The sequence below is a fragment of the Amphibalanus amphitrite genome, unplaced genomic scaffold (genome assembly GCF_019059575.1).
Source record: "Amphibalanus amphitrite isolate SeventyFive unplaced genomic scaffold, NRLGWU_Aamphi_draft 000064F_arrow, whole genome shotgun sequence".
NCBI lineage: Eukaryota > Metazoa > Arthropoda > Thecostraca > Balanomorpha > Balanidae > Amphibalanus > Amphibalanus amphitrite.
This window is the reverse complement of record NW_024881560.1, coordinates 565,001-624,119: the sequence shown is the minus strand read 5'-3', so window position 1 is coordinate 624,119 and position 59,119 is coordinate 565,001. Positions and strand designations below refer to the sequence as shown.

The 59,119-nt window shown below is 51.7% G+C and overlaps 3 protein-coding genes and 1 long non-coding RNA gene across 4 annotated transcripts in view; all 4 read left to right on the top strand.

Moving 5' to 3' along the window:
* The first annotated feature begins 529 nt into the window (after nt 1–529).
* Nucleotides 530–29,108, top strand: LOC122378755 (calcium-activated chloride channel regulator 4A-like). The gene is made up of 10 exons (XM_043360219.1): nt 530–899; nt 9,926–10,229; nt 12,413–12,572; nt 21,982–22,087; nt 22,843–23,433; nt 23,690–24,106; nt 24,289–24,465; nt 26,205–26,310; nt 26,791–27,198; nt 27,350–29,108. Exons 1-10 carry the CDS (start codon nt 729–731, stop codon nt 28,369–28,371), a joined length of 3,462 nt encoding a protein of 1,153 aa, XP_043216154.1. The 5' UTR covers nt 530–728; the 3' UTR covers nt 28,372–29,108.
* A 7,126-nt stretch (nt 29,109–36,234) lies between these two features.
* Nucleotides 36,235–39,674, top strand: LOC122378738. Its single transcript, XR_006256072.1, has 2 exons — nt 36,235–36,512; nt 37,646–39,674. It is a non-coding gene; the product is annotated as an uncharacterized LOC122378738 (long non-coding RNA).
* Nucleotides 39,675–47,286: 7,612 nt separating this feature from the next.
* LOC122378737 (blastula protease 10-like) lies at nt 47,287–48,934 on the top strand. The gene has a single exon (XM_043360185.1). It carries the CDS (start codon nt 47,342–47,344, stop codon nt 48,761–48,763), a length of 1,422 nt encoding a protein of 473 aa, XP_043216120.1. The 5' UTR covers nt 47,287–47,341; the 3' UTR covers nt 48,764–48,934.
* Nucleotides 48,935–58,138: 9,204 nt separating this feature from the next.
* LOC122378736 overlaps nt 58,139–59,119 on the top strand; it is a 6,688-nt gene continuing 5,707 nt past the window's right edge. Inside the window, exon 1 of the mRNA XM_043360184.1 lies at nt 58,139–58,698. The gene's annotated coding sequence lies outside the window, so the exon portion shown is untranslated. The remainder of the gene's footprint in view (nt 58,699–59,119) is intronic.

Sequence of the window (59,119 nt, the reverse complement as noted above, 5' to 3'; positions counted from 1 at the left end):
TCGAGGAGCGAGGCTGCACTCGCGGGGCAGCAGGAGGAGGGAGGCTGGGCTCGGGAAACAGACGGAAGTCTGCAGGCTGGGCTTGAGGGGCAGGAGGAGAAGGGAAGCTGGACTTGAGGGGTAGACAGGAGTCGGAAAGTTTCTAGGGAAAGGCAGCGGTGAGGTCTCCCTCCTCTACGACTAGCCTCTGTGGGAAAGGATGCGAAAATTACCGGACACATGTCTGGATGCGGCGATGTCAGTCCGGGGTCACGGGTCAGCGCCGGGGTCAAGGGAGCGCGATCGGTGCTGAGGATCCAGGTCGTGAATCATGGATATGAAGTTAGTGGCGAAGCGTGGCGTTGGTTACTCTGCGGCACGATCTGCGGATAGAAGGCCCACAGGGTTTAGTCCGTGACCCCGGGCCGGACCTCCAGCCCGCTTCACCTGCCGGCGGTCTCACTGCTGCCACCTGCCGGTCGGTGGCGGAACTCTCCCCTGAACCGGCGGCGCTCCGTCGGACCGCACTAGGCGCAGAGTGCGTCGGGGACCGGTCGGACGTGGACGGGTGTCGTGTGCGCGGCGCGAGTACGGAGTGCACCTGCGTCCGACAGACGGACACTCGACGGACACCTGTGCCGCCGGCTGAGACGGCGCGGCACGCCGCCAATCGATCGTCGCCAGCGACGAACTCCGTCGACCGCGACGCGCGCGTTCGTCGATTTCGACGGGACGGTGGGGTTGTGACGATGGGGCGGCCGGCGGCGGCGTGCGCCGCGCTGCTGCTTCTGACTGTGCTGGGTACCGGTGTCACTGGCTCGAGGGTCCGACTGGTCCATAACGGATACACTGGACTGGTGGTGGGCGTGGATGAGGACGTGGACATTCTCCAGTGCCAGGACATCATCCGGAACCTGAAGGTGAGTTACGGTGACGGGCTCGGAGCAGCTGCGACAGTGGGTGCCGTAATCGTTACCAGTGCCATTGACGATCGATTTTAGCCGACCGACGCTGGGCAGCGCTGTTATGTACCGAGTGCCGGAGTAAGAGGGACAGCAGCACTACCGGAGTCTCCGCTGATTACACGTTTACTGAACTGGGAACTAATAGCGGGCGAAATTAAGATCGATGCCCACTTTTTAGTATTTTGTTTTTTGGGTATTATAGTAAAACATCCCGACATATTTAGTGTTTTGCAAGGAGTGTAAATTATTTGCATGCATTGTAAACAGCAACTCTCATATCCAGACAAGTGCAGTACCTGGCAATACATAAGTAATCCCACTGACCTCTCATTGATAAGATCCAACCCCGCAAAATAACATTTTGAAGCGTCTGCTCATTATATCATGTTGCCCAAAAGAAGAGAAACTTCTAGAAACGAAAATAGTTATATCTAAACAGAACCTTATCAGGCTGACAGAAGTTAGAGCCGTGACATGAACGGTAAGAATATCTACCGCCTACACTTTATATCAAAGCCACTCGAGATTCACTTCTATTACATCAAAACTTAATTACCTCACCTGAAGATACAGACGACCGCAGCTTGTAAATCTAATTCTACCCGAACATCAGACAGGGTGGCTCATTACTGAGGCATTGTGCCCACAGGAGACCAGACAGACCAGTGAAAATCTCAGAAGCCATTTATTTTGTGTTGGCAAACGGCGGAGGACTGACGAGATAAAGGAGCTGACGGACGCCGGATCAGCGGCTGATTGATGAACGATTTCACGGCTGATATCAGCACCTATATAGGACCTATTATCTCGATAATTATCGGCTGGAACGGTGAGCTTGGGGCGAGCCGTGGACTCCGCCCCGCCCGAGGTCGCTCCCCGTTGTGACGCCTCCTACGGCCGACCTCGCTCTGTCACACGATGAACCCCTGAAATATGAATAGTACTCGATAAGAACTTTGGTAATCGGCTCTGGATACGGAAAATTAATGATCATGAGTAGGTTAACCTATATGTTTTATCGCAAGCTCTTTTAGAAGCCGCAAAATAAGTCATGAATATTTACATAGGTATTTAGATCCTATGCTTTTTGCGCCTTGGGAAGCGCTTGCCTGTTAATTCGCGAGTGTGATAAATGTAAATGAGAGTAATTTAGTGTAGTGCGATTTCTGTCTGAGATGAGTGACGGTTTAATTTGGTACCCGCTGGGTGCTGGTAATGTGATCTGCAGTGCTACTTTTAAAATGTGTTTAGATAACCTAACCGTTCCCTCAGTTAGTTAGTCATCACCAGCTCTTATCACTATCATTGCCGTGATTTGGGGCTGCCGAGTCATTTCGCCAGATAAAACACAGTGCGCATGCTGCAACGTTCCATTTACGCTGGATAACTAAAAAGAAGGCTGTTCCAAGACTATGAGAACACGTCTTACAATCTGCGTAATGTCACGGGCTTGTTGGAATGGAATGAGGGAAGTGCGTATGCGCCGCCGGCGGTCGAGTGCCGTACACCGTGAAACGGCCAGTGTCACCTCAGATTACGGCAGATTGACAGCCCGACAGCGCTGTCAGCCGTGACAGCCCGCCACCGTAGGAACTGTCAGATGTGACGCATTGCTGACCCGTCGGGCGTCATGCCCAGTTTCGAGTGACGGACTGTCAGATTGTGCTCCTCATCTCGAGGGTGACCGGCGTGCCGCGCGGGCCAGACGGAGATTCTAGACCACGGCAAGCTAGCTGCTCTGCGCAGGAGCCGTTTTGTCGGTTCGTTAGGATGTGTTGGTTCATTTGGGTGCCCGGATCCACCCAGTCGTCAGGCGAAGGACGTAGTGCTCTGATCACTGATCCACTTATGAATAATTATATACTGTTATATTTGGCAGTGAGCGGGGCGTCGTCCAGCGGAGAGCACGACTCGCCCCCCAGCACATCCCTGGACGGGCACGGCGCCTCCGCCCACTCGCCTGATTCGGTATCGAGCCCTCCCTCCGCCCTGGTCATTATTCACCCATCTTCCATCGCACTGGCCTTGGACTGGTTTACCAACACCAGGGCAGTATTTGTATCAGCCGGCTCAGTCCAGTACACTATCCAGGATCTGTGACCTGCCGGTGTCCGAGTCTCGTCCAGGCCTCTCCAGACCATCTCCCGCTCCGGTGGCCGCTCTCTCCTCACAGTGGGACGCGGAGGAGACAGAACTCCTCCCAGTTTGTCCGGCAGCTGGCGGCCAGACCAACTTTGTACGCTTCGTCAGCCTCATCTGGTCGGGAAACGCCGCTTCGCCGCCGCACCAGACCGTCCCAAACAGAACCACTGCCTATTCCCGTCACCGCTCGTACGGACAGAAGCCAGTGCATGCCCCAATCACCGCCAGCTCGAACGAAATCACTGCCTGTCCGCTTATACCGCCCTCAGCCCGACCCGTCACCACCCAAACGCCCGCCTGTCCTCTGCTCTGACCTCAGTCCTGGAGGTGTCGGCCCGCCCCGCCCCGCCCCGGCTCGGCCCGCCGCCGGCCAGAAGCAATCTCCGGCCACCCCGCTCCCCGCGGCGCGACTGCCCATGATACAGGTGTTAATTAAAACCGGCGGCGATTCGAGCAGCGATGAACTGGATCAGGGCGGCGCGCCCCGCTGACAGGCGGTGAGCGCCGCGAATCGAATCACCGACTCTGCGCAGCAGCGGACCGCCCCGCCCCGCCCGCTCGGTCCGCCCCGCTCTCCCGTCCTCTCAGCTGGGCGGCGTGCAGAGCGAGTGTCGACAGATCGGCCCGTTGCGGTAATTGATTGGGGTCGGAGCGAGATGAGGTCTGAGTTGACAAAACATCGGGCTACAGCAGTCCAGCCGGAGGTGTCTATAGTTTTACGAAGCTGCCGCGTTGTCAGACACCCTGCGTTCGTTTTCATTTTTAATGCTGAGTACTTGCAGCCACTAAAATTTATAAGGATGCTTTAGCTAATGCGAAGCTTGATCTTCTCGTTCTCTGTCTTTTGGAAATTCATTACAGAAAACTTATTTATCTGATCAGACTGATCAGGTAGCTATTAGTCAGAAGTTAGAACCTCGCGATGGAATATTTGACTTGAATTACGATTTGAGGCGCCATAATTCGATCCAATTAAACTTCAAGTGTATGGCGTGCTTAAATCAGCGTGCATGCACTGCAGGCATTTCTGCGAAACAAACGATTCTACGAAAGCAGCCAACTGATTGAATTACGCTGCAATTTTTATAGCTCATTGCGGAATCGATCGATCGATCAGCCGGCCACAACAATGCGGCGTCGGCCATTACGCTCACGTCTGACACGGCATGGTTTTGTTTGCACCCCGACAGGCGACCTCTCACCCCTGCCTTCCAGCCGCCCAATTAGGAGCTCTCGCGGCGCCTCCGCTGGCGGCGAAAAACGCGTGAAGTGAGCCCGCGTGTCGCCCTCAGCGTGCGCTAATTGTCCTCACGATGTGCCGGGCCGCTGGGTGCCAGTGCTGCGGAGTGCCGAGTGCCCTGCTGGGTGCTGGGTGGCTCTCCCCGACCCGTCACCCAGCTGCCCGCTGGGAGCAGACCGCAGCCGCTGCGGCCGAGACACGCACCTGTGACGGTGGTTACGGCCGGTCCCCGGCGCACGTGCTGTGGTCACGGGACCGGCGACACGACCCGGGGACACGCTACCAGTGGCGGAGTGCCGCCGAGAGAGGGCATGGCTCCGGTAGGCGCACAATGACGGCAGGCCGAGGGCTCCGATAGCAAGGCGTCAGCATTAGAGGCTTCTTTCTTATTCGATCTACCAGCATCACGCCTTTGCAAATATCTACAAATGATACATTGCAAAATTATACCGACCGAAGTGCATGCAAAAATAATTTTTCGCTTCAAATTGCAACCTTGTGCACTGTGCAGTGAAAGACAGTCGGTAATTTTCACGCAAATACTGCCGTCCTGCTGTGGAGGAGAGGCACTTCACGGCGCTGCTGAACCGTCAGGACCTATCGTCTCGCCGCGGGCACATACCAGGCCTGTTCGACGTTTGCGCACACCGCGCGGACTGCACGGCCACCCCGCGATGGGCGTTAGACACGCGATGGGGGCCCGGGCCGGCCCAACTCACCGCGCCGGTCAGATTATAGGCCACGGAGGAGAGGGCAGGGTAACCGTCCAGTCCGCTGTGAGCAGTCACCGGCAAGGCCCTATATGTCACCGGGCTGCCTCGGTCCTTCTCAATCTCTACGTCAGCTCTGTGATGCATTTTGTTTTATCATTCGTTTGTTTCAAATTTTAATATGCTGGAAGGCCGAAGCTGATCCCATGGGCACAGTACCTAGTGATAAATTATTTCAGCGCATCTGGATTTTGAGCCTCATCTAGCCGCGTCCACGAATGGTTTTGTTCGGTGATTTTAGTCTCATTCTAACTGTTGCCTTTGCTCTGGTCTATCCATCTTCCCCGGGCAGCTCCAGCCCCTGAGGCGCTGGGCGGAGCTCTGACCCTTGGACTCACAACTGGCAGACTCACCGCTCAAACGAATGACCCGGCCAGCAGAAAAACGGCGACACGCCGGAAAAGCATCCGATGAAAGCCACTAATGATAGGCCCGACTGTTCGGCGCGGCCGCGGCAAATTATACGCTGCCCTCTCTCGTTGCTGGACAACGGGAGCGCAGCGGCGGCGTAGTTTTTGTTTTGTAGTTTTGTTTTTGTTCCGCTGGAGAAGCCTCCCGCCGGGCTGGAACTGGGCTACATCAGTCCAACAGTCCGAGCTTTTATTCTTCCCGTGGAATTGTCAGAAGCCGAAACGGCCGTCATTAGGTGCCGTAACGCTTTTTGTCTGGATGGGATCCCTGAGGGAATAAAATAAATGGATCACGTGTTGCCATAAAGTTGGGCCTCATTAATTGTCTTCTTCAAAAAGTAAAACAAAGTTAAAATTCATTTCTCGTAATCGAAACGCTGAGGAAACAGAAAACTCTGGAAGTGAATTTTAGGGCTGTGTGAATTCGCAGCTCTGCTCATGTAAGATAACTACCTATACTTATTTCATCAATAGGCTTTTTGTGACGTATGATTTGTATTCAAGCAGCACCTTTCGTTTAACCAGCACCAGCGCACGGTCGGCTTTCAGTAGGCTATTTACGGCGACAATTAAACCACTCAACACAGGCGTCGGGCGGGTTTTGAGGTCACCGAACGCTGAGAGGCGATTTAAATCAGAAGACGCGGCCTCTTCCGTGCTGTTTGGGAGCGGTTACCGGTACAATTTCTGTCAGTGTGTCTGAGCGACGACCTGCCGGCCGGCGGCGCTGCCCACCACGGCCCCGGCCGCACACAATGAGAGCATGCTTTACGAGAGGGCGGCCCCGCTATTCAGGTAATGTGGGATCCGTTGGCGGCGCTACACGCAACTGGCGTGCCCACATGACCCAGACTGCCCCGCAGCGGCCTCGGCTGGGAACGTGGCCCCGGCGCCGCCGCCGAGCCGCCGTTACCGGTAATTTTATCGCGGCTCTTACACCAAACTCACTGTGGACCGTAATATAGATTGTGTATTTTACGGGGTCTAAATAGCAGAGGAGTGCTCTAAATTGGGATTTAACGGCGTTAACGAGTTATTATGGCGGATAGCAGCTCAGGATTTATTTGTTTAATCTAAAATCAAATAGCTACCTACCCATTTTGATGATTTTGAAGCAACATATTCCCGGTGGATCCATGCAAACATCAAATGTGCAGCGGCTGATATCCCATTCGATATCTGTTCTGAATTTCGGCAGTCTCTCTGTGTGCCCATTGAGGACGGTGCCGGGCTCCCCAGGTATCTGTCCCGTGTGCCATCCCTCGGTCGGAGCATCTGTCTGCCGCCGCCAGCCACCCGTTAATGCCGTATTGTGTCCAATCGCGGGCAGGTGGCGGCGCCTCCCTCCTCCCTCCTGGCCGGAGGCACCAGCAGAGACTTCGTCCACCGCTCCGCCGCCGCCGCGTGCCACTCGCGCACAATGGCAAACGCCATTATGGCTCTAACGTGCCCCTCAATAGGAGTTCATTCCGCCAGTCACGCAGCAGAAAGCCATTCTGACCGATCTGTATCAAACCGATGTCCGGAGTCCGTTTAGAACCAACAGCGCGTGACAGCGGCCTGAGCCGGCCATTTGCAAGGAGGCACGGCTGCGCCGCTTCTTTCGAGTCACCGACACACATCACGCACTGTTCCTAACGACCGATACGCAGCTGTGATAGCTGATTTCAATGTCAGATTGCTGTCACGGCGGGGAGAAGTGGAGGTGTTTTTACACCTCCCCTGCCATCGGAGGTGGCGCCGGCTGCACCCAGTCCGGCAGAAAGGGCCGCTAAGCAGATCGATCAAACCGCTCGCTCCCCTGCCGGGCGGTCACGTGACGTTTGGGCTCAGATATGCATACAGGGGAGTCGGGGACTGAACGGTGATGGCCTACCTTCCTGCACGCACCACTCTGAGTCAACCTATCAGGGGATATGGGGCTACCGATCAGCTGCCGTTCTAGTCTGTGTCATGCAACCTGAGAGCGGTGTGTCAATGCATCAATGCACTCGATTAATCAGCTCATCAATCGAGCACGCCGAGATAAAAAGGAGCGACGGTTTTCAAGCCAATGCAATGAAATCACGATGCCAGAAGCTGCCTAATAACGCTGGTTGTGAACTGTAGAGTTAGCCCCATACTTTCTCGGTAAATCTCCCCGCTCAGTGGTCTCCCTGTTTCTCCTCACCCTATCCTAATACAGACCACACAGATCGGCTGGTATTATACCCGTCCTGCTGCATCGATTGACAGTTCCCGTTCGCTGGGAGCCGACCAGTCTCTGATCCTCCGATCCCGGCAGACGGGCAGTCTCCGTCGGCAGCTGAACACACATCGGCTCTTCCATACGGGCCGACCGCGCGTCCCAGGCCGGCCTCTGATCCCACAGCCGACCACCGGGCCAGGCCGGCCCCATCGGCCCATTGTGGCGCCTTTGTGCCGAATAATGGCGCTCTGTTCCGCAGTGACAATGCCTCAGACAGGCACGGCACGCTGCAAACACTTCTCGTCAATGTCAATAATAGACATCAGCTAAATAGCTGCAAAACAGCTCTCCGGGGTGCGTACGCCGCCTGGTGGCTGATGGAGGGTGCAAATTGACGCCTCCGCCGGGAGGGGGTCGGGCGGCGCTCCGTCCGCGGGCCGCCCGCTCTGGGTGGCTACCAGTCTTGGTGCGCCGCCGGGCGGTGTCCAATCGGCCAGTCACGTGCCCCGGGCGTGTCCCGTCATTGCTGACTGTCCGGACCGCCCCGCCCGGACCGCCGGCCACGTGCAGAACTCGTACCGCGGAGAGCCGGCCCTGCACGTGCAGTTAGGGGTCCACCCTGTGCCAATCGGGCTGTCGACCGGCCGCCCCGCGTCGCGACCACAATGAGTTGGGTCGGTGGCACATGTCCTGTATTGTGTGCCCGCTGCGTGACGACCGTCCCCTTCCCCCCTCCCCGACTGGGGGTGCTTAGGGGGAGGGAGCGCACCGTTCGCCGCACCTGCCGTCAGGCAGAGTGGCGTTATATCACTGCACCGGTGGTTGCACGAATGAAGAACATCCACACATTGTAAGTGCTGTACACATTCGGGGCAACAGGATTTCCGAACAGAACGTAAGCTGCTGCTACGCGGCTTATAGTAGGGAAATCGTTTTCCAGAAAGCGTTATTTCGAGTTTTTACCAAATTCGTGTGAATTCTCATAGCTATGGGAGCACAGAAAACGACTTCAGAAGGATTTAATTTAGCAGCCATCATCAAGTTAATTGCTAGTCCGCCTTTGGCTGACTTCTGGTAAATAAAGTCCTTTTTCGAGGCCCGATGCTAATAAAACGTCAGAACGTCAGAACAATACCTATCGTTCCACTTCCAGCGCATTTGCCGTTTATGCTTACGCCACTAAGAAAACCAAACTGACCTTTATCTAAGTAATAAGATAGATCATAAGAATATCTTCCGAATTTCTTGGCCTCATACTATTACAATTATGCAAACCCATGGAATTCTGCAGTATTTCAAATCCCCGCCTCAGAGTCCGAAAGTCCCAGAATCACGGATATCCAGACGGCCGCCGCGACCCTTGGCCGTCACGGCTGGGGGTGCCGAGTAACGAGCCGTCACGGCTGCACCTGTGCACGTGCAGGAGCGTCACGGTGCTGACCTCAGGGTCGTCACGGTTCCGGACCCGGTCTCAGCACCGGTCTGGGGTCCGGAGTCCGGGTCCGTGCGGCCGGCACCCTGGGTCTGAACTTCGCTTGTCGATGTCTGATGTCCGGGCTATCCCTGTCATACGTGAGCGACCTACCGGAACTATCATCTGCCTTCCGCTGTGTGACGATACAGAAGGGTGGTCGATCGCCCCTGCACGCTACCGTGTATGGGTCATCAAACCCTGTCGTGTCACTCGTGCGGCGCACCCTATCGATAGAGAAGGAGGGTGAACGCCCATCAAAGCTGACCGAAACGCTGCGCCGGAGAAACAGGTCACCACGGCGGCACACTCCGGCCGGGGAGGATAGGAGGGCCGGCCTGACCCGCAGCCCGCACATTATCGGCCCTCAATGGCGCTGGGAACGGCGGCGGAGGGTTTGCGAAACCGCGGCGCTCTATACAGGAGGTGCTGCCGTCGGCAGTGGGCGCTGGCCGAGGCCGGTATGCGCACGGAGCCCGCCAGCCGTTCGTCAGGGCTCGGCCTGAGAACGTTCCCGCCGGGTCAGCCGCTTTAATTGAAGCCGGTCGGCGATCTCCTTCGCACACCCAGCGGTCGTTGCCGCGGATCGTTCACATAATAAGCGGTACTGATAAGGGCGGGGTAATTGTGCGACAGTGGCTAGCCGAGCTGCCGAGGCTGACCGCGCTGCCCTCTCAGAGACCGCTGGAGTCTGGACGGAGCCTTCCGCTATACCTCTCCACGCCCACTGGCCTGCGCTGACCGCTCCCTCTTCTTTCAGACGCTGCTGACTGGAGCCTCCGACTACCTCTACACGGCCACCCAGCGGCGCGCCTACTTTGGCGACGTGACGGTGGTGGTGCCGAGCTCGTGGCCGCGCAGCTGCACGGGCTCAGCGGCGCCCGAGCCGGCCACCACCGAGAGCCTGGTGAGCGCCGACCTGCGCGTCAGCGGGCTGCGACACCCGGTGCACGGCGCCGCGCCCTGGACCCACCAGAGCGGCCTCTGCGGCCGGCCCGGGCATTTCATCCAGTTTGCCGCCGACTATGTGGCCTCCGGCGAGACACACCGCTTCGGAGACCAAGGTACGTTTTGCCGCACCCGGAGGGTCATCGGGACAGAGTGGGGTAAATTGGCTGATCAGAACCCAATTGGCCTATTGATTATCACAATTCATGTGATCACAGAACCCATTTCAGGAATACTATCACAGTAATTTGATGTGCTACCTACTTATCCTGCTCACACTAAAAAAAATCATAGCCAAGGGACCACAGCATCCGCCCCAGAAGTACACATTTGGGGTGGTTCGTCAGGGGTCTGCCCGCTGCTGATTCACCGTCACGCTATGATTGTTGCCAGTGAAAAAGGGTCAATCACTGTATCGGCCCACCGCCCACCCTCCTCGACCTTGTCCAGACAACCATCAGAGTTTTTACCGGGCGTTTGGCCCGCGCCGGAAGCGAGAACGACCCTGGTTTTGGTTTTATAGGGCGGTGACAGCTCGGCATTGAAGCGCCCCGAGTCCACCTGTCACCTGACAGCTGACAGCAGCACGTGACAGCCGCTGCCACTCTGACCTACACCGCGCACCTGTGGAGTCAGCTGGGCTTGAGTCGGCCTCGAAACGGGCAGGTGGCAATCACGGCGGTCTATTGAATGCCGAACGATAATTATTGGACCGTATGAGCTCGCAAATATTAACCTCATTGGCGTTTTTTTCACTTTCGTAATTGTGTCCATGGCTTTCGCCCGAAAAGACAAAGTGGATGTTGAATATCATATCATTGCAGTGCTATTTGCTTTGGGATGAGACCCGGTGCGGCCTCTGTCGCATACCAGACCATGTTGTGACGGCTGCCCCTGTCCCCACCGCTATGACACACGCGAGGCGGTACGTCGGACACGAGGTGGGACGGCCGGGACTCGGGCTGAAGCGCCGCCCTCGGTCCGGCGCTCGGCCGCACTATGTCGGCTGTCGGTGTGGGCGCCGCGTGTCGCCCTCAATGGCAGACGGGCCGCGGCGGCTGCAGCGGCGGCGGCGCGATTCGGTCCGGCCTGACAGCGGACTGCGCGCCGGTCGGCCTGTCCTGTGTGTGGTCAACAGAGCGCCGCCGTCCGGGCCCCGAGACGCCGTCATCTATCACGGATCGGCGCGTCGGGCGACTGTGGCGCGCCGCGCATGTATTCAGAGGACCGTGGGACGGGCGCGCGCTCAAACAGAGCCCGCGTGCTGCGGATGGCTCGCCGCGGTGCAGCCGTGTCGTGGTATGCGCGAGCCGCCAGCCTCTGTGGGACCGGGGATGCGGCCGGCGGGGTGCCCGGTTCGGGAGGAAGTGAACGTACGAGTACATTGTACTTACAGTTCAGCTAGGACGGGATCAGCCTGACAGACTGGTGTTATCCGGCTCATCTACTAGATCGGCGCGGAGTGTCGCGTGCCAATCCCGTCTTTCCTGTTCGGCCACTTTTGAGCTGGTTGTAAAGACGTAGTTAGAATGTATTTTATTGCGGAAGCTGTTGATGAAAGTGCAGCTTACAATAAGACAGTTTTAGACAGTTTTGAAAGCTGCCTGTAGAACTATTTTTCAGTCCCATTGTTCAACTGGCCCTGCTGTAAACAATCACCTCTCTCTCCTGCAGTTCGTCTTTCTGTTTGAAATATGTGACGCTGTTTCTGCAGTCAAACTAGGAGCGCCACAAATAGGCGGCGCCCGATGGCCAATTGGCAGCGTATGCACAGCGCGCAGTACCCTATGACGAACGGCGGCGGCCGCGCGCCTCCGCGGGAGGCGCCGGACCGAGCGGGCGCGGGCTCGACGGCGCGTGGCGGCGCACCCCAATGAGCGGCGCAGGGCGTGCGCCACTTCTGCCGCGGCCGTCAATAGACGAGGAACACCTGTCCCACTGCGATGTGTGGCCTTGCTTTTCTCTGTGAAATACGCGCAGCTGCTGCTAGTCGCGAGTGACGTTGATGAAACACGACCTCGCCGTCTGCGGCTGTTTCTCACACAAGCCATTCAGTAAATTTACCACGCCTTATTTGGTGGCTTAAAATGATTGAATTATCTCACCTATTTCTCAAAGCTAAGTGCAACTAACCTGGGAATGCCCAATGCCCTATTTCTCAAAGCTAAGTGCAACTAACCTGGGAATGCCCACGGGGACATACCACTATTGGAGGTCTCCGTCTGACGCGAAGCTGTGCCTGTATTGAAGTCATCGGTCGAACTGACGCGCGCCATTTGTCTCCCGGCGGTGTCTGCAGGGCGCGTGCTGGTGCACGAGTGGGCCAAGTACCGCTGGGGTGTGTTCGAGGAGACGGGCTACGCCGGCGACCGGCTGTACCCGTCGTTCCACCGCGCCTCGGCCGAGCGGTGGACGCCCACCGGCTGCTCGAACCGTCCCGTCAGTGGAGTCGTCACACCGTGAGTACAGGCAGAGGGTGACGCCGGTGGTGTGTTACTGATATGACCCAGACCCAGCGCATGATGTGTTACTTGCACCTCATTGCCGCACTGATGCACCATTGACGTCGATGATGATGCGATTCCCTAGAGTCGTTACACTCACTGATGCTATTACTGATGTGACCTATATATTCGTGGCAGGTATAATGACGCACTGGTGTGGGTATAAATCGGGATACCTACTGAAGCAACTGACGCACTGATATATCGTAGTCAGGACATTGCGCCGCGCCTACTGATGTCATGTCAGCGACTAACACCGTGATACACCAAAGCCAAATCGGCTTCCCCGTTCGCTCATATGATCACACCTGCTCAGAAAACGGCACAATTCTAATCGGACCACCAACTTCCCTGAATAATCTACACATACATCGCGAATCACGCATTTATATAAAACCTACAAAACGGATAAAAACACAGCCTACTTACGGCGCCGGATATCCAGCTTTGTTTGTTTTTAAACGTTAATCGGCTACCTATTCATCGGTTCAGATACTGACTTCTTCCGTTCGTGCGTCATTGCTGAATATTACTTTCATAACGCGGCTGCGGGGCGCGTATATTCGGATGCAGTATGAGCAGAGCATGGGTCCCGAAAAATTCCTCAGAAACTAGAGAAATTCTCGGACACACACGACGGGTACCATATGAATGCGGGTGAGACTAAATGCTTACTTCGAAATTTAAGCTGCATTGCGGCATTGGCGGTTATGTGCGGCGTGTATGCCGCATGATTAGTAAGCGGCGACCACTAAATTAAAAACTCAATAGCTTTGACCTTTCTTAGGTGTTGTTTTTATCCACTGGGACTGAGAGCGTGAGATGATGTTTTTCGTACTCCAGCGTAGATGGGTAGCCATTCGGCTTCCACGGTTGACAGTGATGACATCAGTCATCTTTTGCAAGCTCGTTAAAGATTTGGACTGTACAGTGTACGGGGACTAACATTCTGGAAGCTTTGACCTGTTTTCAATGGATAACACTGCATACCAAAAATGTCCATCGCTCTCGTCATAGGATATTTAGATTTAAATAACTAACTTATCTACATCATCGTTTTGAACCAAATTAATACTTTTAACTTGACCCTCGCCCGTATAGGTGTTTTTTTTCCAGCCGCGAACGTATAAGGTATAACCCCTTGCCGTTTCGCTCCTGATCAAGCTAGAGCTTCGCGAAAAAAACAGCGTGTTGCCCGTGACGAGAGGAAGCCGATGATACCCAATTTTAAGATCCTAGGTCATCGGTTGACCTTCCAGGTCAGGTCAATGACCCAAAAGGCAGGAAAATTGGGACCTGTTAGAACGTTGGACGTGGTGAACGTGGGACCTGAAAAAGTTGCACCTCTATGTCATATGTGGGTTCGATATACTGTGTGACGTTCCAAGAACTATTTGGGAAAAGTTGCACCTCCGGAGAGACGGACGGACGGACGGAGAGACGGATGGACGGACGAAGAGACTGATGACGGACGGACGGAGAGAGTGACTGATGGACGGACGGATGGAGAAACGGACGGACGGATGGACGGACTGAGAGACGGAAGGGCGGACGGACGGACGGACGGACTGAGAGACGGAAGGGCGGGCGAACGGACGGAGAGACGGACAAAGAGATGGACAGACGGACGAGAGAGAGAGAGAGAGAGAGAGAGAGAGAGAGAGAGAGAGAGAGAGAGAGAGAGAGTGAGAGAGAGAGAGAGAGAGAAAGAGAGAGAGAGAGAGAAAGAGAGAGAGAGAGAGAGAGAGAGAGAGAGAGAGAGAGAGAGAGAGAGAGAGAGAGAGAGAGAGAGAGAGAGAGAGAGAAGGGTGGTGAGAGAGAGAGAGAGAAGGGCGGTGAGAGAAAGGAGGATCAGATGAAGGAAAAGACTTAGAGATATGGATATTACTTGTCAGAGACTCGGGGAGGACGGGAAGGAGACTGATACCTAAAGAGAGGAAAGATGATCGTGAGCAAGGGGTTTGGGAGATAGGTAAGGAGACAGGGGAAAATGAGATTTTATTGCTCCGGTCCCAATAACACTTCCCAAAATAAAATATAATTGGTCGTAATTATCGAATAAGAATCGGAAATTGTCAATTGAACGTCTGATTTGCTTACATCGATCCGCCCTATACCCTGTTTGACATGTTTGCACCAAAGCCAACTTGCAGGCTATACATCGAGCCAGTGGTATATACTATACAATAAATACATCTCGCCCGGTGGTATACCTGCATAGAGCCGAGACCTCCGGCTGTATTTTCCCACGATCAGCCGGATTGCAAAGCCGTGTATTTTTCGTCCGTTGCAGGCAGCCGGCGCAATCTCCGTGAAAGAAGCGCTCCAGTGACAAAAGCACGAGCAGATCGCCTATATGCCGGTGGCCGCGAGAATTTCTCTAGTTTCTGAAGAATTTTTCGGGACCCATGCTCTACTCATACTGGGGTGAGACTAAATGCTTACTTCGAAATCTAAGCTGCGTTGCGGCATTGGCGGTTATGTGCGGCGTGTATGCCGCATGATTAGTAAGCGGCGACCACTAAATTAAAAATTCAATAGCTTCGACCTGTTTTCAATGGATAACACTGCATACCAAAAATGTCCATCGCTCTCGTCATAGGATATTTAGATTTAAATAACTAACTTATCTACATCATTGTTTTGAACCAAATTAATACTCAGCCGCGAACGTATAAGGTATAACCCCTTGCCGTTTCGCTCCTGATCAAGCTAGAGCTTCGCGGAAAAAACGAGCGTGTTGCCCGTGACGAGAGAAAGCCGATGATACCCAATTTTAAGGTCCTAGGTTATCGGTTGACCTTCCAGGTCAGGTCAATGACCCAAAAGGCGGGAAAATTGGGACCTGTTAGAACGTCGTAGTGTGGCTGCTATGGGGTTTTTCGGGGTGCTGATCACGAATATCATGCTAGTTTTGATCACAGATGATGTCTTCATTCATTTAGGCCAGGTCGGGTTAGGTCAGGTCAGGTCAACCAGTAGAGGTCCTGCCAGGTATTTGTAGTAGGTGTCAACCGCCTCTGACAGCCTCGTAACATGTTACGAAGGCACCAAAACTACTTTGTAAACGTTCATGTGGTTGCTTAAAGGAAGGGTGCCACCTTCCGAAATTTTTGTTCTATGAATCTATTTTACTTATTTGAATTTTTAGACGTGGTTAGCGCGTCCACAATATACAAAAAACCGAAACATTGCATTTAATACATTGGCCAAAAAAAAAAGATCGTTGTTTATATCACCACTACAACTCAAGATCGTTTGATGTGGCAGCTAGGACGGCTGGCATATCCTGTTGTCATGGCAACATATCATTCTGCCATTTGCATTGATGGCGCAACTGAGACAAAAAGATGAACAAATAAAAAGAAAGAAGATAACATGATTTGAACTAAAGGTTTCATCAAAAGAACATCAGAAAGAACATCAGAAAAGAACATCAAATAAGTCGAGTAAAGGTTTTTCCTTTACAATGCTTAAGAGATCTATGGAACCCTTCACCCTTCATGCAACTTACTAGAAAAACTACCCAATTAAAATTTTTAAACTTAAGTGTATACCATAAAGAAAAAATATACCCTTTCAAAATGATAAAACATGCTTCAAAAGTATAACTTTTATACATACCTTTGCTGATTTCATGTTTTATAAAATACTCCTTAACACGACGAGGAAATAGTGCTGAAGATTTTTGCCTGCCCAAATGCTGGCAGCAAAACTGGCAAATGATAACTTCACGTGCGGATTCAATGCTGACCGTCTCGAGCATAGGTAAGTGAAGCCGGTTTTTAGGTTCATGTGAGGCTAATCTTGTAAAAACTGCGTTGTGTCCAAAAGGTGGCACCCTTCCTTTAATTCGAATTCAGCTCGAAAAAACTGACCTAGAAACATGTCAAACTCGAAAAAGTGAACCGAGGTCACCAAAGGTCAATGACCTGACCTGACCTTCAGGTGACCTTGACACCCACCCTAATGCATGGGGGCAACATCATATCACATGTTTGAACGCTTGAAACCACGAAAAGACTGCAAACGCGCTGCTAATGCGAGCCGACATACGCTGAATCGCGGTTCCGGCCAAACATGGTCTCGAAAAGTAGGTCACAGGTCAAAGGTCATTTGGGTCAGGGTCATGAAATTTTCAGGATGGGTGTTAAATTGATCAATGCGAGGGTACTGAAAGTTTCGTCGCGATCAGCCGCTTTTTAAGCGAGTTATTCGCGAAAAACCTTAGGGGGGTTGCATCAACCCCCCCCCCCTGTGCGGGCGAGGTCATGTTTTGATAGCAAGACTGAAACAGACTTTTTTGGGTAGCCAGGAAATCGCATGCCAGAGCCTATTCAAATTCTTTTATCGGCCTTTATATGCACCAGTCGCATACAGGTACGGGATTTAGCATACGATTTCCAGACAATCGAACGACTGTTTGGAGACAACAAAGCAAGGAATGAGTGAGTTAAGTTGAAAGTATTAATTTGGTTCAAAATGATGATGTAGATAACCTAGTTATTTAAAGCTGAATATCTTATGACGAGAGCGGTTGGCATTTTTGGTATGCAGTGTTATTCATTGATTCCCGGTCGGAGCGTTTGAGTCTTTAATTTAGTGGTCGCCTCTTACTAATCATGCGGCATACACGCCGCACATAACCGCCAATGCCGCAACGTAGCTTAGATTTCGAAGTAAGCATTTAGTCCCACCCCTCATACTGCATCCGAATATACGCCTGCGGGGCCGCTGACTCGAACGACAGTGCTGCCATATCACAGCGTCACTGTCACCCCGTCCCCGTCCCCGCTGCGTCCCTGCGCCACGCCTGTCACCCAACAGCCTCCCCGATACCTCCCCCACCGCAGGATTACCGGCCTACCAATGCTCCGAGCGACCGAACGCTGAATGCCAGTCACGCACTGAGGCGTCTAAATGACAGTGTCACGCATTCCACCAGTGGCGTATCCAGGGGGGAGGCCAAGAGGCCATGGCCTCCCCCTTTGGGATCAGATATGCAAGTGGGCCCTTTGGGTCACTTGAACGCAGTGACGTACCCAAGGGGGGCCACGGGTCTAAGGATAACTCAGGGGGACCAGCGTGACGAAGGCGTTCTGGGTCTCCCTGCCTTCATTCCAGTACTAGACAGAACGTCTTTTACTCGGAACAGAAACGAATATCAAAGAGCGATTTCTATCACAGTGACGAACACAGAGGGCCCCTAACTACCTGAGAGCCCCTGGCTACCTGAGGGGGGCCCCTGGTTACCTGAGGGTCCCCCTGGTCACTTGAAGGGCCCCTGGTTATCTGACGAGCCTCTGGTTATCTGAGGAGCCTCTGGTTATCTGAGGGGCCCCTGATTGTCTGAGAGGTTCCTGGTTGTCTAAGGGACCCCTGGCTACCCGAGGGGCCCCTGGTCACCTGAGGGGCCCCTGGTTACCTGAGGACCCCTGGTCATGGAACCCCTGTTTACCTGAGGGGCCCCTGGTTACCTGAGGGACCCCTGGTTATATGAAGGACTCCTGGTAAAGGACCCCTGGTTACCTGAGGGGCTTACCCGAGGGGCCTCTGGTTACCTGAGGGGCCCCTGGTTATCTGAGGGGCCCCTAGTTACCCAAGTGGCCCCTGATCCCCTGGATGGCCCCTGGCCAGTCATCTGAAGAAGCTCTGGTCACCTGAGGGGCTCATGCTTACCCGGGGAGTACCTGGCTATCTGAAGGGCCTCTGCACTCACATGAAGGCCCTTGGTTGCCCGAGGAGCCCGTGGTATAACCGGCCCCTTATTATCAGAGGGTCCCCTGGTCACGGTAACATGGCGGGCCCCTGATCAATTGAAAAGCCCCTGCAGTCACCTGAGAGGCCCCTGATTACCTGATCACTTGGATTTAATGGCATAGCCAGGGGCGAGGGGACACGTGTCCGTTATATGGTTTAGGGTCCCCTCGGGCCCGAGGGGCCCACCGACGCCTCCAAGGGCCCTATACCAGCGCATCTAACGGCCACTTACCAGCGACTCTGAGGGCCTCTTACCGGCACCTGAGGTTCCCTTGCCGGCCTATGAAGGGCCACTAGTAACGTTCAGGGCCCCATACATGCCTATGACGGCCCCTACCAGCGTCTCTAAGCCCTAAGGCCCCCCACAACGGTGCTTGTGTGCACCACACACCAGCGCATCTGACGGTCTTTCACAGACACGTCTGAGGGACCAACACCGGCGACTCTGATGGGCTCGCTCGCTTCGCTTCTTCATAAAAGACCGTGCATTTTATGCACATTTCTCAGACAAAATGATACTTTTATCTCATCTGCCAATTTTCCACCTTTTCTCAGGGCTTAGACAGACAGACAGACAGGCAGACAGTGAGACAGACAGACAGAGGGGCCCGTCCGCAAGGGAGACCGGACCCACTGTGCCCAATCTCCCCCATCGAAATGTTCTGGATACGCCCCTGCCTGGGTTGACAGTGGCCCCCAGGTAACCCGGGGCCCCTTCGAGAGCAGGTTGCCCCTCCTGGGCGAAATCCTGGGTACGTGCAATGTGCATGCTTGGGTGTCCCAAGATAAATGACCGTCAGAGCCTTATCCGAAGGACGCCATTTAATTGCGTCCCAGAAAAGCTATTTCTGGCACCTAAAAGCTGACTCGCCCCAAAATTGGTCCTCAGCACCTATTTGGTGGATACCAGCACCAATCATGGAAAATGACCTTAATTAGCTGTTTCTGGCACCTATTCATCGGTACGCCTTACTCTTTTTTCTGAATCTGGCACCTAAATGCTGAGCGTAGCACCAATCTAGTAGAAAAATGAACTACTGGCTGGTAGAATCATGTTGTTCTGGTATAATGACCCCTGGAGTCTAGCCTAAAGGTTGCCAGTGCAGCTACACTCTAAGACAGCCCCGTAGTGATCTCAGCATTGTATATGACGTTTAAGTAAGCAAATAATATTGATTTGTTTGAAAAAACAATGTCATTTAAATATTTAAAAGTACTTATTTGTAATGCTTAAAGGGAAACATTTTTGTGAGTAATTGTCTCGATTTTGACCATTAACACGGGTATTGTATTTTTTGACGTCATCAAATAGCTCCAAAAAAGAAATGTAATGTTTTCATTCCGTTCAAGGCCGCTGAAGAAACGCGGGATCTTGCGTGGGACATTGTCCGTTGTTTGTCGCGCAGAGTTGTGCCGTGGTTGTGCCTTTTTCATCCGTTTCTTACTTATGTCATATGTTATTATTATTATTATTATTATATCGTTTATTCCACTAACCACGATCATCGGGTGGGCGTTACAGTGGAACATTGCCAATTCCAACACATCTGTTCATGTGTTGGAATTCAAAGCTTCATGTGTGCATGAAGCTTTGATTTTGTTTTTGGTTATTGTGTGGCCGGTCAGTCAAACGCCCCTGTAGAAACCGGATGCTGCGTTTGATCGAGATGGAGTCAGACGATGATTGCAGAAAGCTAATAATATTGAAAAGAGGGCCGGTTGCGTGGCATGTCTGTTCAGAGTTGACATTTTGCTTTACTCCAGTTTATGACCTGAGAGCCTGGCTGGAAGTGACGGATCCAAACTTTTCACGTTAAAATGGCTGAGAGTGCAATAATCTCTAGTCTCTACATAGCGGGCTGGTATAGGAGCGTTTTGCTATGCTGCACCATAGCTGGCTAGTGATTCTCTTTTGGCTAGAAATGGCATTAATCATTATCTCCACTGGCGAAAATGGCACTTGACATCACCGAATGCAACGTTCATGTTGTTAGGATACATAAAATCAGGAAGATTACGCGAATTAGATAGGCAAACGTGGAATAAAATAGGTGCTGGATGTTTTGGTTTTGGTGCTGAATCAGCAAACAGCAAATACGGAGTTCAACTAGACGATCTGGCAACTTTAGGCTGTGTGGAAGCAATTAGGTGCTAGATTCAGATATTAGGGTCGAATAAGCATTTTGGGGCTAATCAGCAGTTAGGTGCCAGAAACAGCTTTTTAGGGACCAGAAACAAATATGCCCCTTATCCGAAGTACTGGCCCAAACTGAAAACAATGTGAAGCCCTCTGAGGCCATTGTGAGGCCCTCTGTGACCAGCGTGGGGCCAGCTGTCATCTGACTTCAGACGCTGGTGCTGGGCCCTCAGAAGCCAGCACGGGGCCTTCATAGGCTGGCGTCGGGCCATTAGAGGTCACTTCGAGGGCCTCGGCAGCCATACTTCAGATCGTATGCATGTTTGAGCCCCCTGAGGCAAGAGTGGCCCTTAAAAGCCGGCGCGGAACCCTCAGAGGGCAGCATGGGCTTCTAGAGACCGGCGTGGGTTCGAGAGCGGTATAGGGCCATCAGACTGACTCAAAGGCTCCCAAGAGCCAGCGTGGGGCCCTGGGAGGTCAGCAATAGTATGGGTCTCCTGAGGCCATTATGGGGCCGGCTGAGGCCAGATTCGTTCACTCTGTTGCCGAAGAGGGGCTTTCAGAGGTCAGAATGAGCCTTCAGAGTTTTTAGATTGCCAAGTCTGCCTAAAAAGGCTCCCTCACATGGCGAAAGTGGCAAAGAACCGCACCTGCGCGTGGATTAAGTATGCTACCACTGGGGCCCCTAAGGTAAGGGTGGGGCCCCTTGAGCAGGTTTGGCCTCCCCCTTTTCAAGATCCTGGATACGCCACTGCATTCCACGCACACAGTGATACAGAGCGTGTTGTGGCGCCCGGTGCGGGATCAAAGTGGTACGGGCGTCCCATTGTCCGTCAGCCGATGGTCGGTCGGTCGGGACGGGAGAGGTGCCGAGGCTAAACGGTGCTCTGTGGTGGGTCCGGGGACGGTCTCTCTCTCTCTCTCTCTCTCTCTCTCTCTCTCTCTCTCTCTCTCTCTCTCTCTCTCTCTCTCTCTCTCTCTCTCTCGTTTGCTCACATGTCACGTCTCTGCCTCCTCTCCCCCGCTCTTCCCGTTTTGTCGGGCCGACACCGTCAACCGATCGGGCATAAATCGGCGGTGCGCGGCTCGGTGCCAGCTCCGGCTCTGCCGACCCGTCACGGCAGACACACCAGACCCGTCACAGCAGACACACTAGACCCGTCACAGCAGCCCGTCGACACACTCGGAGCCGCCGCCGAGCCAGCCGACCTGTCATGTCCGGCGCTATGATGGTTTCCATCAATTGTGCTCCCTGACAGCGCGCTAAATCAGGCGGGTGCAAAAACCCACACGGTCGACAGGCTCAGTCGGTTGTCGGCGCGGTGGCTCCGGCCGACGGGCGTATCTCACCGCGTTAGGTATGACATGTGCATGCAAATGTCGGCACCGGCGCCGGTGAGCGGCTCTAAGTGGCTGTGTAAACGGTCTGTCGGGCGGCCGGTGACAGGGTGGGCGGTCCGTCGGCAGGAGCGGCTGCCGGGAGGCCTCCAACGACTGCACCTTCGCGCCGTTCCGGAACGGCAGCAACGTCAACGTCACGTCCTCCATCATGTCGCTGCAGGCGCTGGACCAGGTAAGGCGCGCTCAGGGGCGGCGGGCCGAGTCGGCGGCCGGTGCGGCCCGCCCCGGCGGGGATTGTGTACGGGACAGTGGGCTCGGGCAGAGACGGACGGGCCAACAGTGGGAGGTCCGGGCGCCGCAGGTCCGCTGGTGGTCACCGAGCGCTCGAGTCGAATGTCAATGATTTCCGCTCCCCCACATCCGTGCAACACTCAGGCGTCACTGGAAACGAGCCTCCGGCCGCGTCCGTAAAGTAGCTGCGAAATTGGATGCGTTTGCAATACCAATAACTTTCGGCTTATCCAATTTGCCATGACCTTATACGAAGCTTACTTATTTTCATCTGCCTTCCATAAAAAAGGCTAATTAACCTAGGCCAAACTGCACTTCATTCGCGGGCCCAACTCTACGGAAGCCTCTCCAATGCCACCTCACATTTTATCACATACGCCTTCTGCAAACTGAATGCGTCAACCGTCAAAACCTGTGCAGGAGTCCTTTTGAATAACGTCGCTGCTTCTGCACGTCGCTGTGTGTAACTTATCTTTTAGCGCTCCGAGACATCGGAAATGAAAAATCGTGAGCCACTCACTGCGCAGCTATCTGGGCGGCTACCATTGTCCTTCGTTTATCACTGCAAGATTTGCACCAAAGTGCAAGCAGCAGCCGCGCAGGGACACCATTTTTCATATAATCCCTGCTCTCCTGACGGGTGCCTGTGCGGCTGACAGCGGCGACATCGGCTGACCCTGAACCCGACGTTCCCAGGTGCGGTACTTCTGTAACGCTACTACCCACGACCGCACCGCGCCGACCAAACACAACCTGCTCTGCGGCGAGCGCTCCGTCTGGGAGGTGATGGAGACCCACGAGGACTTCCTGCTCCGCAACAACCCGCCCAACGCCTCGCTGGCGCCGCCGCCGCCCGCCTTCCGCGTGGTGAAGGCCTCCGCGGACCGCCTGTTCCTCCTGCTGGAGAGCTCGGCCACTATGCGCCACCAGGAGCGCTGGGACTTTGTCAGCAACTCGCTGCGCAAGTTCGTCAACTGGGACGTGCCGACGGGTGTGCAGGTGGGCATCGGCCACTTCGGCGCTATCTACCGGACCGACCGCAACCTGACGGCGGTGCCCGACTCGCGCGTGGGCCGCGGCGAGCTGGCCAACCTGCCGCCCATCGCTGACGATGTCACTGAGGACAAGAAGAGCTGGCGCGCGGCGGTGGACGGCGCGCTGGCTGCGCTTGGCGACCGTGCCGCCGGTACCACGCTGGTCTGGGTGACCGGCAACCAGCCCAACAGCCGCAGCCAGCCCACCTACGGAGACGTCCAATACATCATCGGAACGCTCAAGGAGAGAAAGGTAAGCACCGCCATTGGTTACGGTCAGGGAAGCTCCAACTCGAATAGAGTAGCGAGCCTTGACGGATAATCAATGTGCACCTAAGGCATTCATGCATGGCACGAATGGTTATTGCGGCTGTGCTACCGTTCCTAATACGTACTGATAATTGAGTTAGCATCTGCTGCAAACATATTCCCTCACTTTGTTTTCAACCGACTGAAATGTAGGTATATCACATCTTTATTCACGGGTGACGTCCGTTCGTCCACGGCAGGTGCGGCTGGTGCTGGTGTTCTACCCGTCCGTGACGCCGGGCCTGGCGCGCGCCGCCACCGAGACCGGCGGCGAGGTCATCACCGTGGATGACGTGCGCCAGGGCGACCAGACCTCCATCAGCGTGTTCCAGGCGCTGGCCGACGCCTACCTGCTGGCGCTGGAGCGGTACTGCTCGGACCGCGGCCGACTGCGGGTCCGCCTGGAGGAGCGCCAGTTCGTGGGGGACGGCCGACAGGCGCGGGGATCCTTCCTGGTCGACTCGACGCTGGGCGTCAACACCACCATGACGGTGCTGTACCACGACCGCAGCGACATCGGCTACGTGAAGCTGAAGCGGCCCGGAGGGGAGATGGAGCCCGTGTATACGTACCCCGACAGCACCAACCACCTGCAGTACGTCAAGATTGACACCGTGGTGAGTAAGGTCGCATGACGCGACAAAGGGTGTTCAGCCTTCACCATGTTTCTATCAACAATATAGTGATATTTTATGGGCTTTCACGCATTTAAGTCCAGAACACACGATTGGTCAGTATTCTACTGGCGCTCCTTTGCTCCTCACGTGAGCTGACCTCGCTTCACCACCTCTCCTTGCAGCACGGCCAGTGGGAATACGAGATCGACAACCTGGCGCCGTCGCACAGCAGCGTGTTCGTCCAGGTCACCTCGTCACCGGCCTCCACGGCGGGCACGGTGCGGGCCCAGGTGTGGACGAACGCCGACCGCGCCGGTCGGGTCAACACCACCACACAGCCGCTGGCCGTCTACGCATCGGTAAGTACAGGATGCTGATTGCATGAGGGTGAAGCAATTTGGGTGGAGGAACGGAGCGTGGTGTTGGTTGAAGGGGATGGATGGGATGGAGTGCACTTACGTTTTCAGATTGTGGCTCCCGGAAAGAGTTGGTCGTAAGATAAGATTGGTGGGAAGAATTAAATGAGTTTGGGATGTGGCTGGCTATTATCTCTGATTAGCTTAATTAATTTGTATGATAAACGTGCATTTAATGGCCTGTTGATGGTGTGCTGCGTCTCTGGTGACGACTAGTCTCCCGAGCAATTCGTTCTGCATGCAGACACTTGTAGGCACCCAAGCTGGCATTAGCTCAATTCACAGCCGAGAAAACGACAGATGGCTGAGCTTCTAAAACTCCCTGAAATACACGTCCAGCACTTTGTCTCCATGTTTTCCCAGAAGTATCGTTTTAGTATCACCTCTCCCGCATTGTTTCCTGTCTCCGGCACTGAGCACTACAAGCGGGAACTGTGTCACAATAATGCCGATAATCTGTACATGACTCGCGCTCACAAAGGCTCCAACTCACACGACTTACACACCTAAATGTTGGTACAGCTTCATATCTCCGCCACTGCAGCCGAGAAAGCCCACTGGCGTGTAGTTTCTGTGAGCCGTGCTGATCACCCTGGGAGCAAGGCGGCCCTTTTTTTCGGCGCTAAGTCCCGACCAAGGCCGGTGGCTTGCTCGGTGGATGTGCCGCTGCGTCAAAAACGCCCACCGGCCGGCGCCGGCTATCTGCTCCGGTCAGTGGGAGCCGGCGCCGGCCGCTGACCCGCTCGGGAGGGAGGGGCCTCTCGCGCGGCGTGCAGCTGGGAGAGAGCGCGTCTGGGCTCCGACGAGCCACGTGCAACTACGCACTGCCACCTGCCACTTTAGACACACTCGTGATCACTGAGTCGTGGGGTTGGTGCTGCTATTACTAAGATTGTTGGCGTTGTGGATATTTGTTTATCGGAGACCTGCACCAGCACGGGACCAGTATAATGAATATTTATGAACACCGGTAGTATAGTTTGCAAGGTGCTATATTTAGAAATTTCATGGTCCACGTTGAATTGCGAATCTTCCATGCCAAGGACCTTTGCTCTTTTTTCTTCACGGCACAATGCGCGACTGCAGCCGGGAGCCGTTGTGCAGAGCACGGGACGAGGTACGGACCATGTTTTGACGAGTGTGAGTCGTCACGACCAGCTGACATGTGCACGACCCTGTGACAAGGCTCCATGATGAAGGGCCCGCTGAATGGGGAACAATGCGCCGGCGGGCCGGGTCAGGGCTGCCTTCACGCCCGCTCCTGGGAGGACCTCCCGCTGGGTGGCTGCCTTATGGACCGTCCGTGCCAGGCTGCTATAATCGGGGATTGACGAGTGTGGCGCGATTTATCGCTGCCTGGTGTGACATGACGCCTTACACTGGCGTACAACAACGTACAGCTCCATAACCGCCAACTATAACGAGCTTCTGCGCGCCGTGGCAGCCCCGACAGAGCAACCCGTTCATGAGCGCGGGACATATTGCCCCAGCACGCCACGGGGTGCATTTGTGGACACCGGCGACAGTGGGTAATTCAGAGCCCTTTAGTCGTCCGTCATAACAGCAAATATCGTTAGCCTGTCGGTGTCATTGTTCCGAGCTGCTGACATGGCACCCTGTCTTCTCTCCAGGTTTGTTTATTATTCCGTGTTGGTGACACGTCACCCTGTCCTCTCCCGCAGGTAATGCAGGCCAGCGCTCCTGTTATGGACGCAGAGGTGTGGGCCACTCTGACCCGACCGAACGGAGAGGAGACCCGCGTCCAGCTGCTGGATAACGGCCTGGCCGGTGAGTGGCCCACCTCCCGTCCATACAGCACACCTGTGCTCGCCCCTCATATACCCCGCACCGTCAGCCATTGACGGGGCAGCTACTTTGATCGTGTGGGTGGGTTCGCGGTGATCCTCCCTGATGTGACGTATGCACGCTGCTGGGCGGGCACAGAAGCTTTGATGTACACCCGCTCATCCGACAAGAAAAAGAGGCGGCGGAATGCTTACGTCGCTTTACAAAGTACGGTCGTAGTAGGGGCGTCATGCAATGGGCAGCTCAATGTAATCCCGGTCAGGGCCGCTCCAAACAGGAACTGGGCGCACGCCCAACTCGGCTTAACTTGTCCAGCGCTCTCGTCCGGTCTTACGCTGTCATGTGGTACACGGCGACGGACGCTGACCGTGTGCGCTGCCGTGGCTCTTTGTCTCGGGGCTCGATGAAATGGTGCTCTCCGATGGGCGCTGACCGAGTATCGCCGCGTTTCCTCTGCCTCAGAGCCGGACGTGCTGCGCGGAGACGGCGTCTACTCCCGCTATGTCACCGGACTGGGCTCGGCGCCGGGCGGCTCTGAGGTGCTGCTGACGCTGCGGCTGACGGTGGGCGGCGCCGCGGGCCGCGTGGTGACCGGTCGGCGGCTGCAGCCGGCGCCGCGGGCCGTCCCGGTGGACGGCTCACAGCCCTGCTGCGGCTCCTCCGTCGGCGAGGTCACCTCCGTTCCCGTGTCGGACCTGAGGCGAGAGGTGGCCGGCGGCACGGTGCGGGTCGTCCTGCCGCCGCCCGGACGGGACCTGATGCCGCCCAGTAGGGTCACTGACCTGAGGTCACGGGTGGACCCGACCAAACAGACCATCACCTTCAACTGGACCGCACCCGGAGACGACCTCGACCGACCCAATACGAGAGGTAAGCAACGCTCTCTAAATCAATTTATCTAAACGTATAAATCTAATTTACGGTCATGACTTTTTGTCGAGAACCGTAGAAATGGTGCTATCATAATACATAAATCCCACCTGTGGTATACCGATTCGCTGAAGCCCTGTTTCGGTTTCAGTGGAGCGTTACGAGGTGCGGTACTCGGAGAGCCGTGACCAGCTGAGAGACCACTTCTCTGACTGCATGGGCGTGCCGACGTGGAGCGAGCCGGAGCCGGCCGGCGCCGCCAGCTCTGCCACCGTCGGCGTCCGCACCTTCGACACCCTGCTCTTCTTCGGCATCCGGGGAGTGGACGCGGTCGGGAACGCGGCTCCGGTGTCGAACCTGGTGGCCGTGGTGGTGCCGGCGCCGCCGCCCACGCCGTCGCCGCCGCCGCCGACCGGCACCACGGCTCCCGTGCAGCCCACGGCGCCGCCGTTCGATAACCGGCTGCTGCTGATCGTGCTGCTCTGCGTGGCCGGCGTGATCGTCCTCTGCGTGCTGCTCGTCATGTACTACTTCCTGCTGTACAAGCGGAGGAAGCCGGCGCCTGACGAGGGTCTCCAGGGCTACGTCAACACAGTGGCGATGACTACCGAGCTCAGCCGAGAGTCGACGCCCGTCAAGGTGCCGTTCGACCACGAACGGGAGGGCTTCTCCACTCCGACAGCACAGGAGATCTCCTCCCAGCGCTGGGCGGCTCCGGACATCCTCCAGTCGCCGAGGGGAGCGCCGGTCCCGGCCGCCGGCGGGCCGGGGCTGGGGCTCGGCCGGGCCGGCCGGGCGCGCTACAACAGCTACCAGACGCCCTATGTGGAGGATATGGCGTACGACGGCCGTTCTCTGGGCAGCACGCCGCCCGGCGGCTCGGTGGCCTCGCTGGCGTCTGCCGGCCGGCCGCGGCCCGACATGACCGACTCGCCGTGGGGCCGCGGCGCCGACGGCCGCGCGAGACTCGCCACCTCGGGAGAGTCGTGGGGCCGGCCCGGAGAGCTCGCCGGCAGACTCGACTCGCCCGGAGAGCCGTGGACGCGCGGCGGCGCCTCGCCCGGCTCGCTGGGCTCACAGTCGAGTCGTGCGGACATGAGCTGCGGGGACTTGGGCCTGCCCAGTCCGGCGAGGCCTGGCGACCGACGCCGGCGCAACGTCACCCAGGTATAGCCCGCGCCTCTGTCTGCGTGTGAATGTGCGCTGGACGCTGGCAGGCCGACAAATGACCAATGTTTTATCTGTGGTCGGACAGTGCTCTGCTGTGCAGCCGCTCAGCTCGTGAGAATTAAGCCGTCCGTGCAGACCTGGCGCAGCTCTGCGGTCCGCCCTCGAGTGGTAGCTCTGTGATCGCCGCGATCGGGCCGCCGCGCCGCTCACGCCCGGCCCATGCGTGGCCGCGTCACGCTATGTCTGTGTCTTCCGAAAACGCCGCGCACCTCGGCGCCACACCGGCGTGTCGACGCGTATCTGATGTCGGTCCCGCGGGCGCGGCCGCACTGAACACTATCGGTGGAATCAGGCCGCCGGACCGCCGGGCAGCGGGGCCCTCACAAACCGGGTCCATGAACCGGACACGGCAGAGTGTACTGATAATTGACACGACAGACTTTGTATGGTAGTGCTTTGTACAGAATGCTGCTGCAAGTGCCTTATATGGCCAGGAGGTTACTGTAGTATTTTGTAGCGTTAGCGTGTACACAAGCGACGAGAACTATTTGAGACCTGTTTTGTTCGTGATCTCTGTTTGGATTCGTTGCACCGTTTGTTTTGTGTAGCTTTTGAGAATGGGTGCGTTCGCCTTATTTTAGTGCCCATGTGTGTCCCTGTTGAGTCGGCTATCACCGGCTGCTTCATATAATTTCTAGTCACAAGCATGTACAGAACGAAATATACGACAAAAATGACCATTATCGTTTTCAAATGGCCACCAAGGGATAATTTAATTTTTTATTTAGGTACATCACTTTCCCTTACATGCTCTATATTTCATTTCTCACTTTAGACATGTCACATGATGTCTGTATTTCATATTTCTCCAAATAGTTTGGAGGATCTCCCTTCCATTCTCACATCATTGGTTACACCCACTCTAGGAGGAAAGTAAATAAGCTATCGGTGCGGGGTCTAAAAACACCGCGGTGGCGTCTAAATGCAGAGAAGGCTATTACACAATACACAGCTTTCTTGTTTGGCTCGACATATAAGCTGAACAGTAAAGCGCAACAGGGTAAACAGGGGCAGGCTGCAGCGCATCAAACCAGCCTGCACAGCTGTATCGGACGATCGAAGGGCCGTGACTACCCACCAAACACTCAGCGGAGCAAATTGCACCCGGCTCAAATTGACAGCTAGTGGAAGCCTGCCAGATTGCATTGAGCGTCGGATGAGAGTTTTTGCGGCCATAACTGTCGCTCCCGACACATGCAGAGCTATTATGTGATTACGTTTGCGTGGCGATAACAGCCTATGTGTTAAAACGATAAGTGATGCAATGAAAGGCGAAGGAAGGACAAAGGATGAAAGAGAAAAGCTTGTACACATGCGTCGTAGACGAAGGGCCAGTTTCAGATAGGTCAAATCAATATTTATGATAGGACGCACGAACATGTTATGAACAATAAGTTGGTTATCTTTACATAACGTGCACACTGCACAATGCACATGCACAAGAGCATTGAATAAATATTCCTGAGAATCGTAATCCAATATGAAGAAGCAGCACTCCTTTTCTCAGGTAACACTACCACTTTCCCTTTTGTAGGAGGCACAGGGCGCCATTCCGATGTCTCTGCGACCCTTCCCCTTCCCACCGGAGGAGCGGCGGACCGCTCTCTCGCCACCCCGGCAGCTCTCGTCCCGGCCCTGCCCGGCGCCCGTCCGCCTGTCACCTCCCGGCGCCTACTCTATGAACGGTCACCCGTGCTGGCGCGACGCCTCTCCGCCCGTCCTTTGATCACCGCTAATTTATCGTTCCCGTCCGGGACAAATGCAATTCAAATAAAGGCGTGACCCTCATCATTGTCGGCCAGAGCAGAATTTATGGACGCCGTTTCAATTACGTCTCTATTTTCCGCTATTTACGGCCATCCATTCAGCCTTTCATTAGGTTTTTACGCAACAGCAGAGGCGGCCCCAGTCGGGACCCCCGGTGGGCCGAGTCGTTTTGAAAGTGACAATATATGGCCATGGGCTGGCAAGGACACAGACAACAGTCTCAAGAAAGTTGTCTGGAGGCGACTGCTCTCAGAAGTCATTCAACTGTGGGAATCTGCCGCTTGGCCATAGATAAAGCCACCCCATTTTTGTTAAATAAAAATGATTGTTTTTTTGTGCACCTGTTCCTCACAGAGTTCTAGGACCTTTTCAACTTCATAAATAAAACTTAAGTGTACTACATTGGAATTCACTCATCAGTCATCACCTTTTCAGGAATTTATTGAAATTGCAGACAGTGACTTTTTTATGCATCTTATATTCTATTTTCGTCATCTAGACCCCGAGAAGTAAGAGCTCCCTCGGCTCCTCGAGTTTCCCTCACTGGTGTCGCCTCTGTGCCCAGGCGCGACATCTCGCCGGACCATCAGTGGACGAATTTGGCCGCGCGCTTTACGAGGGGGCACCCCGGCGAGGGTCCCCGTAAATCGCGCCACCCGACAGCCGCGGCGGCAAACGGCCGTTCTGGCGCGTCACAGACGCACACCTGAGCCCGGAGCACGCCCCGGACGAGATGGGCGGTGATTAGGGCGAGCCCGGGCCACGGTAAGGCCCGGAGAGCACGTGTCTCCGTGTCCAGCGCTCACCTGGAAATGTGGAGGACTGAGGGGGACCCGAGTGTCACCCGTCACCCGGCCAGACAGCAACGGACCGTGGGATGAAGAGCAGCGACAAGGTGTACCTTTTACAGTTAGCGGGTCGAGAGACTCAGGCAGCAAGCTGGAGCTCAAAGATTGCGAACTGAAACTACATTTATTGCAGCGAATATTGACTGTGATCTTCAGCGTTTAGCCCTATGTTATGCGTCTTTGAAAGTGTTGATGACTGTTATTCGACCAAGATGCAGGATTTATCGTTGCTCATCATGACATAGCGTTTATACACTCAAAAGGATTAGGCAAAAACGTCCAAGCGTTGTAGTTCGGGGCAAGTGCCGTATTCACAAGAACCACGACAAGACAATCTGAACAAAATAAGAAAACAAGAGAAAATGTGTAAGAGATTTTATCAAGCGTAGCTATAAGCAACGCAACTGGACATGTGGCATGCCATGCTACCAGTCATTAATTCGTGTAGAACATCATATAGACGCCCAGATTTGGCATTGCAACATGGTTTCCGACTCGGTCTCGGTGCATTATCAGCATCGCTGAATAAAAGAACCTTCTTACCTGCAAACGACATGATCAGCAGATGTCGCCGCTGCATGACTAAAAAATGAGCCGTTTCCACCAGCCATAATACACATCATGGCTCACTCAGATTGACATCTCAGAAGGACGCGTCATAAAAACGGGCCCGCTCCCACGGCCGACTTGGAGTGGGACCGGACGGCCCGATCGTGACAGTGTCGCGACCACAGGCCGCGGCCGATGCTCATCACTCACACACACACACGGCCCCACCGGGAGGCCATGTGCGGACCGACGACTTGTGATGACCGGCCGCTGACTCAGAGCGCAGTGACTGGTATGTCGCCGGCCGGATATGACATGGGTCTCTGTCGGCACTGGTCAGTTCTGCGCTCAGTTTTATTATCCGGTGAATAGATGTGGTAGGTGAGTGTTCGGCGATGCGGCGAGGAAATGGACGCATGCATATTTCATGACGAATATGTGACGTTTATGCACTCTGCAGTCACCAACATTCTTCAGGCATTATAACGCACAAAGTGAAGCCTTCAAAGCCGCCATTGCCATTTCCTGTCGGAAAAGTCAGGCGACAAAGGGAACGGACTCCAGCCACTCGACTGTCCATATCCCATAGCACCCGCGCCGTTCCAATCGCCCTGTATGTACTCTCCGGCACTCTCGAGTCTGTCGGCCGTTTACCTCGGCAGCTAAGAGGGTGGGGAGCTGATCTGACCATCAGCGGCACCTCTCAGAGTTCAGAGAGCGGCAATCAGACCTGACTATCTGACGGCGCGGCCGCCGGCGGCCACTGGGCCGCGCTCAGCCCCGCCGATCCGGTGGACCAACACCCCTGCCGACCCCGATAATCGGGCACGGGGCGGCGCGGCGCACAGACGAGCACCGAAGCGGCCGAGACAAAAACGACGCAGCAGACGGCAAAACCGCGCCGCGAGTGGCGGCGCCGCTTGTTTAGTATGGACTTCTCGTAGCAGTGCGAGAGCTCGCATTTCCGAGTCAGTACCATAGAGACCCTGGAATGCTGGATTATCGAGACATCTTGGGCTCGAATTTAATGTACGGAGATCATAAGCGCGATAGGGGATCACTAAAAGCATGTTTTGGCGGGGAAGCGGCACAATGGAGCCCGCAAAGTGGCCTCGTCGCCGGCCGTCCCATAGGATCAGCGGCGGCCGAGCGTGATCGAGGCGGACGGCCGAGATCCCGCTGTCCTCTCCACACACACCGCACACACACACACACAGACCTCACAGCGGGCAGTGGGCCGGTACTGGGTGGCGTAGACAGCACTGAGTGAGCCCCACTCAGCAAACAATGCGAAACCACTTGATTTTGTAGCACGGTGTCGAGGAAACTACTTCCTGTCTGAGGAGGGAGAGGATGCTCACCTGATAGGTATTCACGGGTGTCGATCCAAAACCCCGAACAGCGTAGCCTGTCCCGAAATCTAGTTGTACCGGTTTCAGGCCACTTATTATACTTCTCACGTCATTACTACAAAGAAACTAAGGCTAAACAAACAGCTTAATACCGTCCCAACTCCCAACAGACATAGACATTAGTTTCTTAGTCAAATTATATAGATAACAGATCCGACATTACATCATCGGGGTTACTGAAAAAGGTCTGAAGTCGTAACGTACAGGTGTTTGAGGTAAACAAGGAAAACACTTTCTGAGCCATACAATAATGAAATCAGCTGAAGTTTCCACCTAGAAATTTAGCAGACAGACTGTTGACCTTGGAGGAAAATAAAAGGACCCTCTGATCCATTTCACACCGAAAGCACCTCGCGCCGTGTACCACTCTCTATATGTGACACTTTCCTCCTCCCTGCGCCCAGCGAGACGGCGGCACGCCTCTCGCGCTACAAAACAGCCATCAATCCACGTCCGACTGATGGACGGAGCCACTTACCGACCGGTCTGGCGGTGTCGCCAGACCACCGGAAGGCGTCCGACCTACCCCCGAACACTGCCGGACAGCGCCGGACACTCGGGGACACTCGGGGACACTCGGGGACACACGGGGACACACGGAGACACACGGGGACACACGTGGACGGGACACCTAGAGGGTCGGTCCACCGAAGGCCAGCGCAGACAGCTCTGCTGGGTGATGGAACGGCGAGAAAGGAACAGGAGGGGGCAGTACCCGCTCTGTCTCTATTGTCCCTCGGCGGATCAAGCCTCTGCTGCCAGGAATCGCAGTGTTTCCTATCGTGTTATGCATACTCAATTGTAAAACATATGTAAACCTAGCAGCACTTCCAAGTTCCAATGCATTCAAAGCACTGTGCCGATGCGATAACATTTTCCATACAAAACACATATTTTAGACAAAAGATATACAGAGTACCTACATACTCAACTACTATTGTTAGGTACAATTCCACATTGAATAGTCAACCGTGCTTCTATGATTCAGAATATTCCAGTTACGACGTTACTATTCCGTAGAACTCCGTCACCGTCGTTATTGTCTATAGAATACCTATGAGTAGTGGGTACAGGCTCTTTATCATTCAGCCCAGCGACCGCAGCCCACAATGTTTCAGTAACCATAAATCTATAAGCAGCTGCCTACTCTGATTGAGCGGAATGCTAAAATCGTGTCCAGATAATTGGCCTGCCTGCGGTCACGTTTGGGCCATACTGTTGCGCGGCGGCAGAGCTCCAGCATATGTGCGTTTCATCATGTATGCCAACGGAAATTGATGAGCTGCTTTACGACTCGGTGTAGCGTGTTTCTGGTTTGGCGGTCATAAAAAGGCTTTTTTAAATGAAATCGTTGCTACCACCACAAACCGTCATGACACGAGCTCAAATCAATTTTGGAATGTAAAGATATCTGGCTCACAAAGTCACATCTTCGTTTAACTGCTTTGTTGATGTTCTCACTGTTTGATGCATCATAAAGATAATCTGACACGCAATATAAGAAGAATGACAGACGAAACTCGATGCCAGCGACAGCCCACCGAATTTGGTGTCCGAAAGACGCATAACCGTCTCTTCCTTTTCTTGCGTTGCGCTGTGTGGATGAATATAAAGAGTAATTCGGCGTCAAAATTTACTTATTTCTTAATGTTTTTAAAATTCATGGACTCTACATCTCACCTCAATCATGTGTAAAGGAGCAGAAAACTTGACCTACATGGGTATGGGTATTGCATAAAACAACCAAGTTCAGAGCTGCCTTATACCTTACAGTTCAAAAACGCCGAGTTAGCCGATCACTTTGTGCTGTACCTATTCTAACCAGAGCAGCTGGCGGCCCGACACCGGTCGTGGGAGCCGGCCGGAGCGGAGCCGGTACGGCACGCCGTCACGACTGGCCCGGAATCTGGACCGGTCCGGGGCTCTGCGGGTCACTCACACACACTCTGAGAGCCCGGGGTCCTCCTCACCGATCGCTGCCGTTCAGACGTGACATCCGCCGGGCGCCTGACGTGCCTCCGCGCGGCCGTCTGTCGTCCTGAGCCCGCCCGGCAGCTCCCGGCGGAATACGGTAGCCCAGGCGGCCCTCCAATCGGTTAGGTGGAATTCTGGGGGCCGCTTCGGGATGCGTGATCGGCGGGACGGGGTCTATTTGTGACAGCGGCGACGGATGTGGTAATGGGGAAAGGTCAGTGGTTGTAAATGTAAGGGGGAGCATTCATTCTGGCCAGGGTTCATAATGTCCAGGGTACGTTATGCCCAGTGTCGAAATGGCCAGTGCCTTAAATGGGCCAGAGTTCATAATGTCCAGGGATTGCATGGTCCAAATGCGGCCAACTGGCTGCAGATAGGGTATATTCAAAGAGGCCAGGGTTCATAATGTCCAGGGCACGATGTGTCCAGTGTTCGAAATTGCCAGGGTTCATAATGTCCAGGGCACGATGTGTCCAGTGTTCAAAATGGCCAGAGTTCATAATGTCCAGGGCACGATGTGTCCAGTGTTCAAAATGGCCAGTACCTTGAATAGGCCAGAGTTCATAGTGTCCAGGGATTACATAGTCACTGAAAGTGACGTCATTATGTAAAAAACACGGAACCAGCTCAATGTGAAGCAGTGTAGTGCCGAAGGCAATGCCTTAGGAGAGATTACAGGCAATAGTAAATCAAATATTTTTAGGTTAAGTGGTTATGTATCTGGCTTCAGGCCGAAGGCCTGAAGCCTGATGCATAACCACTTAACCTAAAAATATTTGATTTACTATTGCTTGCAATCTATTCATGCGAGAAACTATTTCCTTATCCCCGGTAGGCAAACATCATTACCTTAGGTTAGGTTAGGTTAGGTTAGGTTAGGTTAGGTTAGGTTAGGTTAGGTTAGGTTAGGTTAGGTTAGGTTAGGTTAGGTTAGGTTAGGTTAGGTTAGGTTAGGTTAGGTTAGGTTAGGATAAGTTAGATTTGGTTGGGTTGGGTGGACTATGTAATCCCTGGACACTATGAACTCTGGCCCATTCAAGGCACTGGCCATTTTGAACACTGGACATATCGTGCCCTGGACATTATGAACCCTGGCCATTTCGAACACTGGACACATCGTGCCCTGGACATTATGAACCCTGGCCATTTCGAGCACTGGACACATCGTGCCCTGGACATTATGAACCCTGGTCTCTTTGAATTTACCCTATCTGCAGCCAGTTGGCCACATTTGGACCATGTAATCCCTGGACAATATGAACACTGGCCAATTCAAGGCACTGGCCATTTCGAGCACTGGACACATCATGCCCTGGACATTATGAACCCTGGCCTAAATAATACGCGCCCAAATGTAAGACTACGGGCTTCGGCTCACCCGTAGCTTGGGTTTAATTTTAGCTCGGTATGAATTATCTGACAGATATTAATAAAGATAATGCAGTGTTGCTTTTCCATGAAAGGTTGACAAATGATAAGGAGTACCTACCTCACACCAAGAACCAAGAATCATCAAGGAGACGTGACTGTGAAGGTGACGGTCCTACATAAAAACAGTTAATCAGTCATCACTGAACTGCATTCCTCCTGGAGTCTTCACAATGTGGGAACAATGTATATCGATGTACCGGAATGATATACGTCACTTGTCATTCCAGTCGGGGGAGGTTTGGTCAATCGTTGTCATTTTTAGCACGTGCTATTTTTGTCACACGTGCTAAAAATGACAACGATTCTGCTATTTTTGACAACGATGAGGCCGATCTCACTCCTCAGCGAGGAAATGAAGATTTTGGAAAGATAAACACTGATTTTGGAAAAGAAGTGCTGCCACCTGGTGCAAGACGAAGAATCCAGCTTTAATATGCCTGTTATTTGTATGGTAGTTTGTTTTGTGGCCTGAAGTTGGAACTTAAAATTGAAGCATCCGAAAATGATCGATATTGATCGAAAACATGATGTTGATGAAAAAAATAATATTTTAAGTTGAGAGAGGAGGCCATTTTATCCAGATGCAGTAGTTTACTTCTTGAAATTATTTTTGCTAATGACGGCTGCTAATTATCCCTCATTACATGGCAGTCGTCGTAAGCAAACATAATTTCAAGAAGTAAACCACCGCATCTGGATAAAATGGCCTCCTCTCTCAACTTAACATATTATTTTTTTCATCAACATCATGATTTCGATAAATATCGATCATTTTCGGATGCTTCAATTTAAAGTTCCAACTTCGGGCCACAAAAAAGGGTATACTTCAACGTTGGACTACCATACAAACAACGGCCATATTAAAGCTGGTTTCTTCTTCTTGCACCAGGTGGCAGCACTTCTTTTCCAAAATCAGTGCTTGTATTTCCAAAATCGTGATTTCCTCGCTGAGGAGTGAAATCGGCTTCATCGTTGCTAAAAATAGCTGATAGCGCTGTCATTTTTAGCACATGGTTGCCAAAAATGGCATGTGCTAAAAATGACAACCATTGACCAAACCTCCCCCAACTGATTCCATGTGTATAATGGTCCTAGATAGTTGGATATGTGACTGATAAGGCAGGAGACCATAAATCAGCTGGGATAATATTAAACCACTTTCGTATGCTACTCATTCACATAACATATTGTACAATGGTTACGAAATTAACGTAAGCTATTCCCATTTTCCCTCAGAACTCACAAGCAGGCATGCTGTGCACAAGACTCAGCGCGGAGGACCGGTGGACAGTGGATGGTGGACGGTGGACGGTGGACGGTGGACGGTGGACGGTGGTCGGTGGACGGCGGACAGTCTGCTGGTGGTCTACATACAGAGCAGAGTAGGAGGAGCGGCGGCACGAAGAGCTCAGTGCCCGCCTCGGTCGGCTGCTCGGACAGACATTGTTCTGTCCGAGCGATGCTCCACGCGGTGATGGCTCGGCCGATACCAGCCGCCGAGTGACGAACGACCACCGCCAGGCGACCTGGTCCTGGTCTGGAGCAGGCCACCGACCTGGTCCTGGTCTGGAGCAGGCCACCGACCTGGTCCTGGTCCGAATGGACCACCGACTTGGCCCTGGTCCGAACGAAGCACCGACCTGGTCCTGGTCTGGAGCGGACCACTGACCTGGTCCTGGTCCGAACGAACCGGTGTGGGCTGTGACCACTGACCACTTCCTTCTCGAGAAGCGTACACGGAAAAATTGATCAGAAGACTATCTCAGAGGTGCATACTATTGCTTTTTATAGTGAAAATGGGTGCTGTAGTTACAAGGTGAGATTGTTGTTTCATCGCGCTGTATTTCGGGCTCGACTGTGCCCTCTTTTCCACTGGTACGTTTCTCACGCCTCAACCCATATCTGACCAGTCTCACAGACAACAAGGCTGCACTTCTCCTCGGGTCCCTCGCCGCAAGCTCGGTGTGGGAAATTGAATCAGTCATATAGTTTTTTTTCAACTATTCTGACTTACTGGAGAGCAGTGGCGGATCCTGGGGGGGGTCCACGGGGTCATGACCCCCCCCAAAAGGTCTGAGAGGGTCATTTGACCCCCCCCAAAAGCCGAAGACCTAAATGCGCTATAGACGCCGTCTTGCATGCTCAAAATCACATGTCAAACACTTCTGAGCTAATACCTTTGTTTTTCTGGATCGTGTTGCGTGAAAAGGCGTATTGAAGGCCAGAATCTTACTCATTTTTGTCTCAACCGTGCGAGCACCAGGGGATGATCCAGGAAAACTCCAAGGGGATGGTCATGAATTTAATTCGTGGTGCCCCTACCTATACGCAAAATTAAAAACTCAACGGATTTCGGCCACTTAATTTTGGTGATGTCCTATTTCCATTTTTTTATTTTGTTTGTTTTATTTTTAGTGCCCCTGGGCCCTGGCAGGTCAAAATCACGTCGGAGGCGAAAGAAATTCACGGGAATCCCAAAAATCACGTCAGGACATTCAGGGCACTCTGACCAGCCTGACAGCTAGGGCCCTTCTTACTTCCTGGGGCCTCCAGTGAATAACCGCTAGTGTCTGTGTCGGCCCCTCTGACTCCTCAGTAGGTAGGAGGCCCTCTGTAGAGGAGACCCTCTGTGGAAAGGAGACCGCCTGAATGCAGAAGGCCCTCTGAAGAGAGGAGACCCGCTGTAGAGAGAAGGCCCTCTGAAGAAAGGAGGCTCTCTGTAGAGAAGAGGCCCTCTGAAGAGAGGAAGCCCTTTGCAGAGATGAGGTCCTCTGGCTCTTTGAAGAGAGGAGGTCCTCTGTAAAGGAGGCCCTCTGAAAGGGAGAGACCCTCAGTAGAGAGGAAGCCCTCTGTAGAGAGGAAGCCTTCTGTAGTTAAGAGGCCCTGTGAAAAGAGGAGGCCCGCAGTAGAGATCGGTGGTCCTCTGTAGAGAGGAGACCCCCTCTGTGTTTTGACAAATGTTTTTGCAAATTTTTCGCGGCGCTTCGCGCCGCCGATTCATGTACATACGTACAGGTCAATATGAAATCGTGACTGTAATTACATAAACCAACCGTGTCAAATTGAATCAGAATTCATATGTGTACTGTGAAGAAACTCCGGCTTGTACTGCCATGCTAAAAGGGTGGTAAAATTTGTGTTTTGGAGCGGAGCTGTGTTTTGACACATTCTTTTGCAAATGTTCTCGGCGCTTCGCGCCGCCGATTTATACACCAATCAATAAGAGAGATCGTGACTGTAATAACACCAACCGTGTCAAATTGAATCGGAATTCATATGTGCACTGTGAAGGAACTCCGGCTTGTACTAGCATGCTAAAAGGGTTGTAATATTTGTGTTTTAGAGCTGTGTTTTGACAACTTTTTTCAAATTTTTGCGGCGCTTCGCGCCGCCGATTCATACACAGGTCAATAAGAGAGATCGTGACTGTATGCTACTAATGCATTGGGCATTAGACTAATGCATAAGTGAGGTAACTATATCTACTACTTCTGGGTTTTTAAGTCGGTCGATCCGCCCCCCCCCCCCCCCCAGTAAAAAATCCGTGGCGACGCTCCTCTATAGGTGGGTTTCACTAACTAAAACTACTGAGCCGAGTGACTTACGATAAAACTTCAACTCAGAAACGACGAAGATCAAATGTCATTTGATCTCGACATACTCGCTCCCTACCCCCCCCCCCCCGGTCGTCAGAATTCATTCATCAGACCTGGCATGTCGGCCGACTGGTGACCCCCCCCAAAACGTTCCCCTAGATCCGCCCTTGCTGGAGAGAGACTATGGGATAGCTCTCAAGGGAGATCTCAAGGAGCATCTGTCTGTAGACTCTGTTTGGTCTGAGCAGTTGCGACACTTCTACATACATGCATTTCAGCTGAGCAGCCTTGCTGTTGGAGTGACAGTGGGGCGAGTCACCAGTTCAATATTCCCCACACGCGCCGTTTCGGCGGAGCGCCGTTTGCCCTCTCTGCAGTACGGTCCGTCGCCGCTCAGCCGGCTGTCAGCACGCAGTGGCCCGCGAGGTGTGACGGGCCACGTTTGGCGGCACAAAAACCCTCCGTCCCGGCGATAAACAGGCATCACGGCACAGACACTTTTTCACCGGGACGTCGTAAAAACGGCTAGCGTCTCAATCTGAGATAAAGGGCTTAGCGGGCGCGGAACGGACGGGCCAGAAGTGGGCTCCGTCTCGGCGCGCCGCACCGGTGCCGTCCCGGTGCGTCGGACCGACTCCGGGGCGGTAACGCGCCGACAATTGGTGGAGGGACGGCCATAAAGGACGAAAGGGGACCCTAAGCGGATCACGCCCACCCACTGACACCAGAGACGATTGCGGCAAAAAATGCCATGAATTCCGGTCAAACGGATTTGGAAATGATACAATCTCGATTGTCGAATTGGATCTTACTAGTAAAAGGCTTTAAACATACATATCCTCTTGGTTCTTTTTGTATACTGGGGTATACATCGTCTTAAGTCGATCTCTACGGAATTCACTAATGGCTAGGCTATTTCATGGCCATGCGTTGCATTCTTCATGCCATGGTCCGCCACCTGGTGGCTGAATTTATATCCTCAAGTTGAATTTGTTGACGCCTCAGCGCTTTAATCTTCCCGGTATCTCGGCGGTCGCAGCATAGAGGTACGTCTCCTAATTATTTTCCTGTTATTTCTTTTTAAGAGTATGACTCATCGAAAACTGTTGTTTTGCTAACATAACTATTCGTTGTTGATCATTGCTTGCAGGTTTTGTAAACAAAATTGTGTGTTTGGAACTTTTCCAGAAAGAATTAAAGTTCATGTATACTAAGGTATACAAATGTCTTTTGCCCGAAAAATTTTGAGACGTGCTTAAGAAGTAGCACTACAATTATTCGGAGGAATTGACCTCTGAAAAAATAAATGTACACCCGAGTGACCAACGGGATCCTGCACGACGGAGAAATGTAAACGTCAGTATACAACGGACTGTGCCTAGGACTAGTCATGTATACTGTAGTATACATGGTTGCTGGGTTAGTTAAAGCCATTTTTTGTGGCTCACAAACAACATTATGCCTTCAAATGGCTCTGTGGTTGAGCGTTGACATTCTTCGAATCGTTGGCGACCTCAATGACCGTAGATCCTCACTCAAAGTTTGATAAATCGCCCGATGAATTAGAATCCGACCCCTAAGCACAATGACATAGGCAAGCACCTCTCTAAAACACACCATACGGCGATTTTTTTAGAGATGTCGCTTCAGATAATGCTGCAAGGTCTTCCTCTACTGTTTATCGATTCGCAACAGGTGCTACAAGTTCTATATCTTCAAAGGAAATGGCAACTAAAGACCTAAGAGCAGTGGGCAAGGGGCAGAAGAAGCTGAAGTTAAGGGCGAGTGGTATTGATAATTAAACGTGTCAATACTATTAGCCATTTTACGCCCTAAACACACGAAAAAATACACTTTGGTGTTTGTATGGAAGTTTTCATGGGTTGCATTTCAGTCAGATTTTATAGGCTTTGAGTATTTTTGTATATCCCAGTATACATGTCACTGCGCATGCGCGATGACCTTCACGGCTGAAATGTCACCAATCTGGTCATTATTGGCACCAAAGCTCTCAGCCAAAAAAGTTTCGTTGCTCTCCATTCATGGGCGAATTGGCGGGACTCAAGAGGATATTAGAGCTAAAGGGAGCTAGAGCTAATAGATACAATTTCAGACCAATAATCGTATGAAATTTACACCTCAATATGCTTCAATTTATTTATTACATAGAAGTCGCCAAATCGGCCGCACTTCAGATGACCGAAAAAGGCTAATAAGAAGGTACATACCTGCTTATGTTAACAATATCCTGGCACCATTAGCAGTCGCTGAAGCTTCAAAGCATTTGGTTAGTTGTTGTAGCTAGGACACGTATATTGCATTCATTTTTCTTTATGATTGGGCATTTGAGGAGAACTGATAGCCACAGGTCACCTAACTTGTAACTTCGACGTATAATCTGCCAGTATGTATGTGTAAAAATGTCTGAAAGTGTGCAAGAAAAAACGGCGGTGCTTCACGCTGTGGTTTGTAGGATATTCACGAAAAAAATCCTGAGAGTACCAAACTTTTAATCCTGGTACGGCACGGACTCCTCTTGGCTCTTATCATAAACCAACATAGAGGAGAAACCCGATCGGGAACCGGAGTACATGCTTCGTAAACATGTCCATAAGCTGTCACATATGTATATTTCGTCAGAGCCATCTCCATCACAATGACATTAGTCTGCGGGAGGACCTAGAACAGAGTGTGGTTGGACACATTGACAGCTGTTCTACGGTTATCGGCAGCCGGTGACGGACGCTCGGATGGGTCAGCTATCGGTGACGGGAGAGCGGCCGGTCTGCGCCCTCTCAGGGGGTGGCGCGCACCTCGCAGTAGTAGCCGGCCTTCACCACCGAGTAGTCCGAGTGGAAGTCGATGGTGTACGCGCCGCTCTCGCTGAGTGCCGGGCCCTGGCGGCCGCAGTATTTGACGCCGTTAACGCGCAGCCAGTCCCAGCCGCAGCTGCTGTTGTACTCGATCTCGAACTGGCAGCAGGCGAGCGTCATCGTGTTCACGCCGGAGCCCGGGGTGATGGTGTAGGCGCAGTCCAGGTTGTTGCCGTAGTTGGAGGGGTAGCCGGGCGACTTGATGCTGTAGAGTCCGGGAGCGACAGTGTGCGAGCCGCAGGCCAGCTCCTGGGCAGTGCCGCCGACCTGGGCCGTGATGGTGCACTGGTAGCCAGTACTTGTGACCGAGTAGTCGGAGTGGAAGGAGAGCTCCAGAGCGCCCACCTTGGTGACGGACGGTCCGGCGGTGCCACAGTACTTGGCGCCACCTACCATCAGCCAGTCGTAGTTACAGGAGGAGTGGGACTCGAGGCTGAACGCCGAACACTCCACCTTGAAGGAGGTGACGTCGGCGCCGGGCGCCAGGTTGTAGGCGCAGTCGACGTTGTTGCCATAGTTGGCGGGGTAGTTGGGCGACTTGATGGTGTACGTGCCGGCGGTCAGCGTGTGACTCCCGCAGCCCAGCTCCGAGCGGGCCGCACCCACTCCGAAGAGGATGGTCGGGTCGCTCTCCGGAGGCGGTTTGGCCACCGCGAGGCTGACAACGGTAAACAGAACTGCGAGAGCCTTCATGGTGCTGGCTCAGAAGCTGGTCTGACAAGCGACCTGCCCGGGGGCGGTTTTATCCACCCAGCGATATTGCTGTGTCATATGCACATGTGGCCAACAGGGATGTTCTTCTTCGCGCAAGAGGGTAAAGGCGGGCGGGAAGTTGAAAAGAGGAGCTGAGGCAAGCAGAACCCCGTCCGCCCACTGCACATGCTGACAAGCATTGTCGTCTTTTGATGAAGATTGCACAAGTGTTCGATGGCACATTGTGCTTCTTCATTTGAATCGAAGGTGACTTGCGTCGCACAAGCAGTGGCATTTGGAAGGCGAGTGACGAAGGTACAACGCAGATGTTAAATTTCTTTTTACACGAGGATACACTGTAGTCTAACCCTATGATAAGAAACGTTTTATCAAGATTCAGCACACATCTCATACTATGTTTCAGCTAAATTTTGACAGTTAAAAGGACCCTCCCACCTTCAAAAAATTGATGAATTGGCACAAAAGCGACGCCTCGAGGTTCAGAAAAATCAGAAATGAATATCTACCAATTTTCACCGAAAAATGTTCACTATGGTTTTCAAAATGTTATAGACTTTTACTTTTGTTAATTTGTGGGATATCCGCTGTTCCTAGCGACTTCATTTGGAAGCAATAATATGGCATCCTTTAACCCTCGCCCTGGCAGGGTTGATGCAACCCCCCTAAGGTTTTTCAAAAATAGAGTAAAAACGACGGCGCGCAGCGCCGCAAAATTTGGCACTGTCTATGGAGCAACCTTTCTACATATGATCTGAAAGTTTCAGGTCCAGGTGACCTTGGGTCAGGTCACCAGTTCAGAAAAACCGGTACAAGGTCATGGTCAAATTACAATTTTTTTTAATGCACCTGTCCAACTCACAGTTTTGAACTGATTTCCCTCAAACTTTCAGAATGTACTAAGCTGACCGAGTTGTATAACATATAGTTCGGGTTTTTTATGTCACTGACCTGAGGTCAGTAAGAGCAGAGGTCATTACGTCGTAATGTTAAGCCTATGGGAAAATATTCAATTCGGAAAATACTGGAGATATCCGCTTCGTTCTATCACTTCTGTGCTTCAAAGCCACAGTACTTTACAGCATGTCACTTAGTGCTTCTTTATTTGGTGTACTTATCCATGGGTCAGGTCAAATGAAGTCAACTGAGGTCAAATGACGTTTTTGCCAATAACTTGGCACATATTGACGCTAGAGCTTACAAAATGATGTCTTTGCGTTCCTGGTGATCAGCCGAATCGAATGATGTGCGACATGATGCAATTTGGTTAACTTGAACTTGATCAATTAATTAAAGTTTACTTAAAAATTAGGAAAAATTTTAGGTACAATTAAGCAAGCAAAAATTATATCATTCGACGCGCCTTGACGTGGTAAATACATTGGTGCTTTTCTTTTTGCTCTATCTTAACCCTCGCCCTGGCAGGGGGGGTCGATGCGACCCCCCCTAAGGTTTTTCAAAGATAGCGTAAAAACGGCGGCGCGCAGCGCCGCCAAATTTGGCACAGCTTATGGGGCAACCTTTTTACATATGAACTGAAAATTTCAGGTCCGGGTGACCTTGGGTCAGGTCACCAGGTCAGAAAAACCGGTACAAGGTCATGGTCAAATTTCAATTTTCTTTTTGCACCTGTCCAGCTCACAGTTTTGGACTGATTTCCTTCAAACTTTCAGGATGTGCTAAGTTCACCGAGTTGTATAACATATAGTTCGGTTTTTTTAGGTCACTGACCTGAGGTCAGTTAGAGGTCATTACGTCGTAATGTTAAGCCTATGGGAAAATACTAAATTCGGAAAATACGGGAGATATCCGCTTCGTTCTATCACTTTTGTGCTTTGAAACCACAGTACTTAACAGCAGGTCACTTGGTGCTTCTTTGTTTGGTGTACTTATCCATGGGTCAGGTCAAATGAGGTCAACTGAGGTCAAATGACGTTTTTGCCAATAACTTGGCACATAATGACGCTAGAGCTTAAAAAATGGTATCATTGTGTTCCTGGTGATCAGCCGAATCGAATGATATGCAGTATGATGCAATTTGGTTAACTTTAACTTAATTCATTAATTTAAGTTTACTTAAAATTTAAGAAAAACTTTAAGTACACTTAAGCAGGCTTAAAAGTATATCATTCGACGCGCCTTGACGTACTGAGTTCACTGGTGCTTTTCGTTTTGCTCTATCTTAAACAGATCAAAAGTTATAAGCGAAAAAATTTTGACCTGTTTTTAGCGAAATTTTTACATTCATACCCCCAAAACCCCCCTAAATATTGACCTAGAGCAACCAAATTTGCACAGGGGCGAGAACTCCAAGGTGCCCACCTACCTACCAAATTTGGTGTTTCTAGGTGCCATAGGAGCCAATCGCGAGGGGGGGGGGGTTCGCATCGACCCCCCCCCTGCCAGGCCGTGTTATGAAAAATGCCCTGCCAGGGCGAGGGTTAATTAGATCAAACGTTATAAGCGAAAAAAATTTGACCTGTTTTTAGCGAAATTTTTACATTCATACCCCCCAAAACCCCCCTAAATATTGACCTAGAGCAACCAAATTTGCACAGGGGCGAGAACTCCAAGGTGCCCACCTACCTACCAAATTTGGTGTTTCTAGGTGCCATAGGAACCAATCGCGAGGGGGGTTGCATCCCCCCCCCCCCCTGCCAGGCCGTGTTATGAAAAATGCCCTGCCAGGGCGAGGGTTAAGTGCGGCAGACGTTGCGCGCAAAGCAGTATATACCCACTGAATTATATATATACCACCATGTGTGGACGATAGCGTTAGTATAAGGCTTAAAATCGTAAGAACTCCGCTGACGTCACAAATTCTAGGTGGCATTCAAATGCATTAGCCCCTTAGAATCTGAAAATTGCAAGTTTGAAATTAGATATCTCCGAATTAAAGTAATTTTCGATGTTGTGAGGCCTAGGTACATGACTGATCCCTAATCTTTCTCAAGTGATCCTTATAAAAAACATATATGTACACAAAGTATGGACTCGGGAACATACTACATGCCTCCTGTATTGTATATGCTACACCTTCCTGCAATAGAGAGATACCTAGATTCCCTGACACTAACGGCGTTGTAAAGTTACGACAATATGCAGGGGTTGAATTATGATGTCATAAGTCAGTGATGTAACCGGAAGCTAAAATGCAGTTGGCGTCACTAGTATCAAATGATATCAAAGGTCAGACTTGCCGGGTTTCATCTCTTTATCTTTAACTGCAGACGTTGCGAGCAATCACGAGAAAACCATTAGGTGTTACCTACTTCCCCATTTCCCCCACTTTTGCTGGACGTTATGTCTGTGTGCTAGGAAATTTTCTACCAAATTCGTAAAAACATTACCAAAATCAATTTATAAGACTATAAACCTTACTTTGCTTAATAATTAGGTTATTTAAATATACGACTTTAGACCTGCACGGAACCGACACTTGTTGGGGTGCAAGGTAAGCGTGGCGTCTTGTCAGGAAGTCTCTGACATGCAGGTACAAGTGATCCACATCTGTTGAGTTCGACGTGACGCATAGTGTCGCCAAGATCAGCACTTCCTCCACTGAAAAGACGAGCACAAGTGGTACATTGGCGTGTCTCTTTTTGCTTGGTTCAGCGATCACACTCCGAAGGTGGGTGTCTCATTGCTTCTCAATGACACAGCAGACAGGAGTTTCTCATAAAAGGCGGTGTCGGGGTAGCTGTGGCATTCGGGCTCCTTCTCCGCCACTGAGAAGCAGCACTGACGGCATCATGAGGGGCCTGCTGTTGTGCGCTCTGCTGGCGGTGACGGCCGCCAAGCCGCGGCAGGTATCTCCCCTGGACCAGTGGGTCACCGAAGCTCCCGCGCCGGGCCGTAAACCTGAGGGACAGTGGGTCACTGAAGGACCCGCCTCCGGCAGTCGCAAGCCGGAGATCCCTGTCGATGACAACTTTGAGTACCGCAACCCGTCAGTCACCGACGACGGCCTTGAGCTGTTCGAGTCGGACATTGTTCTGACGGCCGAGCAGCGCGACGGCCGCCAGGCGGCCACCAACCTCTGGACCAGCCCTGTCAGCTTCGCCATTAGCTCCAGCTCGGCGGCGGACCGGGACGCCATCCTGGCCGGAGTCCAGCACTGGCGGGACCACACATGCATCCAGTTCAACGAGGTGGCCGAGGGCTCCAGCGTGCCGCACATCAACGTCATCAAGTCGTCCGGCTGCTGGTCCTACGTCGGTAAGATCACCAGCTCCGGGGGCCAGTCCCTGAGCATCGGTTCCGGCTGCACCGGCCTGGGCACGGTGGTCCACGAGTTCGGCCACGCCATGGGCCTGTCGCACCAGCAGTCGCGCAACGACCGCGACAACTACGTCACCATTCTCTTCGACAACATCCAGGATGGAAAGGAGGGTAACTTCGGGAAGCGGTCCACGGCGAACAACTACTCGGTGCCGTACGACCTGACCTCGGTGATGCACTACGGCGCTGCCTACTTCACCAAGAACGGCCAGGACACCATCCGTGTCAACAACTTCCTGCAGGGAGGTCTGATCGGCCGCCGTGGGGGACTGTCGCACCGCGATAAGCAGATCGCCAACGCCATGTACAACTGCGCCGGTAGCTGCTCCAGCCCTCCCACCTGCCAGAACGGCGGCTTCGTCGGCAAGAGCTGCACCTGTGTTTGCCCGCCCAATACCTCTGGCGCCAATTGCGAGACACTCAACGGCGATTACTACCCGGATATCGACTGCGGGAACATCGACATGACGCAGCCGGGCACCATCAAATCTCCCAACTACCCCAACAACTTCCCCAAGAACGTCGTCTGCTGGTGGGTCATCAACGCGCCGGCCGGCCAGCAGGTCAAGGTCACCGTCACCGACATGAAGATGTTGTACCGCTCCAACGGTAACTGCTACTGGGACCACCTCGCCATGCGCTACTCGGGCAGCGACCATGTCAACGACCAGAAGGCGTGCGACGCAGAGCTGCAGGGTCAGAGCTTCACCTCCACCGGAAACCGCTTCATCGTCCAGTTCAAGTCGGGTAACTATGGCTGGCACCGCGGCTTCTCGGCCAACGTCGAGTTCCTCGGCACCCCAGCCACCACGGCCTCCACGACCACGACCACAGCTGGCACGACCCCGTCCACTGGAACGGTGCCTCCCGGCAACTGCGGGGGTGCTCGTTGAGTGACAGATCAGGTAGCTGCGCCGCCGGGTCGCGATGGCAGGGAGTAGCCCCCGGTCGGTGGACCAAGCGGTAGGCCAGCAGTGTCCCGGTCGCAGTAGAGGCACTGGACCGGCTGGATTGTTGTCAGACAATTTCACCGCACGGCAAAATAAACGGATAACATGCTGAGAGCAGGGGTTTGTCCGTCGTCACGCAAACTGCGTACTATACCTACAACCTATAAACATATATGCATATATATATATATATATATATATATATATATATATATATATATATATATATATATATATATATATATATATATATATATATATATATATAGTTAAATAACTTCAGACGTTTCGCTGATGTATTCTCAGCTTCATCAGATAATACAATAGCCATTCCGTTTCGCCGAGGGATACAGTTATCGTCACAACCGAGCCGCAAATGTCTTACAACCGCATTAACGTGCGACTGAATTTACCCGACCACTGATTTGGAGATAATCATTAGATAATTCGTATCCCGGTATTGAGTAACATAGATCGTACTTCGCAGACAAAAAAAAAAAAAAATTGAGCAATACAAAAATCACGTATCGTTGTGACCCGACAACTCAGGTCTCCATAGGGTCCACATTCCGGTGCTGCAGACCTAACCGTTTCTCTTGTTCAGGCTCTCACATCCTCCTCGCGTTCCTAGCAGGCTCATCCACCGACGCTCCCTTGCCCTCCCACTGGCGGATCCAAGGGGGGGCATTTGGGGCATATGCCCCCCCCGGACAGAAGCCGGGGGGGCATTCAGTACAAGTATGCCCCCCCATTCAGAATTACGCTTCTTACGCCTATAACGAGGAACTAAATAAAATAGATTAGAAAGCCTTCCTAGTAACTACTTTTGTGATCACAGTCGTTTTAGTAACCTCAATTTAGTTGTCATTGCCTTTATTTTGTCTAAAACTATGTTGCTTCTTACCACAGGGGAGCAATGCCGCTTCAACCCTTTTGACCGTATTGTCTAACGACGGCAGTCATATTGCGCAAACCAGGAATCGGCCGCCGCCTATGCTTGGGAATAGGGACGGTTAGAATACGATTTACCTGTATGGCCGCAGCCAGCGCAGCGTAACCGGGGGGAGCAGGTACAAGGGGCGCGTGACGCCTCATTAGATGCATGGTGCCCTATGGGCCCGAGAGGCCCTGCAAAGCCAATAGGCCGCTCAGGGTCAAAGCGTGCCTTATTTCGACTGAGATAAGACCCACAGGACTCGTGAGAGCACCTCACGGAGTCACGGGCTCCTGAGTCGCCACACATCACACATCTCCATAAGGGCCCCACTGCGGCTTCTGAGGGCCCTGTGCTCGCCTCTGAGTGCCCTTGCTGACCTATGAAACGTCAGCTCTAATTAGGGTCCTGACCCATACCCGCATGGAGCGGTTTCACACCAGTGTCTCTGATGGCCCATAACGGCTCCTGTGAGGGCCTCACACCGGCGCCTCTGAGAGCCCAACTTCACCAATCTGAGGGACTAACACCAATTTTTCTTAAGGCCCTACATCGGCGGCGGCTCTGAGGGCCCCACACTGGCGCCTCTGAAGGTCTTACACAAGCGCATCTGACGGCTACCTATACCTGCAACTCTGTGGGCCCCACACTGGTGACTCTGAGGGCTCCCAGCGACGCCTGAGAGTACCACGCCTGTCTCCAGGATCCCACAGGGCTCCTGAAGGCCTCTACCGACCCCTTGCTGGCCTATCGAAGACCCCTTGCCCCCATGCCTGTGTCTCTGAGGAGTGAGGACCCCCACTGCAACGTTGCCTTTGAAAAATGAAAGTCCACCGGCGACTGTGAGGGCCCTACACCGCCACCTCTGAGACACCAGTGGCTATTTAGGCCCAACATCCACGAATCTGAGGGTCCCACACCGGCGCCTCTGGGGCCCCACACCGCCAGAGGCACTGGTGTCAGCCACCGGTAACTCTGTAGATCAGCCACCGGTAACTCTGTAGGTCCTACACCGGTGACTCTGAGGGCCCCAACGGCGTCTGAGAGTACCATGCCGATCTCTAAGGACTGCACAGGGCTCCTGAAGATACTGCCGGCCCTCACTTGCCGGCCTGTGAAGACTCGTTCGTTGTTGGCATCATATGGCCCGTTACCGGCCTCTGAGGGCACTTTGCCGGTCTCTGAAAGGCCCTACCGGGTTATCAAGCATTCGCACCAACAACTCCAAGGCCCCCACACACAATCATCTGTGAGGGGTGTGGGCTCAGCGCCATTCTAGTGTCTAAAAGATCACCACAACGGCGTTCATGTGAGTGCCTCACACCAGCACCTCTGAGGGTCCACACCGGCTCCTTTGTGGTTCCTGCATCAGTGCCTCTGAGGGCCCCACACCACTGCTGCCTCTGGGGAACCCACACCGATACCTTTGATGGTCCCACGCCAGTACCTCTTAAGGTTCCACACCGGCGGCCCTGGGTCGGCTCTATACCTACACCAATCATTCTGAGGGCCCCACCGGCCCCACCAATTTTCGTCGATTTCTGGCGCTGCCCGGGTGTTTGTCCCAAAAGCCTCCTCCTGGATCTGCCAATGGGGTCAGGTGTCCTACCATTTCTGTTTTTTTTTTTTTTTAAGAAAAAAACTCGTGTCAGGGCTATGACGAAAAATAAGTGGCCTAAATTCGATGAGAAAACAGGATTTGGGGGTACCCTAGGTTTGGCTCCGTGACCTGGTATGCCCCCCCCGCGCTGACACCCTGGATCCGCCAGTGTGCCCTCCGGTATTCTACATTTTGCCGCCACACGCGCTCTAACCCTACGACGCGTACGTCGCTCACGTTATGGTCTGCTGAGCGGAAATGACTGCTGACAGGGAGAGGGACGGCTGGATTTTCAGCTCGTATGGAGGACAGATGATTTTGGATACGGGTATAAAGACGCCCGCCGGTCTCGCCCACATAGCATACACATTTACATGTAGTCGCACCAGATGCCGTACACAACATTCTCACTTCTGCACCCGATTGTCCTGTCATACGTCGTTACACACCCTGGACTCACGCCTGCCACTCGCTCCACATCGATGTGGAGCGAGTGGCAGGCGTGAGTCCAGGGTGTGTAACGACGTATGACAGGACAATCGGGTGCAGAAGTGAGAATGTTGTGTACGGCATCTGGTGCGACTACATGTAAATGTGTATGCTATGTGGGCGAGACCGGCGGGCGTCTTTATACCCGTATCCAAAATCATCTGTCCTCCATACGAGCTGAAAATCCAGCCGTCCCTCTCCCTGTCAGCAGTCATTTCCGCTCAGCAGACCATAACGTGAGCGACGTACGCGTCGTAGGGTTAGAGCGCGTGTGGCGGCAAAATGTAGAATACCGGAGGGCAAGGGAGCGTCGGTGGATGAGCCTGCTAGGAACGCGAGGAGGATGTGAGAGCCTGAACAAGAGAAACGGTTAGGTCTGCAGCACCGGAATGTGGACCCTATGGAGACCTGAGTTGTCGGGTCACAACGATACGTGATTTTTGTATTGCTCAATTTTTTTTTTTTTGTCTGCGAAGTACGATCTATGTTACTCAATACCGGGATACGAATTATCTAATGATTATCTCCAAATCAGTGGTCGGGTAAATTCAGTCGCACGTTAATGCGGTTGTAAGACATTTGCGGCTCGGTTGTGACGATAACTGTATCCCTCGGCGAAACGGAATGGCCATTGTATTATCTGATGAAGCTGAGAATACATCAGCGAAACGTCTGAAGTTATTTAACTTTTTTACCTATATGGCCTTTTGCTGATACGTATATATATATATATATATATATATATATATATATATATATATATATATATATATATATATATATATATATATATATATATATATATATGTGTGTGTGTGTGTGTGCGTAGGTGTACTTGTAAGCCATCACTTTTGGGGTCATTTTGTGATCGCACACCTGCAATGTGAGGACACCATGTCACATTCACGGACAGTTTTGGTGTCCTCGGATTTAGAAGGCGGATATACCCATATTTTTCATTTTTTCAACGATTTAAGAGTTTTCGGAGTGTCCCGAAATTTCACGTCTTTTGAGATCGAGTGCGGAAAGTGTGTGAGTGCGGAAATTTCGGAGCGTTTCCTATTCTGTGCGACGGATAGTGGTGTTTGGAATCGAAGGCATATCCACCATTCATGAATCATGACTAGCGATTCATTGCCGCAATACATTTGTTCTTTGCATTTGGGATAATATTTTGTATTAATATATTTGTTTATTTAATATCAAACACCTAGGATTATTCTTGAGTTAATTTAAATTTGAATCTTTTTTGTTAAATCAGACTCAATCTGAATCCTTTGCTGGATAAACAGGGAGCATGCGGCCCTTGCGCGTAGATTGGTTGCCTCATACTATGACGTAATAGGTACATTATGTTGATTGGTCAGTTTACTCAAAACGCCTTTGGCTTCGACGCTCATTGGCCCAACTTTCGCGTGCCTCCAACCGCCTTTTCATAAGAAGTTTGTACGTTTTTAGATTTAACTTTTCCGGTGGTTTTCGCGTGGATTTTCGTCAGCTTCGTGAACAACTACTGTCGTCCGATTTGTAAGTGCATCATGCCTATTTTCCCATTCGTGAATAAGGATAGCAAAGCCTTTTCAGAATTATTCCATGCTCATTCAGACAGATGGTTCAAGGCGGTCTGAGGCGCTGAGAGTTTATTCTCTTAAATAAGTATCGAAAGTGTACCTACCTACCAAATAAGAACTTCCAGGGATTTCCCAATCCTAAGTGTTCTTTGGAGATTTAGCCTTTTTAAAGGTGAGTGTCTGTCTGTTCTTAAATATTGGTAATTATCCAGTTCAAGTTTAAATCAGCTTCAGTGCATGGGTGTTGTTTTCCATAGGCTTGGTAGGTCCCGAGCCCTACCAATAATTTCAGGATTAATTTCATAATAATTTCAGAACATTAGATGCCTTCAAAAACGTATTAAGCAAGATGAAAAGAACATGTTAGAGCTCTGAAACTTCAGCTAACATCTGAGATTCACCCAATACCAAAAGTGTTCTACGAAACATTCGGCTTTGGACTTGTGTTTTTGGTTTTTGTTTCTACAACTTTGCAAATTTTCCAATTCTGTCATTGAATAAGTGTCAGTGTCCTAAATGCTATTTTCCAGCTTCTAAAATAACATGTAGTTATTATTATTTTCAGGGAAAAGTCCATGTAAGCTAGTGGCAGCTATTAGTTTGTAGGTAAGCACCTGACCAAGTACCTAGGTACTATTCTTGTTGCGCTATTGACCCTCTTTCATTCTTTCTCAATTCTGTTTTTAGAAATGAACTCAGTGCGTTGAGTAGAGCATGTCAAAGCTCTGAAACATGTGATACCTCCCTAGAATAACAATCCCAAAAATGTTTTACGAAACTCCGCTTTTGACATATGGTGTTTTTTCAGCTGTTCTCTTTTTTAAACCTGGTGCTTCTCAATTCTGGCTTCTGACTCAGTATCAGTGTCTCCAATGCTAGTTGCCAGTACCAAAAATAACTGGGCTATAGGTACTTAAGGGGAAATGCAGGTATAAGGGGAAATGCACATACAAGTCGTATTAAATAGTTCTATAGTTTGTGTGCACCTAATCTAGTACTATTCTTGATGCGCGATTGACGCCCTCTCATTCTTTCCCAATTATGTCTTAAGAAATGCATTCAGCACATTGGTTGACACATGTTGGAGTCCTGGAACTTAAGATAGCCCCTGAGATTCACCCATTACCAAAAGTGCCTAACGAAACGTTCCGCTTTGTACCTACTCAGGTGTTATTGGGCTTTCTTTTCTACAGCTTTGCCTATTTTCCAATTTTGTTGATTGACTTAGACTCAGTGTCTTAAATGCTATTTTTCAGTATCCAAAAATAAATGGATTGCTATTATTTTAAGAGAACTGCACATGTAAGCCTGTGGCAGTAAGTAGCTTTGTTTGCACCTTACTAAGTACAATTTGCACCTTTACTATTCTTGTTGCACGATCGACACCCTCACTCTTTCTCAATCCTTTTTTAGAGACAAATTCAGTGCATTGAGTAAAACATGTCAAATCCATGAAACTTGTGATATTGTTTAACAAGTTATTCTTCATCCTTCTAATAAACTTGGGTTAGGTATCTTCAAACATTCACATAATACCAAAAGTGATTTACGGAACTTTCTGCAATTGACATGAAAGGTGTTTTGGACTTTTCTTTCTAAACCACTGGCCATTTCCAAAGTCTGTTATCTGAATCAGCCTCACTGTCTCCAATGTTATTTGCCAGTATAAAAAACTGGGCTATTTGTATTTAAGGGAAATGCACATGCATGTCATGATGTTAAGTGACTTTGCTGTTTGTGTGCACCTGACCAGGTACCTACTATTCTTGATGCGCAATTGAATCTCTCTCATTCTTATTCCATTATGTCTTTGGAAACGCATTCAGCAGGTTGATTAGAACATGTTAGTGCCCTGGGACTCAAGGTAACCCTTGAGGTTCACTTAATACCAAAAATGCCTAATGAAACGCTCCGCTTTGGGCTTAGGTGTTTTTGGTCTTTCTTTTCTACAACTTTGTCAATTTTCTCATTCCGTCTATTGAATTAGCCTCATTGTCTTTAAATGCTATTTTCCAGTACCAAAAATAACTGGGTAATTATCATTTAAGGCAAATGCACATGTAAGCTAGTGGAAGAAAGTAAGTAGGTAGCTGTGTGTGCACCTGACCAAGTACTAATCTTGTACATTCTTTCTCACCTTCGTTTTCAGAAACAAATTCATCGCGTTGAGTAGAGCATGTCAAAGATCTGAAATTGGTGATATTTCTCCCTAGATTCACATACTTTGTACCAAAAGAGTTCTATGAAACTTTCTGCTTTTGACATGAAATTTGTTTTTGGGCTGTTTTATTTCTTAAGCCATTGGTCTGTCCGTCTAAGACTGTCTTCTTAATCAGCCTCAGTGTCTCCAATTACACAAAGCCATTCAGGGGCGTAGCCAGGATTTCCCTAAAGGAGGGGGCCAAACTGACAGGGGCTCAAGGTAACCCCCTCAAAATTGAAAAAGTCATCGGATTTCATCCACTATTTTTGGAGGGGGGGGGGGCAAATAAATATATGAAATATTTATTAGAAAAGAAAGGAAAAGAATGTTAAAACTGAGGGGTGTTTTTGGGGCAAGCATGAAGCAAGGCCCACGAATAGCTTCAAAGAGTCGCTCAGCCGGTTCTGAGGGCGGTCTGAGGGCCCCGTAGGTCGGATGAGGGTCCTTCAGACCGCCAAAGGCCTCCACAGCCCATGAGAGCCTCGTAAGCCGTCTGAGGGTCATGTAAGCCGTCTAAGGGCCACTCAGACCTATAAAAGGCCCCCTTGCACGTGCAGAGGGCCCTGTCAGACCGATGGAGGGCCCTCTCAGCCAAAGTAACGGCCCGTTCAGGTCATTTGAGGTCCTCCTCAAACCGATAGGGGCACCTCAGATTGACAGTGGATCCGATCTGCGATCCCTCAAACCGACATAGGGTCAGACCAACAGTCGGAGACAAACAGATCAACAGAGGGCCCGTCAGGTGAACAGAGGGCTCTCTCAGGCCGATCGAGGGACCCATAGGCCAACAGGGGCCCTCAGAACAGCGGAGGGCCTCTCCCAGGTCGGGAGAGGGCCCCTGAGACTGACAGAGGCCCCTCATGTCGAAAGAGGAGCTCCTCAGGTGGGGAAAAAGCCCCTCCAGTTGATTAGAGGCCACTTCGGACGAACAACGGGCCCCTCAGGCCGATCGGAAGCCCCTCAGACCGACAGAAGGCCCTCTCGGTCCAAAAAGGGCCCCTCATGCAAATAGCGGTTCCTTTAGACTAACAGAGGGCCCTTCAGATGTTCTACATTAAAATATGCATATTATTTACACCTTGATTTTGTGCACACACCGTTGGACCCATCCCATCCACCTGGACCCCCTGGTTTCAAAAGGGCCCAAGGCTCTAAAATTGGGGCTCCAAATTATGGCTACGCAGCTGCATCAAATGATCTGTCGCAGGGGCCTTTGCATCGCCAAGGGCCCACTGTGTCAGCCAGGGGCCCTATGGAATAGGGGCCCCTGGCCTGGCGCGATGGGGGCCCTATTGGGCTTCAAGGGGGCATGGCCCCTACGGCTCCCCCTTGACTACGCCCCTGAAGCCATTAAGTTGCTTTGTGTGTCCATAACCAGATACTTAGGTACTTTATTATGCGCGATTCACAGTGACAGTGGTCGCGTTACAGGCCAGATGAAGCCGGTTAGTGGGGCGGGCCGTGTCCGGCTATGATGTACACGTTAAATATTCGACTCTAAATTCTGCCTTGTACCCGAAATTTCCCGATCGGGCGTTAGAGGTCAGAACCTGCGCAACAAGCACCGCTTAGCGTTAGTTCTGACATCGGAAATCTACCCATTCAAAGTTTTTTGAATAAATTTATAAAAATGATCGGACATTGGTAGGAGGGTGGGGGATAGGGAAAGGGTCGGGGGTCAGTGACAGGGCACTGTCGGTAAAAAAAAAAAAAATACGGTTGGGTCCTTCAAAGGATAAATAAGCTTCACCCTTCGCTCATTGAGACATTTGTGATTGCTATTGACTTACACTTTCTGTGACATGTAAGGCTTATATACTACTTATGTACTACTTATACTAGTCTATACTAGTATATATACTAGTATATATATATATACTAGTATATCTATACTAGTATAAGTTGTATATACTACTTATATACTACTTGTCAATTCACTGTTATTTTCCAGGTGACCAGACGCATGATCCAAGCGCATGCGTACAGTCCAAGCGTAGGTCCACCGCCCAAGCGTGGATTAAGCCAACATGGGGAAAGAAAGGTTTGTCTGTGGTGTGTGTGTAGATCAGAGATGAGCATATGGTAGCACGACACACTCCTCATTAATCATTGTTACTTGCCTTGCTCGTACAGATTTCCATCAGCAAGTGCCCGACGTCGGACGTTTTGTATTTTTATTTGAAAATATGAGTATTGCGTAAAACATACTGAGATCAAATGAATATTTTGTTCTTCGTTTCAGATTTGTTTGGTTTCTAGGATCTGTTAACCTTATTCCTTGCAGGTGGAATGGAGTTGGAAAGGCTATAAATCTTTAACTTTCAACCGATTTTAACGAAACTAAGTGCTTATTCATACCTAAACTTAGCCTCCATAAAAGTTTCTGGTTTTGGGAAACTGTTGAAGCATAGGCGGTTTCAGACGGCAAAAACTGTGGTACAAAATAAAGACACCTTTAACGCTTTTGTGTTTCTTTTCTTCGGTGTTACGGTTTTCTTGTTTTGCGCTTTTTACCGAGCTGTGCTAGTCCAATATCATTAGCGCCGAATACGTTACTGACAAGTGTTGTACCTCTACATTGAAGCGCCCAAGTGCGGCGCTGGCATGATTTTTGAATGTTCGATCTCCAAGTCCTTTTTGAATATCAACACACACTCATTGTTGGCCATTGTCACATTTGGCACCAATTTGGTTATTTAAAATTGGGTCTGGAGCCGCCTCTGATGTATATTTTGGTGTTAAAAATTTGGTACAAGCGCCAGACATTCTGCACAAAGGCTCAAATGCAGCGTTCTTCAGTGTCATTTTTATCTGAAATTAAAAAATGAAAGAAATACCCGAGCAAGGAATAGGGTTATCTGCATGCGACAATGTTATTGAGTGATACTCATGGACCGAACTGAATTGATCTTGTTGGAACGTGTTTATAGTGTGATATGACGAGTTGTGTATATGTGTGCGTGTAACTTGCAAGCAATGTTTCATGTAGTCACGATACTGTTTAACAAACATGCATATGTTCCTTCCTAGGGACGCCCAGGAAGGCTGATCGCCAGAAAAAGACCCCGGAGGAGTGTTGAGGTAATTTGCGATTGCTATACCTTTATAACGGACATGTTTTCAGATAATAAATAATCGCAGAGTAATAATCGTATGCTCACTGTATTGAAAAGTCTAAACTTAGCCTGAAATGACTAAAGATGTAAATGGATTATTCGAAATAACTATTCATTTTAGGCTAAGTTCAGATTTTTCAAGACAGTGAGCATACGGTTATTACTCTACGATATTGAATCATGCTGCTCATGGTAATTAGTACCTCGCCACCTCATCACAATAAATCATCGCCTAAAATTTTCATAGCAGTTAGCCCCGGGAGTGCCTATCGCCATAGCACCATTAACATGCCACTGTTATCTGTGTTAACATGTGTTAACATATCCACTGTTTTCTCCTGTTCTATGGGCACAAATATCCAAATTTATGTTTCTTATTTTACCTG

Coding starts and splice junctions, on each gene's coding strand:
- LOC122378755 (XM_043360219.1), top strand. CDS start 729: ATGGGGCGGCCGGCGGCGGCGTGCGCCGCGCTGCTGCTTCTGACTGTG. Junction 12,573..21,981: donor GTCAGTGGAGTCGTCACACC/GTGAGTACAGGC, acceptor GTCCGTCGGCAG/GAGCGGCTGCCGGGAGGCCT. Junction 23,434..23,689: donor GAACGCTCAAGGAGAGAAAG/GTAAGCACCGCC, acceptor CGTCCACGGCAG/GTGCGGCTGGTGCTGGTGTT.
- LOC122378737 (XM_043360185.1), top strand. CDS start 47,342: ATGAGGGGCCTGCTGTTGTGCGCTCTGCTGGCGGTGACGGCCGCCAAG.